Source organism: Barbatula barbatula (assembly GCF_947034865.1).
Source record: "Barbatula barbatula genome assembly, chromosome: 4".
NCBI classification, from domain to species: domain Eukaryota; kingdom Metazoa; phylum Chordata; class Actinopteri; order Cypriniformes; family Nemacheilidae; genus Barbatula; species Barbatula barbatula.
Genome location: NC_136768.1, coordinates 26557923 through 26630011, shown reverse-complemented (window position 1 = coordinate 26630011; position 72089 = coordinate 26557923). Strand labels below are relative to the sequence as shown.

At 41.6% G+C, this 72089-nt stretch overlaps 4 protein-coding genes and 1 pseudogene across 5 annotated transcripts; 1 reads left to right on the top strand and 4 right to left on the bottom strand.

Annotated features, from left to right (window-relative positions):
* Positions 1-39260: 39260 nt before the first annotated feature.
* Positions 39261-39652, bottom strand: LOC306893240 (histone H2B-like; the record flags this gene model as incomplete). The annotated part of the gene is made up of 1 exon (XM_079454988.1): positions 39261-39652. The coding sequence occupies one exon, from the start codon at positions 39650-39652 to the stop codon at positions 39278-39280; it is 375 nt and encodes a 124-aa protein (XP_079311114.1). The 3' UTR covers positions 39261-39277.
* Positions 39653-42925: 3273 nt separating this feature from the next.
* On the bottom strand, positions 42926-43237 carry LOC306892746 (histone H4; the record flags this gene model as incomplete). The annotated part of the gene is made up of 1 exon (XM_079453994.1): positions 42926-43237. The coding sequence occupies one exon, from the start codon at positions 43235-43237 to the stop codon at positions 42926-42928; it is 312 nt and encodes a 103-aa protein (XP_079310120.1).
* A 608-nt stretch (positions 43238-43845) lies between these two features.
* On the bottom strand, positions 43846-49835 carry LOC306893303 (histone H3.2-like; annotated as a pseudogene). Its single transcript has 2 exons — positions 49772-49835; positions 43846-44143 (listed from the first exon to the last, which is right to left on the bottom strand). The product of its transcript is annotated as a histone H3.2-like (transcript).
* Positions 49836-50032: 197 nt separating this feature from the next.
* LOC306893475 (histone H2A-like) lies at positions 50033-50419 on the bottom strand (the record flags this gene model as incomplete). The annotated part of the gene is made up of 1 exon (XM_079455311.1): positions 50033-50419. One exon carries the CDS (start codon positions 50417-50419, stop codon positions 50033-50035), a length of 387 nt encoding a protein of 128 aa, XP_079311437.1.
* An 18358-nt stretch (positions 50420-68777) lies between these two features.
* On the top strand, positions 68778-69134 carry LOC306893302 (C-type lectin domain family 10 member A-like; the record flags this gene model as incomplete). Its single annotated transcript, XM_079455071.1, has 1 exon — positions 68778-69134. One exon carries the CDS (start codon positions 68778-68780, stop codon positions 69132-69134), a length of 357 nt encoding a protein of 118 aa, XP_079311197.1.
* Between the last annotated feature and the right edge of the window lie 2955 nt (positions 69135-72089).

Genomic DNA, 72089 nt, shown 5'->3' with positions numbered 1-72089 from the left:
TTTATCGAATGGGCCAGGAGTAAATGGTTGGTGGACGTCGCACATTTTGGCCGTTTTAAAAGTGTAAATATGATTTTTTTGTTTTAAAAACCACACAGCTCGATTGCCACGCCCCCTCGGAGAAACATGTCAGTCCCGGGTGTCAGAACGCGGGTTCTGGTAAAAGTAGTTGGGAAGCGGACGAATAGCGGTTTGGTGGTAGGGGGCGTGGCCTCGGAAGGGTCTGCGGGGTCGAAGGTCAAATTGGCACCCATAGTTGATCAGGGGACGAATAGTTGTTTCGTGGACCCTGGCACCGGTGGGCGTAACCCAGCACCCGCCTCCCATGCAAACAAATGAGCCGTGGTACTCGTATGATGTTGGAGGACAAGCGGGGAAGCACAAGTACATGGGATAAACCTATGAGGTACGCGTATGATGTTCGTGGACAGGGGGCTGGGGGCTCTTCGAGGGGTGCCATGGCGCGAGGGTGCCCCTACAGGTGTCCCCACAGCCACTATCCGGGGACAGCAAAAAAGGAACTGGCATTACCACAGGGTAATCTGAAATCACCCACTTCCCCTTTAGATAACAGGCTTGTGTCAGGTTTTTTCACACTACGATCCATCCCCACACTGTGCGTCAAATGGCCCGCTAAATGAATGGACCTTTTTCCACGAACCCCCTTTTTGTACTTCCTCTCCTGTGTGTTCCTTCCACTGTCTCCTGTGTGTTCCTTCCTCTCTCTCCTGTGTGTTCCTTCCTCTCTCTCCCGTGTGTTCCTTCCTCTCTCTCCTGTGTGTTGCTTCCACTCTCTCTCCTGTGTGTTCCTTCCTCTCTCTCCTGTGTGTTCCTTCCACTCTCTCTCCTGTGTGTTCCTTCCACTGTCTCCTGTGTGTTCCTTCCCCTCTCTCCTGTGTGTTCCTTCCACTCTCTCTCCTGTGTGTTCCTTCCTCTCTCTCCTGTGTGTTCCTTCCACTCTCTCCTGAACAGACAGGAGAGAGTGGAAGGAACACACGGGAGACAGTGGAAGGAACACACGGGAGAGAGTGGAAGGAACACACGGGAGACAGTGGAAGGAACACACGGGAGACAGTGGAAGGAACACACGGGAGACAGTGGAAGGAACACACGGGAGACAGTGGAAGGAACACACGGGAGAGAGAGGAAGGAACACACGGGAGACAGTGGAAGGAACACACGGGAGACAGTGGAAGGAACACACGGGAGACAGTGGAAGGAACACACGGGAGACAGTGGAAGGAACACACGGGAGACAGTGGAAGGAACACACGGGAGACAGTGGAAGGAACACACGGGAGACAGTGGAAGGAACAGGGCAAGAACATATTTTCTGTAAACAAAAAACAGTTTAACCCTTGTGCATCAATTAAAAAAAACTCTAACTTAACACCGCATCCTAACCAAACACGATGTGATGAGATTTCCACGATAAGCAATTTGTTTGTCCATACCGAACGCGAAAAAGGGGCAGGACGCGACAATCGATAATAAAACCCAGCCAACCAGAACAGTTTTTGTCTCTCCACGCACTGTCTCTCGCGCTGCAGCTGAAGAGTGCACATGCAGAGATGCGTCCTGTACTCATGACTTCAGTGGTGCCTTACCAGACGCTATGCTATAATTTCAGAATCTTACGTATGTAATCAATTATATATAGCCTATCATCATCCATGTTTGGTGATTAATATTCATGAGGTGCAGAATTTATATCAAATAATATCCTTTTCTGGGCAGAGCTCTCTCTAAAACAGAAAAGGCCGTTGCTCGTCGCGGCTGGTTAGGACAAAACATGGTAGAGATACCTTTTATCACGTTTTGTTAAACTTTATGTTGGCTTGACAAAGCCTGTTCTATAAAGTTTAAAATAGTCTGAAAGGTTTAGGTTAGACATTTCTAACATGATGGAAACAAACATTATAACATTGCAAAAGTTGCTTTGACCAGTCTTTCAAAGGCAGTCACATAAAAAGGTAGATTGGTCTTATTAAAATCTAAAAAGTAAGACTTATTTGTCCTAATTAATGGTTAGTCAGTGGGACTAGTTGTTAAGACATAGTCTTAACTTAGCAGTTATGCTTATGCAACTGGCCCTATGTGAACCCAGTCTGTAAAAACCAGTCTAGAGTTCAAAGAAAAACGGTCCGTTTTGGTATGCATTAACATGTCACTAACATGATGCTTTCATGATTAGCACATTGTGAATATGATGTTAACGCTATCAACATTTGCTGACATGATTATAATGCAGTAGCATGTTTGCTAGCATGACGCTAACAGGAAAAGCAAGTTTGCATGTTTCTAGCATAATGCTAACATGATTTGCATGTTTGTTAAAACGAGAAGCATGTTGCTAGCACGATGCTAACACAATAAGCATTCTGCTAGCATGACGCTAACACAATAAGCATTTTGCTAACAGGAAAAGCAATTTTGCATGTTTCTAGCATAATGGTAACATGATTAGCATGTTTGCTAAAACGATAAGCATGTTGCTAGCACGGTGCTATCACGATAAGCATTCTGCTAGCAGTACGCTAACACGATTAGCATTTTGCTAGCATGATTAGCATGTTTGCTATCATGATGCTAACACAATTAGCATGTTATTAGCACGATGTTGACACGATAAGCATTTTAATAGCATGATTAACTAGTGAAAACTAGTAACATTGTATAAGCACCTATCGTACTATTTCTTTGTATAAGCACCTAGCGTACTATTGTATGACGTATCGCTTATTGCTCACTGAATTCTTTGTAAGTCGCTTTGGATGAAAGCATCTATTAAATGACTAAATGTAAATGTAATTAACATGTTGGTAGCATCTTTCCTAACATGATAAGCATGTTGTTAGCATGATGTTAACATGTTGTTAGCGTGACGCTAACATGATTAACATGTTGCTAGCTTTATATTAACACGATAAGCATGTTTGCTAACATGATGTTAACATGATTGGCATTTTGCTAGCATGATACGCCAAGCCATGAGTGAACTCCCGTGTCTCTACGATGTTCTGTTGCAGAGATGTAGGTTTTCCTGAATGGTTGCTATGGGCGTGGCTTGGCTTCTGCCAATCGATGATACCTTAAGCTATGAGTGAAATGAACTAACCCCCATGTCTTTACAATGTTCTGATGCAGAGACATGTCTTGTTAAACGATTGCCAAGTTATGATGTTTTGTTGCTATGGGCGTGGCTTCATAGCTTAATGAAGTTCCTTTGACACTGATTGGCTGCCTGAGTCAACTGAGCCCAACCACATGTCTATACGACACTGTGCTGCAAAGATATTCATCTGGACTTTTTATAATGGTTGCTGTAATTGGTTGCTATGGGTGTGGCTTAATAGCTTCATTAAATAAGCCCACCCCTTGTCTCTAAGTGGTTGTACTGCGAAGATATTCATTACGGGACGTTTTAGTCCTTATATGGGCATGTTTCCTGTCAATGGGGAATTTTGGGGGGTTCTTACGATATAGAGATATAGGTCTTGGTAAACCGTTGGTAGGCTGATGTGTTTGATTGCTATGGGCGTAGCTTGGCATCTACCAATTTATGCCATGAGTGAAACGAACCAACTCCCATCTAGGCGATAGTCAATATATCGACTTATCGGGCAATATATGGAAATGAGTGCGATCATTTTTGGTGCTGCGATATATTGCGATTGATTTTTAAATAGTTATTATATTATTCTTTACATTAAATGTCACCAACATTTTACTCGATTGCGCTGCATCGTCTGCTCTCTGTGGCAGAGGCGGGGCTTCAGGCAGTGCGTCTATCCACACACACACGTGAGAGGCGGAGTTGGCGGAAAGCGACAGGTTTCAGAGAAGGGAAGCCACTGCGTTGTAAAGTGTTTCATGGCAACTACAGACAGTTAGGAAGAACAAGTCCCAATTAATTTGGTTTTAAAGCCGCATCTTCAGACTTTTCCCGTCAGTGCAAATACAAACGTGAAACGTGAAATTTATTATTATTTATTTGGGTTTCTTTAATTCATACTTTTAGACAATGTCTAAATATTCTTAACAAAACGTTCTTTGTTCTTTGAAAGAGTACATTTGTATGCTATTATAATTTAATTCTGTCATTATATAACCAGTAGCATTAAACAGTCTTAAAATGGCAATAATATCGCATATCACAATTAATTTTGTTGCAATAGATCGCACAACAAAAAGTAGTTATCGCAACAGGCCTACTCCCATATCTCTACGATGTTCCTATGCATAGATATTGCTATTGCTAAAGGGTTGCTAGGCTAACCTATTTGGTTGCTATGGGCGTGGCTTAGCATCTGGCAATTGATGATGCTCTAAGCTATGAGTATTACGAACCAACCCCTGTGTGTCTACGTTGTTCCGATGCAGAGATATAGGTATTGCTAAATGGTTGCAAGGCTGACATGTTTTGTTGCTATGGGCGTGGCTTCGAAGCTTAATGAAGCTCCTGGGATACTTTATGGTTGCCAGACTAAAATGAGCTCTACAACACTGTGCTGCAAAGATATCCATATGGACCTTCTACAATGGAAGTCAATGGGATCAATTGCTAGGTTCCTGTAGATGGTTGCTATGGGCGTGGCATAATAGCTTCAATATGACCATGTGACAGTGATTGGTTTCCTGAGTAAAATGAGACCACCCCCTTGTCAACATGATAATCAACATGGGACGTTTTACGCCTTATATGGGCATGCTTCCTGTCAATGGGGAATTTGTATAAGCGATCGGGTGGGGGGAAAAAGACCACCCGAAAAATGGTGCTTTGTGGAAAACCGCGGAACTGGTTACTAGGTAGATAACACATTAAGCCACAAATGAATCTAACCAGTCCTCATATCGCTACGATGTTCTGATGCAGAGATATACATATTGCTAAACGGTTGCTAGGCTAATGTGTGTGTGGTTGATATGGACGTGGCATGGCATCTGCATTTGAGAATACTGTAACCTATGAGTGAAACAAACCAACCCCTTGGACCCTATGATGTTCTGAAACAGAGATATAAGTGTTGCAAAATGATTGCTAGACTAACCTGTTTGGTTGCTATGGGCAGTGGCGCAAAAAGTGGATATGCGCTATGCGCCGCACCATGGGGGGCGCCAACGCGATGGTTTAAAAAATGTGAAATAATAAAAGTTATATACACCTAAGAGGACTAACAGGCTAGGCGGCACCGGTGCCCTCATAAGATTCCATCATTTCATTTATTTAGACATAGAAGAGTAATATCGCGAGTGGGCGGGGCGCCGTGAGTTACGTTAAGTACACAGTAACGTTAGTGAGTTGTCATTGAAATTTGAATTTGAAAAAGATGGATAAACCAAAGAAGCCTTCGGGGGCTAAAAATAGTAAAAGAAAGATGGAAAAAGGAGACGGCCTGTCGAGAGATGCGACAGCAGCTAAATACGTGGATGGTGAAAGGCAACATGTAGGATTTAAAATGTGACGTCTATTCTTGCAAATACAATATTCATGTTAACAGACTAACGTTAGCTAGCGAGCTTACTGAGCACCCGACCGTCGGAATCATGAATAGATTTGCTACCAAACTTGGAGGCTTGAACATATAAATATTCACTGGCAAGTGTTTGCTAACTTAATGCAAAATAATGTTGCTGCTGATATCTACATTTATATTTGGGTTAAACCCTATTGTACAAATGCCATGCATGACATATCTCAATTTTATTAAAGTAAAATAAGAACTGGTAAATATAAGGTAGCACGCACAATAAATGACTAGAAGCTGGAAAACATTACTTATGCAATAAGGCTGGTTTATCATGGATTTTTTTTACCATTAGCTTCATGTTAGCTCAGCTGTGCTGTCAGACATACAGGCTACTTTACATCTGCTGGGTGACATGGAAGCTGCATGGGCCACATTTCTCTCTCTTTAAAGATCTGTTCTATATGTGTATGTATGTGTATATATCAGCACCGACCTTTAAACAGAGAGAGATGTGCAGAATGAGTTCCTATTATAACAACTCAACAATCATTCATTTTCAGAGTTTTAACCCTTTAAATCTTTGTTTCCTTGTTTACATGGTGCCTGTTGTTTTACCTGAATAAAAGAATAATTCTAAATATTTTATACAGTGTGTACCACAGATGTTTTCATTTTTATTGTTACAGTCTTGGATTTATAATTAACAACAATATTAATTTTATTGCACTATTATTTTTTCAGCGGTGTGAAATGTACAGAAATGTACAGAAATGTACATGTCCAAATACCTTCTTTCACTTACTTTCAATTCTTTACCAGATTCTTTTTCAGATGATAACTGATAATGAACGAATGTTTGGTAGAGTTTTAACCCTTGTAACCCTTAATCCTAGTTTGTTTACATAATGCCACATATGCAATCTATTGTCTGTCTTTGCCTTTTTGGTGAAAACTGTACTGAGGGGCTTCTAAACTTCTACATCAAAATCAAGCTCACCTTAAAAATATAAAGAATAAATAAAAATGCAAACAAGGCAAAAAACAACAATGAACGAGTCCGGCGATAATAAACGAAATGTAAACACTGCAAAATGTTTCGTCACAAATTCAACCGACAGGCGATTGATTGCACAAAAAGTATGCTTTGTTTTCTCTTAACTTTTAGGAAAGAGCTTGTTTTCTCTCTGCTTTTGAATGGTGCTCGTGTTTCAGAGGTTTACGTAATTATCTGATTTATCACTCAATGTCTTCTTTTTAAAATCAAAGAGAATCGTGCAGCACTAGTCACTGCAGATCCATGTGATGGTAAGGCGTTTTACACTATGAGCAAAATACAATTTCGGTCAACCTCTAATGATAACTAAGGTGGGCACAGTTCCTGCGGATAACGATTAATTCTGAATCAAAACATAACACTTAGTAAAATAGCAAGAAGTTTATTATTTTACAACAAACATTATCACCTGAACCATGAAATACTCTCTTTCAACACTCGTTTAAAATGTATTTAAAGCACAGCTTTAACGTCTAAATTATTACTTGTCTCTTTATCTTAACAATTCATATAAGCCGAACACAATTCCGTCCAGATAATGTTGTTTTGCATTTGACACTAAAATACTAAATAGCCAATAACAGACACCTACTGTATCTGAGACCATTTGTGCTGAGACTAATACAACTGTCATGTAAAGAGGAGCAAAGAGGTTATTGCAATTTATTACTTACTCTGATTATTGGAAATAATCGCATTATTGGTGCGCATGTAAACTTTATTATTGTCAAACTTTAAAATCTGTATGTATGCAGGCTTTTCCGCTCTGTGTATAGTGTATTCTCCTGTGTGTCTCCACAGGCTGTCAGTTTTATTTTTATTTCCGCCTCAAGAGGTCGCTGTTCTACTCTGAACTCTCTCATTTCATATCACAGTGATGCTTTCCCTGCTGTGTCTGGATTAAACGCAACCAGCAAAAACTATCGGTAGGGATTTTTGCAGATAATTATCAGGGCCGATTAATCGTTTTTGTCGATCGTCGACCTCTATTTTACACAGCTAGTTTTTTACCATAAATAAAATTCAGTAATTGACAATCAATATTTACGAATCAAGTCTTTTTACAGGTTTGCGATCCTAAATGTATTCACTCTGGTCAGTTGAGTCTTGGATATATGGGGTCAGATTTGTTTCATTATTCTGAATAAATAAACTACGATTCGCAAATAAATATAGACGGTTTCACAAACATTTTTTTAATCCACATATGCACAAAAAGCGATCCATAAATATATATTAGACGTTCCACAAAAATAAATGCAATTCACAAATAAATACAATGAGATTTGCAAATAAAAATTATTTACAAATGTATTTTAATTATATTTATTTGTAGATCGCTTTCTTCACATTTGTGGATCGCTTTCTGTGTATTTGTGGATTTTTAAACATTTCTAATGTCAAACCGTGCGCACAATCCACAAATAGGTGGACCCGGCCCACTATCTACGCAAGCCAATCGGTTAACTTCCGCTTTTGTTGTCCAATAGGCCACGTTCTAACTTCAGCCAATCACCTTTTGCTCTGCAGTAAGATTCAGGGAGCTAACATGGCGACTAGTGGTGATCTAAAATGTATGATATACTAAATGATAATGGCCTCTTCTTTATAGTATGTAATGATTGCTTGTGTTTATATATGTACATTGTCCGTATTGTTTCATATATGCTGTATTTAAATGTTTTTCGACTTGATAACAGCGTGCACGGACAGGAGTGGAAAATCCCGTTGACTGGGCAGTCGGGACTCGTAGTTTATTTATTCAGAATAATGAAACAAATCTGACCCCATATGGATATGTTTGAGTTAGTTATATGTTAAAAATATATCAGTGCTATATTACATGAAATTGCTTTACAGCCTTGATAAATAATACACATTTATGCATGAACTTAAAAGTCTGTAACATGTTCAAAAGCTGGCGGATTTTAGATTGATTCTCTCTTTGATTGTGATGAAAGCGTGTTTCTTCATCTGTGCTGTTTATTACTCTGAAGTGTGTGTTTGAAGGGGTGATGTCTCTGTCCACTCATTCTTTTACTCTTTATTTGTAAGTCTCAACTCTGTGTTTTGTGAGCGCTGTGTTTTCCAGGCGCTCGTGTTCTTTATGTCTCTACGCAGGTACCTGCGATCCGCTAATGTCGGAGCTGTAGGATCTGGCAGTCAGAGATCCTGAAGAGGGTTTTTAGGGAGTCTGATCGAGGCGGTACGCAACGCATCGCCCGCGGCAAGGATCATCGTATCAGGGCGCTTCCTACCTACCGACGAGGGAATGAAAAGTTCAGTAGACTATTTTCGCTAAATCAATGGTTGATGTCATGGTGTATTGAACAGAAGCTGCTCTTTGTTAATAATTTTGATCTGTTCTGGGAGCGACCTAGGCTCTTCCGCCCCGGCAGCTTTTACCCCAGCAACATCGGAGCGAATGTCCTGTCCGACAACATCTCGAAGGCGCTACGCACCGTTTGACTATGTCTCCCACCGGTAGGACATTCAAAAACTTTAACCATAGTCTGTGTTCCTCCCACTGAACTGTTATTAATGTTTCTGCTTCCAAATATATAGAGACCGTATCGTTCTCCGGATAATACTACAAAATAATAATTTTGGTAAAAGCAGGGAAAAAATCTGATCGTGATTAAACCTGAAGACAATGTAATAAATAGGGATGCACGATGCCAAGCTCATGTACTCGTAAAAATTCCCCGATACCAAAGACCGATACCTCACGTGACGTAATTGACAGAACGTTCCAGTGCACACAGAGACACCAGCCGCAGCAGACACAATGTCATAGTGTTCACACCAAACGCGGTAAATCGCGCTATTCGAGTGTAGTTGGACGCTTGAACATTTTGAGTTAACTCGCTTCATTCGCACGTGAAATTCGTGCCATTCGATAAATTTTTTCATAATACAAGTTGAAGTTTTTTAAAATAAAGATGCTGATATGTTCATTAGTCTCATTGTGTTGTTCTTAGAATATTGCCACATAAAAACAAAAAAACCTGCACAACAGGCGTCGGTATCTGCGAGTACCAGGGAAAAAGTATCGGTACTCATACTCAATCCTTAAAAAGTGGTATCGGTGCATCCCTAGTAATAAACAACCAAAACCAATTCATAACGTTTGGCCTACTTAATATTAGATCACTAAATTCAAAGGCAGTTATTGTAAATGAAATGATCAAGGATATACTTCAGATTATTTCGGTCTAAATGAGTGTACCCCACCAAGCTACTTTTATATGCATGAGCCACGTCCGGTTGGTCGGGGTGGTGGTGTCGCAACAATCTTTAGAAAATTTCTTACTGTAACTCAGAGAAAAGAGCATAAATTTTAATCATTTGAAGTGCTTGCTTTGAACATAATTATTCCTAACAAAAGTAAAAAAACATTGCTTTCTTATACATTGCCTACGGTGTATAGACCCCCTGGTCCCTACACTGATTTTCTGAAAGAGTTTGCGGACTTCCTATCAGACCTATTGGTTAACGTTGATAAAATACTAATTGTCAGAGATTTTAATATCCATGTAGATATATAGCGCTAACGATGCATTAGCACTGGCGTTTACAGAACTACAACAATCTTTTGGGGTAATACAACACATTAAAGGACCCACTCATCGATTTAATCATACACTAGACCTGATTATATCTCACGGAGCCGATCTAACCAATATAGATATTATGCCTCAAAGCGTTGATGTCACCGATCACTATCTTATAACGGGTACTTTGGGCACGTCAGGAATCAGCCCTTTAACTCGTTATCGACAGTGTAGAACAATCACCTCCGCTACTAAAGATAGCTTCGCAAAGAGCTTGCCAGATCTGACTCCTTTAATAACTACACCAATAAATAAAGAATCGCTTGATGACATGACCAGCAAATCGGGCACTATTTTCTATTTTCTAATACATTAGAAGCTGTCGCACCTATGAAGTCAAAAAAGATTAATGAGAAAAATATTGCACCATGGTACAATAGCACCACTCGCGCCCTTAAAAGGCAAACACGTAAGCTTTAGCACAAATGGAAACAAACCCAATTAGAAGTCTTTAAAATTGTGTGGAAAGAGAGTGAAAATTGTTATAAAAAGGCACTGATAGCAGCAAAGACTGAGCACCTCCGTAACCTCATAGAATCCAACAAAAACAATCCAAGGTTTCTATTTAGCACAGTTGCTAAATTAACAAATAAACAGACACCACCTGACCTGGCTATTCCGCCGCACCTTGGTAGCAATGGATTCATGAAATTCATTACAGAGAAAATCGAAAACATTCGTGACAAAATTGTAAAAACTCAACCTCCAAATCTGTCCTATTAATTTGTACCAACCTGTCATGATCACGGGAAGGTGAGACACGGACAGAGGACCCAGGTGCAGACAGCGGGTATGGGGTAAACAGATATTTAATAATAAGACAAAACTAAAACCCACAGGGGGGTAACATAACAAACACGGTGTAAACATCACATAGAAACAGGAACTATCAGAATAAACTAACTAAACTAGACAACACTTGATACATATAACTGGACTAGACTGAACTGAACTACACTGAACAGGAACTCACCACACGAATAAAAATGATCCAGCACAAGACAGAGGACACAAGGGCATTAAATAAGGGAATAATCAAGATGGGGACAGGTGCGGGGCATGAACTAATTAACAAGCATTAACAAGGAAACGAGAGGACGGTAACAGAGACGAGACCGGAGAGAGTCTATGGAAGGCCATAACTGCCTCTCTCCACACAAAACATGAGACTCTGCCATGATCCTGCCACTAAACCAAGAGAAACATGACATGATGTGGCAGAATCATGACACCAACCATCGCCCCAAAAGAAAGGCTCCAGTGTTTTTCACCTATAAAACTGGAGGATTTAATTAAACTTATTGTAACATCTAAACCTACAACTTACTTATTAGACCCCATACCAACTAAATTATTAAAAGAGCTACTACCTGTTGCAATTGAGCCCATTTATAACATTATCAACTCGTCAATTAATCTAGGCCATGTCCCAGGACCCTTTAAGATGGCCGTCATTAAGCCTCTAATCAAGAAACCAAACTTAGACCCCAACGAACTAGGAAATTATAGACCGATTTCAAATTTCCCATACCTGTCTAAAATACTAGAAAAAGTAGTGTGCACTCAGTTGTGCTCTTTCTTACAAAATAGTGACAAACACAAAACTTTTCAGTCAGGTTTTAGACCGACAGGCATTACAATGGTTCAGATCTTACTTGTCAGACAGACATCAATTTGTCCATTTAAATGGGGAATCATCCAATCTAACGCAAGTAAATTATGGATTACCTCAGGGGTCGGTTCTGGGACCCGTGCTGTTCTCCATATACATGCTTCCCCTCGGAAACATTATTAAAAAACATGGAATCAGCTTCCATTGCTATGCAGATGATACTCAGCTATATATCTCATCAAGACCAGATGATTCCTCCCAGCTGGCAGAGTGCATCGAAGATATAAATCATTAGATGACCTGTAATTTCCTTTTTATGAAACAGAAATATTACTTATCAGACCAAAGACACGTAAACCGAATATTTCTGATTATAAACTGCAAGTTGAAGGATGTACTGTTACTCCAACTAATTCTGTAAAAGATCTAGGCGTTATATTAGACTGCAACCTGTTTTTTGGAAACCACATCTCAAATGTCACAAAAACAGCCTTTTTCCACCTAAGAAATGTTGCCAAGTTACGAAATATTCTGTGTGTTGCTGACGCGGAGAAGCTTATTCATGCATTTATGACCTCAAGACTTGACTACTCTAATGCGCTACCTAGTGTTTGTCCTGCATCATCAATAAACAAACTACAGTTAGTTCAGAAAATACCATCACATAACCCCAATGTTATTAACCCTTCACTGGCTACACATTAAGTGTCGTATTGACTTTAAAGTTCTTTTAATCACTTATAAAGCCTTAAAGGGTTTAGCCCCTACCTACCTAACAGAGCTTCTATCACACTACAACCCATCACGCTCTCTAAGATCTCAAAACTCAGGACTTTTGATAATACCTAGAATAACTAAATCCACCAAAGGGGATCGAGCTTTCTCATACGTAGCACCTAAACTCTGGAATAACCTTCCTGATATTATTCCAGGATCAGACACACTCGCCCAATTTAAATCTAGATTAAAGACGCATCTTTTCAGCCAAGCATTCACTTCATGCAAAATATTCTAAATAAACCACCAGGAGATGCTGACATTAGATATTATTTACTAGAATAATTTAACTTGTTATATAAACACCATGATCTGTGTTTTTCTTACTTTCCCATGTAAAGCTGCTTTGGAACAATGCACATTGTGAAAAGCTCTTTATAAATAAAATTGAATTGAATTATTTGTAGCCTGTGTGCAGACATTTTGTGTGTGGCCAGCATAGTTTCATTGTAGTTTTATAAATTAGAATTGGCTTTATTTTTTAAATGATGTCACTTGTAACCACAAGAACCAATGAGATTTCGGTGCTGATGTTTTGAGTGAGGACAGTGATAATCATGTTTACCTCTAAACGTGACTTAATTCACTCAATATATTCATAGTTTTTGATCCCAAATGTATTGTTTTGTGTCATGACTCATGAGGCATTTATTAACTCTGGAGATGTGTGGATTACTTTTATGATGGACGATTGATCGTAGAATCCTTAATGCGTGTTTTTTTAATCTTTGAAAATGGAGCTCTATCCATCATGCTATTTAAAAGGAAGTCATACGGATTTCATGTGGGTGAGTATATTATGTGTTAAATGTCATTTTTGAGTGAACTATTCCCATTTCATGTTGTAATAAAAGAAAAATCCCATGTCTCTTGTCCTCATTGTGTAAGGATTATTATGATTTTTTTGTTTCATTCAACAAGTAATTGTCACATATTGTGATTATTCAATTTCATCCTTATCACTATAATATAAATAGACTTAACACCATTACCCAATAATGTATTCATTAATGAACAAATGTCTTTTAGAAATGTTTAAGTTCTGTAAATAAAACAAGTACCATAAACAGAAAAAAAAGAGAACGATGACTCCTGAAAACTCAAACTAAACTATTTCAACAACCACAAATCTGAACATGTTTACAAATTGACTAAACGACATAAATTATTTTAATATGTGATCTTTTTAATAAGGAATATTGTTATATTCATGAAGTGATATTAAGAATCCCAATGGTCATTTTTATTCGTTTAAACAAAGTATTAAGTAAGTTAAAAAAGTAGCTCAAATCTGAAAACTGATGACGTCACAGTAGATTGTGTGTATGGACGTAGCGCCATCTTCTGGTGTTTTAGAGAAATGTATTTGGCTTGTTTGGTTAGATTATCTATGAAGTAGTGTGTCTGTACACATAACTTGTACACAATGAATAAAGATTTTATTATGCATTTGAACAATAGCCTTGCAGGCCAATATTAAGAAAAGTTGTACAATTATAAGTCATTGCATACTTAGAATATGATACAACTGAGATACAAAAAATCTGGAGAAGCTTAAGAAACCCAAGAAAACTAAATGTGAAAAACAGAAGATAAATACACCGTAAGGGCTTAAACAAAACCATATCTTTTAAACAATTCCAATTATTTATTTGCTTTATCACATTTCATAAATGTAAGGCCTTCATATATGGAAAGCACTTTTTTATAAACACAAACCTGGTAATAACTAAATGTAAATGCAAATGTGATTTCACAAATACATTTCTATCTACTTTGAAACACGTAGGTTTATCATTTTTGACGCTTTATAATTATACGTGCCCTGTTTTATTGCAGTAAAAAGGATTCATTTTAAAGGTGAATTTCACATTGTTCATTCGTTTTTTCACCCCAAAAATCCACATGTTTATCTCTCTTGCTGTATTGTGTCAGTGTATCGTGTCATTCGACAGACAATCTGACGTTACAGATTTACTTGCATTCAATTCGAGACTTTACTAAAAGTTATGAAGTTAAAATGATGCATTGCCCTGCGATGGGGAAGCAGTGATGTAATAAAGAGAAATAAACCGAGGCAGACCATGGCCAGTGTTTAAACGGATGAGCATGTCATCAATCTGTTAATGTAAAAAGTGTGAGTGATACTAAAGACATTTACAGAAGATATTGAAAAGATATGTTTTTATTGAATGCCAGCATTAATAAATCCATTATTCATATGACAAAATATTCATATTTGAGACATTTGTATATAAAAGAAAAATAAATAGGCATAAATAAAAATACATTAATAATCAATAATTTAAATAAATAATTTAGCAAACAGGACAATAAACACAAGTAAACAATAAATATATGTATTTTTGATGAAAAACATAAACAGAAGAGCCTGACTGACAGAAATGTTTTTGAAGGTTTTTCTTTGTAGGCTTCAGTTAAACGTGAGTGTAGAAAGAGAAAAATTCCAGCTGTTTCATGAGGCTTATGACTCGAGGTCTGATGATCTCCCAGCCTGCATCCTCCTGACAGAGAAAAACAACATCATTTTGTTAGGACTCTGTCCTTCCTGTCTCGAGCTTTCAAGCTCCCTGGGCAGAGTCATGACATTGCTACGTCTTTCGGGTTTCTGTTGTGTTATGTGTGGAGACATGTGGCTTTATGTTGTTACGTGATGCCACGTGTCTTCCTGTTATGTCTCTCAGCCCCACCCTCCTATCTCTGGTAATTTCTTAAGGGTTTCATTCCCATCGTCTGTTTGGTGTTTCACTTTAATTAGGGTTTTATTCCCATCAGCTGTCACCACTCTCCCCATGTAATCACTCCTCGTTAGTGTCTCCCTTTATATAGTCTTAGTTTCCCTCTGTTCAGTGTCGGTGCATTGTCTTCTGTTTGTGATCACTGGATGTCTTTATCATATGTCTTATGTCTATTGTTCTGTGATCTCTGGCTGTTCGTTGGACTTTGTGTCATTGGATTACCTGTTTACAGTTTGTGGAATTATTATTTATCTTTGCTAAAGATTCTTGTTTTGTTTTTGTCCCCCTCGTGGAAGGTGTTTGTTTCTAGTTTTTGTTTGCTAGTGTTTTTTGTGCTTGTTTTTCCCCATTGCGGGTGTTTTATTTATTAAACATTTATATTTAAACCTTCGTCTGCCTGCATCTGGGTTCTGTCAAAACCATTTCGTGACACATTTACATGAGTTCACATACAGCTCTGGGATAACATTCGTCATTTATTACTGACAATCATGATTCTTACCGTCTTCAACTCTGTCATTTGCCTCAGTCTTCTAAAATATAGATGTAGCTTTTTATTCCTCTTCGTTTTGAAAGCGCCCTGCAGTAAGAAAGAGAAACCAACGAGTTCTTCATGTTATTATTGCTCATGTACATACATATGCAAATGTGTGTACTGCTTTCTAGATTTTCTGTTACGGACTGCTACGGTTCAAATAAAAAGAACACACTTTGACTGTGAAAAATGTCTCATGACTCGCTCATTTATTTCTCAGTCACACACTTTACTCACGCATAATTGGAGGCCGTTAATCTGCTCATGGATGATGTTCGAGAAATTCTCCATTGTGTTTTTATCCCACGGTGCAGAGTCTGCGTCCTCAAAGAGGGGCGTGATCTCCATCAAACTCTGAATAACAAACAGAATCTGTTTCTCACCCTGAGGAGACCAAAAATGATCAATATGGATCCACAATCCAAGGAATTGATCAGGATTCACTCATTCATCTTGTACTGACCTCTACTACCCTGTAGCTGTTGATCAGTCAAATCTGAGACTACATTAAGACCAGATCTCCTGAGAAACTGTTTCTGAGCAGTCACATTTTCATGTGGGAACTTCCAAACATTAACACAAATAATTGAGGTTTTCTTTATTGTAAACAAATGGAAGGCTCACCATCTTTTCAATCAGATCCAAAGATACTCTGTGGTGATGTTGGAATTTGTGTTTAATCCACCTGCAACCCGGCACAGGTCGGATGGTGCAGACTGACAGCACCAGGCACAGCAGTGATGGACGAACAAACATCCTCATGATGAATTATTATCCACAGACAGAAAGATCCACGACTTATTCCACTCAGTCTACAGATTCTGATATTCTCTTGAGATGTGTGATGCTGAATGAGCTTCTCCATGATGTCCGTTGTGTGTGTGTGTGTGTGTGTGTGTGTGTGTGTGTGCATGCGTGCGCGCATACCCCTAAAACCCTTCTATGAAATGTTCTTTTTAGAAATATAATAAATTACACTTTTTAAAGGTTGTTTAATAGCAAAAAAGAAGTAAAAGTATGTTGCTTATATACTTTTAGTATATTTAGAACTGTGGTATATTTTGTTGGTATATTAACAGTGTATTGTTAAATAATAAAATATATTTGAAACGCAAAAAAGTATATTTGTTTTGCTCCAGGGTTCTTTTTGCAGAAAATAAATAAAATATAACTGCAAGTAGTAATAACGGGTTTCTCGTCATCTGAGCCATCCAAGGCACTGTGACATCATTGAACAGGCTCAGGGGTCACGCCCCAACACACCCACGACGGATCAAAGTCCTGCACACACAGAAACATGACAGGATTAAGCAGCAATTCTTGGGTAGATGAGACGGGAATCACGCGAAGCTCAGAAGTGTGCGGTCTCAAACATTCCTTCAGGGTTCTTCATATGTATTATACTACTTAATTGCAAGTCAGTTGGATTATTTATTAAGTAGTAGCGACCTTTAACGTACATTCTTCACGTTAATATAATAAAGGACCCTGTAATGGTCAAACAACAAAAAAAACTCAACATGTTTTTGATCATTATTGACCTAGAGAGTCCAGAGAATTGTACTGTGGTGGACATTTTGAAATTGCTTGAAAATCTAAGAACTAGTTAGCAAAAGTACGTTTTTAACATCGTCACCGATAACTCGTGAACCGTTTGATTGACATCAATGGATCAAGTTGTTCAGAATGTAGAGGACTATCGTATGATATCATTAGTTTGTGTAAATGTCAAATGTCACGTGATGCACAATTGTTTAAGAAATGAAATACGCGTCAATTTTGCCTTTTTTACTGTTTTAGCGCCACCTAGTGTCCAAACACCACTTTCTTTTGTAGGTGACCTCAGAGTGATGGTCTACACATATGTTCCAAGCCCCATGATGATGTGTTAATCCGTTCTGGATTTATGGCCATTTTAATGTGATAGGCTCCGCCCAGTTCAGTTTTTGGCCCCCCCTACCGTGTATGAATATAAATTTCAACTTTTTTTCAATGATTATTTACATTCACACTCAACAGAAGTCATCTGCATTGGTTTGGTTCCGATTGGTTGAAAAACCAAGGACTAGTTCGCGAAAGTAGGTTTTTGACATTATCAGTGATAACTCACGAACCGTTTGATCGACAGAAGCATGTCAAGAGTCAAAGTTGTTCAGAATGAGAAGAGCTATCATATGATGTAAATGGTTTGAGTATATGTCAAATGTCACGTGATACACAATTGTTTATGCACTCTAAAACCGTTACTTAGTTTTCAGTGGTCACATATTTCTTCTCTCTTTAAAGAAATCGCAGAGGCATCCAAATTTTGCTCAGCGTCAGTTTAAATCACTTCACTACTGGGACATACTAAAACTCAAAATGTAGCGCTTCATTACTTTATTTCTTATGTAATGTTTACTGTGAAGCCTCCCTTATTCAATTGTATTAATGCTGTCAAGCGTTACTACCCAGGTAACACAGATAGGTTGCAAATCGCATTCTGTGAGAGTACGTACTGAATTGAATAAGTCGGCCATTTTAAATAGTACGTTCTATACAGTATGAGTGGTAGTATGAATACATACTTCATCTGCCATATTTTTGGTCATGTGACACGTATGCTCTTTGACGTATGACGTATTAACAACCACCTACAAGTGTGTTGATAAAAACATAATTTCGTCACCAGAAATTAATTAATTGGCACTTACATTAAAAAACACGTCCGCCTTAAAGTTTTCCGCTATTAGTTTGATTCACTTTTGAAATTTGACCGTTGGTCAGCTCCCGTGGCATCATGGGATAGATAAGTGTCCAGCCAATCCACACTTGCGAATCTCGGCGGAAGTTATGGACCATCCGGGTATTTCTCACCTACTGTTTTTTGCATAGTGACATACTACATTTTCGCCTACTTTATGGTATGGAAGTAGGAGATTTCGGACACAGCCCATATTTGTTTCCATGACATACCAAATAACGTTCCAGCGACGTAAATTTGTGATTCCCATTTTCGTCTTGACGACGTAACATTGGACGTTTCTGGGAGGTGATGATTACCTCCCGAAGACATACCTGGAACATACCGTATTCGTGCCGAGCAGGTCCTTACGATCACACAGTCACGTTATTAAAATCATATTTAATTGAAACAAGTATCTTTAAACTCTTTAATAGCTGTCAGAAGTCAGATTTATAGCATTCGTCTTAACATTATAACACATTTTACTCAGATCATTAATTTTCCATACAATAACATATTAAATAGAAATGACCTGATTCTGTATCTGCACTTTGAATTTTCTCCAGAAACAGTAGACCAGAAAGAGTACTTTAAGAATACTCATTTCAGCATACTATGATTTTGGAAGTACTAATTCTAATTGCAGTTGATCTGTTTATCTGAATTAGTTTGATGATCGTCGCCATTGCTGAGGTTTGTATGTGTCGATGTCTAAGTGTGTCAGTATATTTTCATGTTTCTTTTGTCTCCGGATCTTTGCATTTGTGAACCAAAACCATTCAAATCAGTAATGAAAAAGTAGCTTTAACATTGGTTAGCATTACGCTACAGTTCAGTTTGGCAGTCATTATAAGAAGTAGCCTACTTCAGCTTAACTCTAAAACATCTCTTTTCTTATCATGCATAAGTGTTCTTGTAGAAACATTTAATGCGGGTCAAGAGCCTAACTTAAGCGAACACCGATCACAATAATGGTGGTAAATGTGATATTGATTCAATGTAATTACCATTGTTGACAAATCATCAGATTTTAACATTGATTTAGTGGTTATCACCTGCTCTCTTGCTATCAGGGTTGGAACTAAACTATGCAGATCACCGGCCCTCCACGACTGAAGTTGACAAGCCCTTGATTTACATGATTTGAAACAAATGAAAATCTGAATGAAAATCTCTGTGACTTTTTCCCGAAGAGAGACATGTTTTGCATACAAGTCATTGTAGGAAGGTATTCTGTAGGAAACCAAACCTTGAATGTAGAGAAAAGAAAGATCATACTTACCTTCAGACTGTTCCTTCAGGTAAACGTTGATTCTTTGTAGAGTTAAATCACTAAACTGACGTGCTGATTTACTTCATTGAAATGTGTTTGAATCCTTCTGTTTCAGATTGATATTCTTCTTTAAATCCACCAGGGATGGAAATTCTGTTCCTTCTGCTGATTTTCTCAGGTAAGTGTGTGTGTGGATATTTTATTACTGCCAAAAAGTTCAAAAGTTACACACTTTAACACTTTTTTTACTTTTTTGATCCTTTTCATTATATCTTGTCTTGATGGCTTGCACACTGTTCTATTTCAAGGGTGGTTTTGTTTTAAAGGTGCAAATAATATTATGTGCTGAAAACTTTATTTTTATATATAGGCCTACATTATTTTAATTTGAACATCCCCTTGAATATGCAACCAAATAATTATTGTTGATATACCTGTACTTCCCTTAAAATGTGTTGATTTGTCAATATTAATTGCGTTGAATTAATATCACTTAATGATAAAATTAGTTTTTTACTTCAAACCACCATTATTGCGATTAGTGAATAAATTTACATGCAACCAAATAATCCACTTCCCTTCTACTAAACAATTTTTGTGGGTTTGCTTTGGGTCTACGCAACACCTTTCAATCCGATTGGAATTTCATTTGGATCGAACTCAGTCGCCATTGCAATGATCAGTGTTAGTTTTAGTTGGACATTTGACCCTAGACTATCTTTTGCATTATCAGACATCTCAAACATTCAAAAATGTGACTTGTAGATGTAAATGAAGACATCGCATAGACGTCTGGCAACTTGTATTATTAAAGTTGTTATAATGGAAAGATCCCTGTAAAAAAAGTTATTGAGACTATTAGACAATAGAAACATCATAAGTGGTGACAAACAACCATAGTTTTGTACTAAGCACCCGGCATGTATTGCAGCATTATTGTCAGTATTGTTGAGATTATGGAGTGGATTGTTGATGTCTTAATGTTTCAGACTGCTACTGTAGTTCAATCTATAGTCCATGACAATTTTCACACCGTGCGGTCACATTTGAGCTTCAGGTCTTTAAGGTCAGCTCTTTAGGAGATATCTTACAGATGTACCATACATTCAGGTAGAATTAATTCTATTAAACAAGAGTCAACAACCCAACTTAAAGAAACACTGATCACGCTAATGATGACTTACATTAAACCCCAATAAGAGCTTTTGAAAATGTGTGACCTACAGTAACTAGCTGGAAAGTTTTGCCGATATATTTGAAATGCATTATAAATGGCAGGTAAGGGCTAACAGTGTGGATAGATGAGCCACCATCACATGTTACAAAGAAGTGCAGGTCTGAAATTAAAATGTCATTACATTTAATAATGGGAAAAAATCCCATAAAAAATAATTGTGTCTGTAGTTTTGTCTCTAAACACCAGAAGTGGGAGCAAGTCAAATCTCAAGTAAAATCAAGTCTGTGATTTATATCAGGGGTTCTCAATCCTGATCCTCGGGAACCCCCTGTCAGAATGTTATATGTCTCCCTATATAGAACCCCTGATTCAACTCATCTGCTAGTTACTAGCAAAAAGTAGGTGAAACCACTTTATTGTTCAATGTTAATGGAGTTAAATCAATATCACTTTTGCACCTCAACTGAATGTTGATTGTATTTTTTAAATTTTAACAAACCATCATTGTTGTAATCAGTGTTCCCTATCAAAAGCTACACTTGATGCTGCGTTTCAAACGCTATGGGAGAACGTCTTTGTTCGACAGGTTGTGAAGCACGTGTGTCAAACACGCCAAAAATTATTTTGGCTTTAAATAACCTCGGCAGGTAATTTGGTTAATTACACCAACACCTGCAGGTTATAAATACGCGTGGCGCGAACGCGTCTTCAGGTTCTTTTGTCTTCAAGGACCGCATTGTATGCATGTGTGCGTGTGAGAGCAAAACGAAACTAAAGTGAAAGCAAAGCGAAACTTAAGTGAAAGAAAAGCGAAACTTAAGTAAAAGCAAAGCGAAAGCTAAAGCAAAGTTTTCTTTAAGTTAAGAATTAAAATAAAGGATCATGTCTAGTCCAGAACGGAAATGTGTGCCTCCGTGTCAGAGGCAGCTGGACGAACTGGATAGACATGAATTCTGTTTTGAGTGTTTGGGGGTTGATCATGCCACCATGGGACTGGAGGGACTGTGCGAACTCTGTGATGTGTTCGACATCCAGGTTCTCCGTGCTCGGCGCTCATTCTTTAAGAGCGATCGAGCCGTCTCTCCCCCGAGCTGGGGTTCGCGGTTCAATCTAGCCGAGGCACGGGAGACGGAAGCCGTTTCTCCCGTGCACTCGCCGAGCCGCGACATCCTCGCGTCCGCTTCCGAAGCGTGCCTCGGCACTTCTTCGGATCGGGCGGAGGACGAGGCATCTCTTGTTTCTGCGGGCTTGGAGAGCGCCGCCTCGGGGCGTTCCTCTCGCGACGCAAAAGCGTTAGATGAGCTGCTCGGGGCGGTGACAAATGCAGTCGACCGTCTAAAGCTCGACTGGCCGCAGGAACAAGAGATCCCCAAACACTCAAAGTTAGACGACAGATATCTGTCGGGTGGCCAAGGGGAGGAGCCCAAAAGTCGGGCTCTCCCATTTTTTGAGGATCTCCACGCCGAGATTCCTCCCGTGTTTTCGTGCCGTCAACGTCGATTTATTCGACTATTGTCGGCGCGAGACCACGAGGGTACACGATGGTGCCCCGTGTGGAAGAGACACTGGCAAGTTATCTCTCCCCTGGGACATCATCATCATTGAAAAAGCCTTCTCTCCCTACCAAGCCTTGCAGGGTTAAATCTGCGCTAGTGGGGAAGGCTTTTCAGGCAGCCGGTCAGGCTGGTGCTGCCCTGCACACCATGGCGGTTCTGCAGGCATATCAGGCTGACCTGCTGCATGACGTGAGCACTGACGGGGTGATAGATGAAACGGCGTTCTCAGAACTACGCCGGGCCACAGATTTGTCTCTCCATGCGACCAAGCAGACGGCCCGTGCCATCGGCCGTTCTATGGCTGCGTTGGTAACCACGGAGAGACACCTGTGGTTGAACCTCACGGGCATCAGGGACCGGGACCGTGCGTTCCTCCTTGATGCCCCGATCTCGCCTTCTGGACTGTTTGGTGATGCAGTTAATACCGTAGTCACCAGGTTCCGGGAGTCGAGACGCCACGAGGAGGCTTTCGTGAGGTATCTCCCCCGTCGTGCTCAAGCGTCTGGAGTGTCGGCCACCCACTCTGGACCAGTTCCCCAGTCCCGGCCAGGCACACAGTCTCGGGTGGGTCCGGTCTACCTGAGACGTGATATCGTCAGGCAGAGTGTGGCGAGTCGCGCCCCCCCTCAAAGAGGCAGGGGAGCGGCCCACCGTGCCCCTCAGGCCACCTCGGGGAGGCCGGACCTGAGGCAGTCCATCTCCTCTAAGAAGAAGAGGTCCTGAGATGAGTGTGCCCGGGACTGTGGGGGTGTGCCCCCCCAGGGAGGGGTGCTTACAATTCCAAGAGAAATTAGAGGCTCCTCTTCGGCATCCTCACAGGGCCGCTTTGCAATCTCCGCCGCCACCGACATTTCAGGGATTGGCGGTCTCAAAAATGCTAAATGTTCGGTCGTCTCCTGCCATGATTCAGGACGCCGAACGTCTGGCATCCCCCCAACTAGAGGAAGTGTCAACACTTATACCCCTTTCAGAGAAGCTGGCAGCGTGGAAACTACTGCCAGGTATCTCTCCATGGGTGGAAAGAACTATTGCCAAAGGCTACAGAATTCAATTTGCATATCGTCCTCCGCGTTTCAACGGAGTGGTCTCCACTTCCGTCCAACCGGAGCGAGCACATCTGTTGACACAAGAGTTACAAGCTCTGCTGTACAAAGGGGCCATAGAACGTGTTCCCCTATCAGACAGAATGTCAGGCTATTACAGCCGGTATTTTCTAGTTCCCAAGAAGGATGGGGGGTTGCGTCCAATTCTAGATCTTCGCGGAATGAACCGCTACCTAAAGACACACAAGTTCAAAATGTTGACAATCAAGATGATTGTGTCTCAAATTCAGTGTCACGACTGGTTCGTGACGATCGATCTCAAAGACGCATACTTTCACATAGAGATCTTGCCACAACACAGGAAATTCCTGAGGTTCGCTTTCGGGGGCGAAGCTTACCAGTATCGGGTTCTTCCATTCGGCCTAGCCTTGTCACCCCGCACATACACAAAGTGCATGGATGCAGCTCTGGCTCCTCTGCGACTCCAGGGCATCCGCATTTTGAATTACATAGACGACTGGCTGGTTTTAGCTCAGTCTCGGGAGCTAGCGCTTCGACATCGGGATGTCGTCCTAGTTCATCTCGAGACTCTCGGGTTAAGACTCAACGTCAAGAAGAGCGTTCTTTCCCCTACACAGAATACAACGTATCTGGGGGTTATATGGGACTCGATTGCAATGCAGGCACAACTGTCACCTGCACGTGTCGAATCCATTCAGAACACCCTGAGGAGCATCAGGTTAGGCCAGAGAGTGACAAATCATCACTTTCAAAGAGTTCTAGGTCTCATGGCGGCGGCTTCCACAGTAATACCTCTGGGCCTCCTGCATATGAGACCGTTTCAGTTGTGGCTCAGAGCCAGGGGGTTTCATCCAAGGGCCAACCCCCAGAGGCAAATAAGGGTGACGCGCCAGGGGCTTCGCACCCTTTCTATGTGGTTCAGACCTCGGTTTCTGACTCTAGGTCCCACTCTCGGTCCGTGTTGTCGTCGCAGGATGTTAACGACAGACGCTTCCCTCACGGGTTGGGGTGCGGTTTTAGATGGCCGTCCAGCCCAAGGGATCTGGAGAGGTCATCTTCTCGATTGGCACATAAATTGCCTAGAAATGATGGCTGTATTTCTGGCCCTGAAATACTTCCTCCGGCAGTTACGAGGCTACCATGTCCTAGTGCGGGTGGACAACACTTCAGTAGTCTCGTACATAAATCACCAGGGTGGGCTGCGGTCGCGCCACCTGAACAAATTGGCCCAGCAGATCCTGCCCTGGGCAGAGGGCAAATTCCTGTCCCTCAGAGCGATTCACATCCCGGGGCATATGAATGTGGGAGCAGACTTTCTGTCCAGACAAGCTGTGACGAACGGGGAATGGAAACTTCACCCCGAGATAGTGAGACAAATCTGGGAAAGATTTTACGAAGCAGAGGTGGACCTCTTTGCTACACAGGAGACAGCACAATGTCCCCTCTTCTTCTCTCTGAGTCATCCAGCTCCCCTGGGTCTGGACGCGATGGCCCACACGTGGCCCAGACTGCGTCTTTACGCATATCCTCCGATAGCTCTGCTCCCGGGAGTCCTAGCGAAGGTCCGTCAACAGGGGTGTCGCCTCTTATTGATAGCTCCCCGTTGGCCAACCAGAATTTGGTTTTCGGACCTAATATCCCTCCTCGACGACACGCCATGGGCGATCCCAGTCAGGAGAGATCTTTTGTCTCAGGCACAAGGGACGGTGTTTCATCCCCATCCCGAGCTGTGGAACCTCCATGTCTGGCCCCTGTAGGGCACCAGCTGAGAGGTTCAGGGCTTCCGCCTGATGTAATAGAGACTATTTTAAGTGCTAGGGCTCCCTCCACTAGAAGGAGCTACGCCCTTAGATGGAGCGTTTTTGAAAGATGGTGCATGGTACACCATACAGACCCAATTCACTGCCAGATTGTTTCAGTGCTGGAGTTTCTGCAAGAGAAACTGTCCGCAGGGACAAGCCCCGGTACTCTCAGGGTTTATGTGGCCGCTATTTCGGCTTGCCATGCCCCGATTGATGGGGTTTCTGTGGGAAAACACCCTTTAGTCGCCCGCTTTATTCGTGGAGCGAGGCGGCTAATGCCTCCTTCTAGACGGACTGTTCCATCATGGGACTTAGCAATAGTGCTCGAGGGTCTGGTTAGCGCCCCTTTTGAACCTATGGAGTCAGCACCTATTAGGCTTCTGACCTTTAAGATGGTTTTTCTAATGGCAATCACCTCTCTTAAGAGAATTGGAGATTTGCAGGCGCTCTCGACCTCACCGTCCTGCTTAATATTTGCCCCTGGGATGGTCAAAGCTATTCTGCATCCTCACCCGAGTTATCTGCCTAAAGTTCCGTTCTCCACCGTGCATCCGGTTGTTCTTGAGGCCTTCTGTCCTCCGCCGTTCACGACGTCGGAGCAGAAACGATTACACCTACTGTGTCCAGTACGTGCTCTTCAGAATTACATCCACCGCACTAGCCAGTGGCGTAAATCGGAGCAGCTTTTCATATGTTATGGGAGCCGCAACAAAGGGGCGGCTGCCACCAGGCAAACAATGTCACATTGGGTAAGGGATGCTATTGCTCTGGCCTATGAGGCGCGAGGCCAAACTTCACCTCTGGGTATCAGAGCCCATTCAACAAGGGGGGTTTCATCTTCTATGGCCTTAGCAAGAGGTGTCCCCTTGCAGCAAGTGTGTGATGCGGCGGGCTGGTCCTCTCCGCACACATTTGTCAGATTTTATAGTCTGGATGTCCATGCTACTCCAGGCTCACAAGTCCTGGAGTCTACATCCCAGAGTCACGTCTGATGCCTTCTCTTGGCTTGTGCACACATACCACACAACCTTGGGGGGTCCAGACACCTCCAGTGCGGCGGCGTTGGTATTCTCGTTCCCATAGCGTTTGAAACGCAGCATCTAGTGTAGCTTTTGATAGGGAACGTCTCGGGTTACTTGCTGTAACCATGTTCCCTGAAAAAGCGGGAACGAGATGCTGCGCCTCAATGCCGCACTGTAGGCGTGCCGGACGTCCTTTCAGACAAAATTGGAACCTGAAGACGCGTTCGCGCCATGCGTATTTATAACCTGCAGGTGTTGGTGAAATTAACCAAATTACCTGCCGAGGTTATTTAAAGCCAAAATAATTTTTGGCGTGTTTGACACACGTGCTTCACAACCGGTCGAACAAAGACGTTCTCCCATAGCGTTTGAAACGCAGCATCTCGTTCCCGCTTTTTCAGGGAACAGGGTTACAGCAAGTAACCCGAGACGTTCCTATCCATACATCTCTTGTACTGTGTAGCTGGACATTTTGGGGAAAACTCCTTTTTCGCAGATGACTAAAGGTTCCCTTTCTGTCGGTCTCTCGACGTTGTGTCGAACCGACAGATGGGCTTCGCCCCTGAGAACCTATCATCTTCTGACTATTTTGAAAAGGCCAATAAAATTGGCAAATTTAATTTGCATGCCGGGCTCCGCCCCCGATATCCGGGTATAAAAGGGGAGCCGGTGTGCTCATTCATTCACCTTTTGTTCTTCGGAGCCTTCGCATCTGATGACATTCTACGAATTGTCGAATTCTATGACGCGGTGCAGCGGAGATTCCCCTGGGCGTCCTGGCAGTTCCAGAGGTGTTTTTCTAAAAGAGCAATTCCCTCAGCGTGGCATTGCCCGCTGATCTCGTGGGTGCATTACACTCATCGAGGACGGGTCCGACCACTGTGGCAGCCTCGTGGATTCGTCCTGCCCGCACTGCGGGTGGATGGCTGTTCAGACGTTGCGTCACGGTGACTGTGTTCTGTCAAGATCCAGCCACCACCTCGTCTGCTTCCCGTTCTGTGACCGCAGCGGCTACAGCCCTGCCGTCAGTGACGGCGAGCAATGAGGGTGATGTGGGGATTATCGTGAGTGTTAATCCGTAAGCCGGCCGGTCTCGCTTGTTTAGCAGTCCCCCAAAGATGGTCCTAAGCTGTCTTATTCCTCAGCCACGCGCTCGAACACGAGCCGTGGAGATGAAGTGTCCCTTGCAACATCGGAGTGCGACCTGCTGGCATCAGACTCTGGCGATTCCCTGAAGCTCCCTTTCTCGGGAGGTCGAGCTCAGGTGAGAGCAGACATAAAGATGTCAGCCATGCTCGCTCGGACCGCCGTGAGTGTCGGGTTGCGGTGCACTGACTGCTCCCAGCAGCCTTTGACAGTGTAGAAACAGACCGGCCTGCTGTGACCCGGCCGTCTTTCGGCCGTCGAGGTCTCGCACGTGGTCTGCCCCCCAGCAGCCCCGGCCTTCTCCGGCGTCAATTCCGGTTCTGGTGCCCCCACAGGTGGCCCCCCGGATGAAGACGTTGAGAGAAGGACCACCTAGAGAGATTGAACCATCGGGCACGACCCAGCCTTTGTGGCTGGATGGTCGGACTGGGGCGGTCCCTGCCGCGTCCCAACACCTTCTGGGCCCCTCCGGGGGCCTAGTGCACGCCTTCTCACAAGGAGGTATCTCTCAGCACTGCTAGTCATTGAACCAACCCCCGCAGGGTTGATGAAGCAGATCGTAGCCCACCCTGTGAGGTCCCTGGGTACTTGGTTACCATTTCAAACCATCACAGTGGCTGGGAGTGCGGGCCGTCTCGGCATTCGATCCAGTTCGCCAGACATCCTCCGGGCTTCAGGCATCCTCTAACCTCAGCATGTTCCCATGCTCCAGGCCGGGGCTGCCACCCCTCTGGCGAAGGCGATCGAACCGTCCACTCGGCCGAGATGTCCAGCGGCTCCTACAGCCACACTTCATCATCCCCAAAACCAGGGGTCGCTGCATACCTTGAGCAGCACCTTGCAAGGGTGCCGTTCAGGAGGCGCAAAAGCGCATCCTGGTGTCTGTCAGACGTCGCTCCTGGAGGGGCAGTGTCGGGTCGCTGGACGGGCCCCCGCCTGCGTTTGCATAGTACTGCCTGAAGTTGCTAGCTCCGGCCTCTCGTGCAGAGTCAGCATACTGGCCCAGTCCGACCATCCCCGCGGGACAAGCGCTCTCTCGTCAGTTGACACCTCGTGGGAAGTGACGACTCCACCCCTGCGGGCTGGCTTGGGTGTGGTTTGGGCGGGCACAGGGGGACATGTTGCCTCCCTGAACACCCCCCAGTACCGCTGGGCACTCCCTGGACGAGGCCCCCCCTCGACACGGAGGCCCTAGCGCACAGCTGGCCGCGGGACAAGCAGAAGTACGCCTTCTCCCCAGTGAGCCTCATTGCGCAGGTCCTGTGCAAGGTCTGGGAAGGGAGTATAAAGTGCTGCTAGTTGCGTCTTACGGGCCCAACTACACTTGGTCCTCGGAGCTAATACTCCTGACGACAACTCCCCCTGGCCAAATCCCCTGGCGAAGGGCCCTACTCGCAGGGGACGGGCACGTTGTGGCATTCGAGCCGGACCTTTGGGTCTGGCTCCTGGATGGGACGAGGAGTTCCTGGATGATCTACCCCCCACAGTGGTGGAGACTATCACTCAGGCAAGGGCCATGTCCACAAGGCTGGATGCCTTTAAGTGGCGCCCCTTCTCGTCCTGGTGCTCTTCTCGAGGAGAAGACCCACGGAACTGCTCGCTCAGGAACGTGCTGTCCTATTGCAGGAGAGGCTGGGGAGTAATCTCCCCCTTCCACATTGGAGCGAGGGTACCCGCTGTCGCGGTTATCACGAACCAGTTGCTGGTGAGCCTCTGGGGCAGCATCACCTGATTATTAGGTTCCTCTAGGGCTTGAGGGGCTCGTACCCTCTTGGGGCCTTAAGGTGGACCTTCGGGTCCCCTTTTTTCGGGCCCTGCGGAGAGCCCCCTTCCTCGTTCTGCGAGGAGGGATGGCTCTCCTGCTGGGGCTCGAGTCCATCCAGAGGGTGAGGCACCTGCAAGCATTCCCACACCGGGAGAAAGACCCAACCTGTACTTGGGTCATTGAACCAACCCCCGCAGGGTTGATGAAGCAGATCGTAGCCCACCCTGTGAGGTCCCTGGGTACTTGGTTACCATTTCAAACCATCACAGTGGCTGGGAGTACGGGCCGTCTCGGCATTCGATCCAGTTCGCCAGACCTCCTCCGGGCTGCCAGTAAGCGCATTGCGCCTCTACTCGAACCAAACGGAGGGCTTCAAGGCCCTGAGCAGCTCTTTGTCTGCTATGGAGGTCAGCAACAGGAGTGCTGTCTCCGAGGAGAGTTCTCGCGCTGGATCGTAGATGGCGTCACTTCGGCGTGCCGATCCTAGGCCCGTGCCCATTGGAGTGACTATACACTCCGTTCGGGATGTGGCCTCCTCGTGGGCACCGGCTCAGTGCGCCTCTCTGGCAGACATCTGTAGAGTTGCGGGTTGGGCTACACTATACCTCGCAGAGGCTTGCAACCTCCGTGGGGAATAAGCAGTCCGTCCAGGGCAGCGGGCTCGGCAGAGCAGCCCTGCCGCCTATGGCGGGGTATCAAGCTGAGTTATTACATATAGCTCGAACCGGACCTAGTGCCCCACACGTAGTAACCCCCCACTAGGGTGGTTCCGTCTGAGATGTCGTCATGAGATGGTTCCCCTCGTGGCAACCCATGACCTCCCCCAGGTGGACATCCACCTTGCGGCATTCCGCACATACCTCCCATGAGTCCTCCCCTATTTGGTGAGACCATGTTGCTGTCTCCACTGTATTCCCCCCTATGGTGGGAAGTGGTCTCCGTAGCGTACATCCACATTGAGGGAACAGCGCTTACCCAGTAGCCCTATGGAACCGGACGGCTTCTCACTTTAGAGAAACAAGGCCTCCGTCTGTGTTGCCCTCGGCCACCACAGACGGAGGCCTTGTTTCTCTAAAGCGATAAGCCGTCCGGTTCCATAGGGCTACTGGGTAAGCGCTGTTCCCTCAATGCCTGCCCACTGGAAGGTTACAAATTTCGCGATAGCGCTCACGTCTGGCTCGCCCAGGCCGGTCAACGTCGCTTCGCTAGAGATCGACCTGATGGGGTTCCTATTGAAAATGCCACAGCCATCTGGCGCCATCTGGCGGCTTAGTGCTGTGGCATTTTCCACAGGAACCCCATCTGTCGGTTGGACACAACATCGAGAGACCGACAGAAAGGGAACGTCTCGGTTAAGTATGTAACCTCTGTTCCCTGATGGAGGGTGTGTGTCCTTCATGCCACAACACTAGCCGTCCGCTGCAGCAGTCGTGAGATGCTCTCAGGCTCCTCAGCACGAAAGGTGAATGAATGAGCATGCCAGCTCCCCTTTCATACCCGGGTATCCGGGGGCGGGGCCCGGCATGCAAATTTAATTCGCCAATTTCATTGGCCTTTTCAAAATAGTCAGAAGATGATAGGTTCTCAGGGGCGAACCCCATCTGTCGGTTCGACACAACGTCTCGTTCCCTCCATCAGGGAACAGAGGTTACATACGTAACCGAGACGTTTCCTAATAACGCACTGATTACTGCACGGCCACTGGTTTGTGAAAAGTGAAACATTAAACCAAAGGCAGAGAGCAAATTTGCTGCGGTGTTGTAAAATGCTGTGCCGTACTTATAACTCAAAGAGACGCAATGCTCTAATTGGGCTCATGCTGTCTCTGCGGGCCTTGCCTTCTCCACGGAGAGAGGACTTGCCGGTTTGTTTCTCTCAGCCTGACCAGTGTCCCTTGGCCTCAGTTAGTGGTATGGTCTCGTTTGGCGGAAGCGAATTTGGGTAAGACGACAGCATGTCATTAGCGGCTTCAGATCCGGAGGAGCTTTCTGCTCCTCTTGTGACCCCACCCACTTGCTTTCCCCAGCGAGACCAAGCCAGGTGTGTGGCACCGCCATGAGACTCAGTTGAGGAAGAGAAAGGACCCAGGTCTCACTGTGGCTGGACCTCCCTGCAAGCAAGCTCTTTCCAGCACCCAAGCACCCCGTTCTGTTCCAGGTGACAGCGAAACTGTGTATTTATGTCCTGTTGTAAATGTTGCGCCCGCTCTGCAAACCGCTGTTTTAGCTGTTTTTTAAATTATAAGAAATATATATAATTGTCAGAAAAAGCAATCTTCCTCTAACCGCGGGCATCAAAACCCCCCCAGGTGGTTTGCCCCCGCAAAACATTCAACCCCTTACCACACAGGCAGAAACCTGGCAGGCCATCCCCTGGGTATAGGATTGGGTTCTGGGAATCATAGCGAGAGGCTATACACTTCAGTTTGTGCGCAGTACCCCACGTTTTCTGCCGAATGCTTCAGACTTCCGAACCGTGCCCTCGTGAAATGCCGTTTCAGAATGATCACTCTGAAACAGATCCTCTCGCAAGTCAGCCCAAGGGACTGGTTCTTTTCCCTGGATCTGAAAGACACGTACTCCCATATCCAGATAGCCCGAGGATCAGGATTGAGAACCCCTGAGGTAAACCACTAACTTGATTTGACTTCCACCTCTGCTAAACATCTCTTCAAGTTACATTTCAGCCTACAAATGTATAGGTAATATGAATGCTAATATTTGATAATTTATTCTGCAATTCACAAATCTTATTTTTATGTCATATCAGCAGAGACTCTTGGCCTTGACCCCTGCGATACTTACACTGTGCTGGATAATGCTTGGAGGTCCACAAGCAATAGAGTATCTTCCTCAGTAGTCCCGTGTGATCGTAACGTCCAATGGGTTGGATGGTATCGTCTCTTCCTTAATGACCAAAGTGCTCAGATGCCAGACACATGTATTAAAGAGTTCAGTTGTGGCACTCATGCCCCTCTGTGGCTTAACGGTCAACATCCTAGAATTGAGGATGGCGTGGTCACCCGAGATGTCTGTGGTAGCTGGGACAATAACTGCTGCTATTTTAAATCCACTCCTATTAATGTAAAAGCATGTCCAGGACAATATTACATATATGAGGTCAAAATCCCAATTATCTGCCATTTGGCATATTGTGCAGGTAATTACATAATGTGTGTTATAAAATGTCTGTGCCTCTGTTAATTTTTTTTTCTTATTCATACGCCTATAGTAAAAAAGCATAATGTAAATCACTTTGGATAAAAGCGTCTGTTAAATGGCTAAATGTAACCACCTCCAGGTAACCATTTGCCTTTAAAGCAGAGGTCATTAACCCTGAGTATAAGTAATGATAGAGAAATCAATGGAGACCTTTATCCATTGGACAATGTACATATTGGCGGCTAATTGCATTTATAACCACAGTAAAATGCCCAGTGTTAATCAACACTGCTCAGAGTGTATATGGTTCCACTCTATAGAGTGTTAAAGTAACACTGGTGTAGTGTTGAAGACAATGAGATAATTAAGCAATAACGATGAACACCTGCTGTTAACAAGCAGAATCACTGAAGAAAACGAGAAACACCAGAACCACATCTGACATCAACAGTAGATGAAATCAACAGAAGATAAAAGAAGGCATCACATTTCTCAAGATCTGAGTAAACAACAAACATGATTAGGCCTAACAGCTTAACTTACTAACCAATGGTTTTCAGTCAAAGGTTTAGATGTTGATATTTTATTGGTCAAAATAGGATGTCACCATTATGGTGGTCAGTGTTTGTCTTTAATGCTTAATCATCTCTTAAATAATCACTTAGTTACCTCATTATATTTAACACTATACCAGTGTTACTTTAACACCCTGTAGAGTGGGACCATATAAACTCTAAACAGTGTTGATTTAACACAGGCCATTTTACTATGTACATATTAGTATTTTTTATGAGGTATGATTTACTGTTTTGGTTTCAGCTTGTGCTAAATCATTCAGAGAAGGCAGCGCTTAAGCTAACATTATTCGATTATTTAAAAGTAACATTTTAAGTGTGCAGATGCTTTATTTTTATCGATTTTATAATTTCAGTGACTGATGAATGTGGCACCAAGTGTGGGCCAAACACATACTGTCACAACGTCAACGGAAGCATCTCATGCTCTTGTTTGGGTGGATATATTGTCACAAATATGACTGAAATGATCAGTAGCAGAAACCCATGTGCTGGTAAATGTTTCATTATGTTTAAAAAAAGATGTTTTTTTAATACTTGATGTAAAGGGGTAAACTTGTTTGTGTATTATTTATGAGGAATTGCTTTTAAATAACATGATGGTTTTGTGTCTTGTCGTTCTCCTTCCAGATGTGGATGAATGTCAGGCAACTCCATCTGTGTGTGGTCCAAACTCCTACTGCACAAACGTAAAAGGAGGTTACAACTGCTCTTGCTTGGAAGGATTTCCTGCAACATTCCCAAATCTCCTCATCGGCATCAATAACATGTGCATGGGTGAGTTATAGGTTAACATTTGTGTTTTATTTAATAATCAATACAAACAATTTACATTTCATCAAACCACCTGCATTTATGCTTTTAAGGTATTTTGGTAAAGTGATCAAAGTTGTTATAATGGAAAGATCTCCATTGAAAAACTGTATCTTCTTTACTATTGGGGCAGTCGTGGCCTAATGGTTAGAGAGTCGGACTCGTGACCAGAATGTTGCCAGTTCGATCCTCAGGGCCGGCAGGTAACGACTGAGGTGCCCTTGAGCAAGGCACCTTACCCCTACTTGCTCCCCGGGCGCTGCAGTGATAGCTGCCCACTGCTCCGGGTGTATGTGTGTTCACCACTTGCTGTGCGTGTGTTCACTACTCTCTGGATGGGTTAAATGCAGAGGGCAAATTTCAGGTATGGTTCTCCATAACTGACAAATAGGTCACTTTCACTTTCACACTTTCACTTTCACTATTAAGACACACTCTATATATAAACCTAATCAGTGGTGACAAACAATCAATGAATGAGTTTTGTACTATTCACCCAGCATGCATTGCAGCACAAAGCGGTTCAGTTGATTGTCACCATTGTTGGATGTAAATGTTGAATGGCTATAATTAATGTTAAAAGATAAGATATAATAGAGCAGCAGGGGTGGGAATCTTATAGACACTTTACAATCAGATTCTGTTTCTGGGAGAAACGATTCTATTTCAAGACTATTTTTAACATACATTTTGGTAATTAATTATTCTGCTGTGCAAATACATGAACTCTACATTTAAACCAACATTTGACTTGCTTTGCTTATTCTTAGGGTTCATATTCAATTAGGCTTGTGATCAGAAGGTTGCTGGTTCTAATCTCAGTGTCAGCAGGTCATGACTGAAGGGCCCTTGAGCAAGACACCTTACCCCTGATTGCTCTGCAGTAATGTGACACTGTATAAAACTACTTGTAAGTCGTTTTGGATAAAAGCATCTGCCAAATGAATAAATGTAAATGTAATCTGCTGGTAAAATTAGACATCAATAATCTTCATACAAACCTCAAAACTGGTGACAATCATCAACCAAACTCAGACATCTGGGTTTTTTTGCAGGCTTTCAATACACACATTCTAGCCAATCAGAATTGAGTATAACAGCACATTTTCATCATTAATGATTCAGACATCACTTCATTATCTCATTCACTCAAACAATGTATACACTCTGTAGTGTGCCCCCTTATGCACACTGAGCAGTGTTAAATTACTCTGTTACTCATTTAAATAATGTGTAAAGAGTCATCTTGATGCTTTGACTGAGTCAAGTTGAATGAACAAGTCTTTTTTTACAGTTTGGTTTATCCTTTTAATTAACCCAGTGTGGGCCACATCTGGGCCGCAGTCCTTCATTCAATAATCTCTGGGCCACATTCATTATTCTACACACAATCAAACATCAGTGTGTGGATCAGATGTGAGCTGAAGACCCAGATGTGCTTTGGGCCAAACTATGTTGTGGCAAGTTGATCACCTTAATGTAGAAGAAATCACGTAGACCAAGGAGCCAGGTTTCCAGAAGTTCAATCTTTTATTTGTTCGAACAAATAGAAGTGAGACACTCAAGAGTTCATCTGAAAATGCCCAACAAACACACAACTCAAGTTGTTATCACAGTGTTAACCAATCATGTTTCACCTGACATCATCTTCTGCCAATCACGCTTCACATGACATCACCTTTTCTTTGTTCATCACCTTTCCTGTTCTCTACTATTATATTGCAATCAGGCCTGCGCTCGCTACAGTTATGTTTCTGTCAACAAACCAGGAACCAAAAAGATTTTGACTCATTGCTAGGGGGAAGAAATGCCGTCATTGAAGCACATGCCCGGACAAAAAAAAAGAGTATAAAAAGAGGGGCTGGAAGCACAGTAGAAAAAGAGAGGAAGAGAATGTTCTGGCAGTCGTGAAGCTCTGCACGAGTGCTCGAGTGGATTACAGCAGCGACAGTGAGTTGCGGTAGGTGCTGGAAAGCTGAGGTTTAAGGCCTGATCGGTGTTCCATGTTGGGTCCCCCGAGGCATGCTCATTAAGTGAGTCTTGAAGAAAACACGAACCGCAACGCAACAAAGTGAGAAAATTACGCAGAGAAAGGGGAGTGACTGGCCGAAAAGAGATTGGAAACCCGCTGTAGGATTTATGTGATTCACCGGGGAAAAGTTAAGTGCACCCTGTTATGAATCACCTTCTTGAGAAACCCATATGGGAAGATTTGCCATCGCCAGTGTACGACTAACCTTTGTTTGTGGGCAGTGTGTTATCCTGTTGACAGAGCGAAGAACAGTAACCGTACCGGCTGGGAAGATCACTGAATCCGTGTTCATCTTCTGAAACCACTATTCCTTTGATCATCCACCCTATGAAGAGGAGAGAAACGAGTGGATTAATCGCTGTGAAGAGAGTGAGTTTGCAGTGTCTGAAAGAGTGAAACCAACACGTGTGAGGATTTACAAGAGTGATTTATGCACAAGTGTGGTGAGATCAAACAACTGTTTTTTCTGAGTCTCTGATGGATGAAATTGATCCATAACTTTGAAGATTCTTTCAAACTGAACTGACCCCTCAGTTGTGTCCAGGTCCCTAAGATTGTGTGCATGGTGCGGAGGAGGATAAACTCCACGCATCTTTGTTGCCACAGTTCACGAGCACTGTACCCCACACCAAAGAAAGTCCAGGGTCACTATTTCTCCTAACGATGCCGTTCTACTACACGCAGCACGAGAGCGAAGGCTGGTAAAGTACCCTGTTTCTGTCTCACCTACTACTGTCCGTCTCACTGCTCCCTGCAAGGAACGGACAATTCAACAAGGAGGAAGCTACTGCTGAGAGTTAAGTGGTGGCTCTGCGAGCACGTCAACGAATCCGAACATGGAAGCCGTCTGTCCCATGAGTTTATTCAACGAGTCTGACGACGAGGGAAGTCCCTGTCTGTCCCATGCGCCCACCTAGAGAGGAATATACTTACCTGAAGAACGGAAAAGTACCTACCAGTACCCCCTCCTCATTTCATCAAAGCTACAGCCACGAGCATCCCCACCCCTGCTTTTATCCCTTTTTAAACTTAATAAAAACTCCCCTTTTAAATTCCTTGTTGTCCGCCTCTTGGTGTCTGCTCCTCCGGAGTGTGGTAAATAACCCTCGGCCCTAACATCGGTGACAGTTCCATCCCACCATATTAGGATTTAACCGTAGCGAGCGCCTCTCAATAACACCTATAACGTGCCTTTATTTGGACTCCTTTCTGGGTTTTTCGGACGATACATGATTTGTTGTTGGCTTTATTAAAAATTAGCTCATCATTAAGCGTAATAATGGGCAACCCAGCATCTGCGTGACAAAAGTATTAGGTGTACGTGCAGGTGTTCAAACTCATACATGAGCCCCATAGCACATATTAAATCCAATAACTAACTAAATGTATCATTTTATATTAGAAAACCTGATATTATAATGCAAAAAAGAATACTGTAATAGAAAAACCACAACTGCACGTATGCTAATGCTATAAATTACTGGTCATAAACAACTTTCAATTTCAGCACAGATCGATCGATTCATTAAATTGTGTTGCTGTTAATACTTATTGAACCCTTAAGGATTTGCATTTTAAAAAATCATCTTTACTGATCTGCTGAAAAAACAATGTCACCAACATCTAAAAATGTTTGAGTAAAGATACATTTCACCGAGAGATGAACATTTGCTTTCACTTTAATATGGTTTTCCTCATCATTTCAGCAGCCAAACCTCACAATTTATTATGTGTTTCAACAGCTCCAAAGAAACAGATTGTGAGATTGGGGCTGAGATCCGGTCTGAATGTAAATGATCCTGCAGTGATGAAGAACATCTTACAGTCGGTGAGTGTTCAACAATAGCAGAACATGTTGAATTGCTGCCTAAATAACAGTAGAATGTCAGATGTTTTTATTCCTTATGCCAAGCGACCAATGAATCAATGTTGAAAACTGTTGATTTGTCAATGTTTGTCAAAAAGTAGTCTAATAAACTCCAGATTTGAACCAGTCGATATCAGACGTTCAGAAGACGCGGAAACACCTTTCACATTTGACCCTTAATGAGACGTCTTTTCAATGTCATAAAAGCCGTATAAATGATGTATGTTGGACATTCCTTTGCTCGGGGATACATGCACATTTTTGGCTCATGTAACGATTATAAAACTTTTATTCTAATAAAGAAATAAAGTCATGAATATGATAAACACACAACATTTATTTCATCAGATAAAGCAGAAACTGAAGGATCATGGGATAGAGAAAGACACAAGCTTGACATGGAGACTGCAGCCTGGTGGAAAGGTTTTTACAGCGAAACGTGTTGTTAATTTTCAACCCAAATGTACTAAATGAGGCATCTGTCAATTACGTTAAAATGTAATCAAATAAGGTGTATGCCATTCTGAGTTATCCGTATCAGAAAAGCCACATTATACACATTATATATTTGATTCATATGTTATATCAATAAATGGTATTATTGGACACAAGTCAAAAAGTGGCTCCAAAACAATATATTGTTTATTCAGTTACATGAACTAATTTTAACTACATTTTTTTATTGTAATGTAACTTCAGATATCCAGTTTACATGAGCTCAACTCCATTAAATAGTTCAAGCAACATAGATTTCTTAGTTGTTTTAGTGACGCCTATTGACCCCTCAAAAAAACAGCCAGAGTAAAAAAAATAATTGACTTATTGCGGTGCCGTTCAGACCGATTGTAATAGAAACTCTGCATTTATTAATTTAAATAGTGAGATAGAAATTTTAATATAATTAATGTTATTTCAGGGGAAGTGTTTCGTGACTTATAAGGTAGTTTTCACGAAGGATAAGTGTAGTGACTGTTTAGGGTGTATCGATAATTGTTTTGATAACGATGGTTTTACTACACGTGGTAACAGTTTGTGGTTACTCAAAATATGTGGCGTTTTAGAGTCTTGTTTCTCATTGTTCATTTAACAAAGCATGTCTATGTATTTATTTTCTTGTTATTATTAACATTAAATCACCATTGATTTGCCTACGTTTTTTCTATTACTGTGGATTGACCTTCCAGGCGGTTCTATGTTTAACAAGGAATCTCCCACTTCATATGAAATCATCTTATGGCACATTTACTCTTCAGAGATTTATAGCAAAAGACAATAGCGCCACCTTCTACTAAGATCGTGTAACTAAGTGCTCGAGACAAACTTCACTTACCCGTCGCGTTCTGAACGAGAAATCAGTTGGTCGCGAACAAGAACGCAACTAAATACACACACGGCAGCCTTACAAGCTCTTTACGTCGAAACAGTGGGTGGCTCTTAAAAGAGCCTTTGGGTGGATAAACGCTTGATACGCGTCGCTTTACTTGGAGCTGGTGTACTTGGTGACGGCTTTGGTGCCCTCGGACACGGCGTGTTTGGCGAGCTCACCGGGCAGCAGCAGACGCACGGCGGTCTGGATCTCTCTGGACGTGATGGTGGAGCGCTTGTTGTAGTGCGCGAGACGAGAAGACTCGCCGGCGATGCGCTCGAAGATGTCGTTGACGAAAGAGTTCATGATGCCCATCGCCTTGGAAGAGATGCCGGTGTCGGGGTGGACCTGCTTGAGGACTTTGTACACGTAGATGGCGTAACTCTCCTTCCTGGACTTTCTGCGCTTCTTTCCTCCCTTCACGGCGGTCTTGGTGACGGCCTTCTTGGATCCCTTCTTGGGCGCGGGCTTGGCCGGTTCAGGCATGATGAAGAGTAGACGGAAAATACGCTAGAGCCACCGCGCGGGGGTATTTATACACTCCAGCATGCAAATGTCTGCATCAAGGGGCGCGCTCCCATTGCGTGTCTTCGTCGGCCAAACCTGTAATATCTTGCTATTGGTCAGCACTCAAATAGAAGGGCGGATGGAAAGGGCCAATTAAAGTGTTTCCCGCCCATAGCCTCGAGTTTGAACAAGCCCCTCCCCCCGCAATGATTTCCATTGTTTTCGCTTCCGGCTCATTTTATTTCGTTATTTTGATCATATTTAACAATTCGACGCGCGTTTCATTAACGCCTCTCAATTAAAGTTGTTTTATAGAGCGGGAAAGAGAGATTTTCAATAAACGTTCATAAAATTATATCCATTTATTCTGCTACTTCAATGTATAAATTGTAAATTATGTCTAAACTATACTCTTTTTCTGTTTATTATATTTTTGAAATATTTTATTATAAACTACTTTAAGTTCACCTATACATCACACTTTATATATATATATATATATATATATATATACAGGGCCGTGCACAGACATTTTGAGGGGCAGTGGCCTAAACCAAAAAAAGGGGCACTAAGGGGATGGTTGCTTGTTAACACAAATTATCCAGTTATTAGAAAATATACAATTAAAAAATAATTCAGCACACGCTCAAATACATTTTAGACTTTATTGTAGATGTTTTGATAGAACATACTCTAACTAGGGGTGTTCTTCATACCACTGTCCCTGAAAAGAACGTACTTGTTCTTTGTACCACATTGTACATTATATTGTCTTTTTTTTACATGCACAGGATCTGATGGATTTTGTGTGTACATGGCAGTGGCTGCCTCACTCTCCATTTCGTCCTGCCCGCGTCTGTCTCTTCCCTCTCTGTCTCATTGCATTGCCTTTCTTTCTCATTCTGAACTTTTTCTGTCTCTGACTCAGTTCCAAGACCTTCACTTTTACTCTGTTGAGTTTATTCTGAGGCAGTTTCATCTTAATAGAGAGAGTTTGAATAACAGTCATATCCCAAATACAATTGTTAGGCTTAGTGCTAATTCAATTTATGTTCTTGTAATATAACTACTCTTCCATTCAAATAATTGAATGTCTATCTTTCTTTTTATCAAACTCTAGCATATTCAGAGTCCTTTACTGTCAGCCAGTTTAACAACACTTACCTGTAAGTGGCTGATTTACAACATCTCACTCCTAGTCCTGCTTGACCTTAGTGCTGCGTTCGAAACTGTAGACCATAACATACTTCTAGATCGCTTACACAATTATACCTGTATTGAGGGACAGGCATTACAATGGTTCAGATCTTACTTGTCAGACAGACATCAATTTGTCTATTTAAATGGGGAATCATCAAATCTAACGCAAGTAAACTATGGACTACCTCAGGGATCGGTTCTGGGACCCCTGCTGTTCTCCATATACATGCTGCCCCTTTGGAAACATTATTAAAAACATGGAATTAGCTTCCATTGCTATCCAGATGATACTCAGCTATATATCTCATCAAGACCATATGATTCCTCCCAGCTATCCAAATTAGCAGAGTGCATTGAAGATATAAAACATTGGATGACTTGTAATTTCCTTCTTTTAAATTCTAATAAAACAGAAATATTACTTATCGGACCAAAGACACGCAAACCGAATATTTCTGATTATAAACTGCAAGTTGAAGGATGTACTGTTACTCCAACAAATACATTAAAAGATCTAGGCGTTATATTAGACAGCAACCTGTCATTTCAAAATCACATCTCAAATAAAAACAGCCTTTTTCCACCTAAGAAATGTTGCAAAAAAAATTCACCTAGAATAACTAAATCCACCAAAAGGGGTCAAGCTTTCTCATACGTAGCATCTAAACTCTGGAATAGCCTTCCTGATACTGTTCGAGGATCAGACACACTCGCCCAATTTAAATGTAGATTAAAGACACATCTTTACAGCAAAGCTTTCACTTAATGCAAATATGCAAAATAAACCAGCGGGAGACTGCTGACATTAGATATTATTTACTAGGTGTTATATATCAAGTTAAACTAATCATGTACTGTGTTTTACCTTTTCCCCTGTAAAGCTGCTTTGGAACAGTGCACATTGTGAAAAGAGCTATATAAATAAAAATTGAATTGAATTCAAATCCCTCACTCTCTGAGCCTGCCTCTGCCTCATCTTCAATGGAGTAATAAGTAATAGACATTTAATTTCAATATACAACTCATTTAGAGCCTATGATGTGTTAGTCAGAACTAAGACAAGTGATTACAATGGGAAATATATTTACAAGAATTAAACTGGAGCTTTGAATCCATGTTTGCAGTGTTGAACTGCCTTTAACAGCCTCCCTTCGCTCATTCTCTCTCGGTCTTCTTTTTTGTGAAGGCATTGTTGTACATTTGGGGGGATTGACAAAGTGTGCCAACAACAGGACATTATTTAAATCTGATCGTTGAGTACAATCATTTGATTAGACAAGCAGCTAACTTTAATTCTAAAAACGCGGATATGTTGTACAAGCTGTTAGCACTAGTAGAAGACCAAGAGCAAAACATTACCGACATACAAAAAATAAATACCAAATGACAAATTTTGCAGATTAAACCACAGTCTCTTGCATAACCGACCTGTTAATGCGACAGCTTTCGTTAACTGTCGTGTTCTCTCTCAGTTTCAAGAGACAGAGAGCGCGCTGCCCAGAGACACTGTGAGTGATGCTGCGGAGCGAGCGGGAAAACCTGGAGCGGAATGCTTTGAGTGGAGCGGTGGGGGATTGGAAGAGGGGCGATGGGAAGAGGGGCACCTCAGTCGATGAGGGCAGAGGGGCAGTGGCTCTAGCCACCGGGCCACCCCCCTGTGCACAGCCCTGTGTGTATATATATATATATATAGCACGGAGTAATATAAAATAACTAGATTTAGGCTACTTACTCTACGGTTACTTACGTAATTATGCATAAATACATGTAACGTGTAACACAGGGACTGTAAATGACGTCTTTCCCGACTCTTTATACTCCAGCCGGTCGGGTTCTACAAGACAACAAACGATTGACTGAATGCGTTACAAAGTACAAAATAATCCTAAGGAAACCGCAGCATGATGTCGTGCGTGACGCCTCTAACGATACTCAAGTGAAGCAGCGCTTCGTGCAACAGTAAACCAGAAGGTTCAGCTCTTTCTATGACGTCATGGGTGGCTCTTAAAAGAGCCGTTGGGTTTTCAATGAGAGTCCGGGTCACGTTTAGGCCTAACCTCCGAAGCCGTACAGGGTGCGTCCCTGCCGCTTCAGCGCGTACACGACGTCCATGGCGGTGACGGTCTTTCTCTTGGCGTGCTCGGTGTAGGTGACGGCGTCACGGATCACGTTCTCCAGAAACACCTTCAACACACCGCGAGTCTCCTCGTAGATGAGACCGGAAATACGCTTCACTCCACCGCGGCGAGCGAGACGACGGATGGCGGGCTTGGTGATGCCCTGGATGTTATCACGCAGAACCTTACGATGACGCTTAGCGCCTCCTTTCCCGAGTCCCTTTCCTCCTTTACCTCTTCCAGACATATTCTTGGCCGCTAGTGAGTTCGTACAATGATTAAGTAGATAAATCGCTTGCAGAGGAGGACCTATACATGCGCCTACAGGACCACGTTGAAACACACAAACGCGCGAGGGCGGAGCGAGCAGTACATCACGTATTTTTTCCCTCGTAGTCCGCCACTCCCAAAACATCAGTAAACGGTCTAAAATGAGTATTAGTGTTAGTAGGCCACAGTATACATTTCTCATGCGTTAGTGGTTTCTTATTTAACTTGTTGGTCAAGAGCACGGATGCCAACGGGCTTGTTTTGAAAGTCATTCCTGGAAAAACATGCCTAATGCAGATAAACATGAAAACCATCACCGGTGTCTTAACAGCCACCACCTGCGTTAAATTGTAGCGAAATGAAACCTGATGGCTCATAAAACAACACATGTATTTAGGGTTTTAATGATCAATGCATCACTACACATTATGTGCAAATCAACAGGGATTCGGGTGAATTTTCCCGCACACCTACGGACTAAACAACACGCTACAATGTGCATATGTGACAAAACGCTGGAATTGTCATTCAGAACCTGTGGTGGCTCTTAAAAGAGCCGTTGGGTTGATAGCGCAGACGCGGGACTTAAGCGCGCTCTCCGCGGATGCGACGCGCCAGCTGGATGTCTTTGGGCATGATGGTCACTCTCTTGGCGTGGATGGCGCACAGGTTCGTGTCCTCGAACAGACCGACCAGATAGCCTCGCTGGCCTCCTGCAGCGCCATGACGGCGGAGCTCTGGAAGCGCAGATCCGTCTTGAAGTCCTGAGCGATCTCTCTCACCAGACGCTGGAAAGGCAGTTTGCGGATCAGCAGCTCGGTGGACTTCTGGTAGCGGCGGATCTCCCTCAGAGCAACGGTGCCGGGTTCCCTTTGTTGAGCCGCTTGTCAGTACACGATCCGTTCGCGCAGGCGCACAACAACGTTGTAGAAACCGCTCATGCGCAAATAATGATTTTGTTTTGCGACGATTTACGACACTGCACGATTTGTTCGACGCTTGCGCAGCTTTACATTTAATTTAGTTTAGAGGACATTGTATACTGGTCTGAAATCTATAATGAATGTGTGTTGTATTGGAGGGATGTGGTCCTAGGTTGTGTAGATTATAATCGATCTAAAAAAGGTAATTTTTATGTAATTAATCTGATCTTGTATAGCCTATTCATAAATCTAAATATTTAATATTTAGTAATAAATTACTAAATTTAAAGTTAACTAGTATTATCAGATTTTAATACAAAAACGACACAGACCGTCTTTGACAATACTACTGACTTCAGATCGAAACACGGCAAGGTAAATAGACATGCCATACAGCAATGAATCGCAAAGTGGATTTGGAGGAAACAGATGATTTTGGTTACATGTGGAATAAAGTATTTTTATCGACTGCAAATCTTCAATGTTCATGTAACAACTATTATTTTGGATTGGCAACCACATAAACACATCGTAATGGTAACGTTTAAAAACATAAAAACAGACTCGCCGTGAACTGTTAAACTATGTAACGTTAGCCTACACACAGAAAAAAAAAGGTTCTTCGCCGGTTCTTCACCGGTTCTTCGGGATGATTGAGGTGCTATATAGCACCGCTACTGTATAAAGAACCAGTTAAGCACCTGTATGGTTCTTCAGCGGTTCTTCATTGGTTCTTTGGGGTTGTTAAGGTGCTATATAGCACCACTGCCGTACAAGTCCGTTAACCCCTCAGTATATAGTTTTTTAGGATCTCAACTCTCTCTTAGTCTCTTTAGTTGGGGAAAGGATTGAAAACAACATAAACAACAAGATAATTCTGGGATGTGAGAGCTGTTAGTTGTAGCTTAAATTATGTGGAAGGAGAAAGGAGGATGAGAGAAAGCTAAAACATGGTGAACGGCTGTAGTCTTTGAATGAATGTAAATGGATAAGAGACTTCACATGGGTGTGCGAAGTCACCGAAATTATATCACAAACTCAATTTTTGGGCTATTGCCTTTTTCTCATATATTAACTTTGCTTTGTGTTATTTAGTGAAATATTATATATTGATGTTTTGTGATTTAAGCTTATATAATGACATTTTCAATCATTTACTATGATCTCAATGCCCTGACCTTTCTGTTGGAAACAGCATTCAAGTAGACTACTAATTTCCAATGTCTTCAGTGTGTCACATACTGGGTGAAAAGCAAAATATAATAAATTATAAATAGGCAATATTCAGATAGATTATCAAAAGCATTCTCAATATTCTCAATAACTATAGTCTTGATATTAGACATAATACTACAATGGTTATGTGTCCTGCCCACAAAAATGAGTTGGAAGTGTTTTTTATCACACCATTGTTTTAAATTATATCTTACGTATATAGTTACATTTCCTTTATAAAAGGTTTAGACCGTACCATCTTTAATCTTATTTACATAGATTATAAAATCCCACCATGAACAAGAATTTAAATCGCTAAAAACCTGAGCTGGACCTGCTCAGAACTACCTTTGACCAGAGCACGTCACGTAACCTAGCAACCATTCGCCAATCAGGTGGACGCACCATGCAAGCGCGAGTTCAAAGCTTCCTGAGGAGAAAACTTCATCGTTGGACGCGGATTCAGACGGAAAAGAAGCAAATATATATCGAGGTGAGTAACAGTGCCACAGAAATAGGATCTTTACAAAATGTATTCTACAGGCGACATTTTTCATTTGTATTTGCAAACGTTACTTTAACTTATAGCGTTTTGTGACAGAGCCAAACCAACCGCGTAAGGTAACGCTAAATTGCAGATTTAGTTTTCTTTAATATGCGAATACCATCCCATTCACGCTCAAAAAACCCCAACAAAGTCGAACCAGCTGCAATTGCTAGTTTTAAACAAAAAAACGAACCAACCGACAAAGCTCGAGACACATAACGTTAACGTTAACCTCGAGACTAAAAAAACAGGGTTCATTTAACGTAACAGAGATAAGTTTACAAACAGTAAAGTGTAACGAAATATCCTTGGTTTCATAATTACGTGTATATTTTTTGTATCTGTATTTACAGTAAGCGATTCATTGCAAGTGTTAATGAATTGGATTTAAGACATTTAATGGCCTTGTGGTCATTTAACTGATTTACAGTAACTGTTCAGTTTAAATTGTGTTAAACTACTGTTCTAGCAGATATGAGTAATTCAGGTTTTCATGTAGGCATAATAGCAGATAATGTTATAGGCTAACATTCACCTTTATTTTATCTTTCTCTTTAGATTATGACAGACCTTATGAGATGGACTTCTGTTCAAGTTTGCCAGCGGCTAAAAGATATCGAATTGGGGGAATTCTGTGAAACTTTTTTGGGTAAGGTTCAAGTATTTTGCAATTGATGTACCAGTGCCCTAACTGCCATGTAAGAACATTCACTTACAACAAATACCTCAGACACCTGCGGTATTTCCATGAAAGTGAGCCACATTTCTTTGTTGTATGTGGACACAGTGGCTGCCTAAAAAGGTACAAAAGAGTAAGTTCTTTACGTATCCATGTTTTTCGGACTCATAAAATCCCAAAGTGTGCCAAGAAAATATCCCCCACATCATTACACCACCACCAGCCTGAACCGTTGATACTAGGCAGGATGGATCCATGCTTTCATGATGTTGACGCCAAATTCTGACCCTACCATCCGAATGTCACAGCAGAAATCGAGACTCATCAGACCAGGCAACGTTTTTCCAATCTTCTACTGTCCAATATTGGTGAGCCTGTGCGAATTGTAGCCTCCGTTTCCTGTTCTTAGCTGTCAGGAGTGGCACCCGGTGTGGTCTTCTGCTGCTGTAGCCCATCCGCCTCAAGGTTCGATGTGTTGTGCATTCAGAGATGCTCTTCTGCATACCTTTGTTGTAACGAGTGGTTATTTCAGTTACTGTTGCCTTTCTATCAGCTCGAACCAGTCTGGCCATTCTCCTCTGACCTCTGGAATCAACAAGGCATTTTCTCCCACAGAACTGACGCTCACTGGATATTTTCTCTTTTTCGGACCCTTCTCTGTAAACCCTAGAGATGGTTGTGTGTGAAAATCCCAGTAGATAAGCAGTTTCTGAAATACTCAGACCAGCCCGTCTGGCACCAACAACCATGCCACGTTCAAAGTCACTTAAATCACCTTTCTGCCTGATTCTGACGCTCGGTTTGAACTGCAGCAGATCGTCTTAACCATGTCTACATGCCTAAATGCATTAAGTTGCTGCCATGTGATTGGCTGATTAGAAATGTGCGTTTACGAGCAGTTGACAGGTGTACATAATAAAGTGGCCTTTATGCCTTATTTAAACATAACATGGCATAGTTGACTGGAACAGGTTATAATGTCATTGATCACTTTAGTATTGACACTTATTTGTTACATTTTATTGGCAACCCTCATTTATGACAATTTAACTTCCCTTAATAGGTAGATGCCGGAGAAGATGAACGAAGCATCAAGGAACATCTGTGAGCAATGAAGGTGGAAACTGAGAAGCTTCGACCAAATATAGAGCTCAGAAAAGAAAAGTTGGCACTGATTAAATGCTACCAAAGAAATTTTGTGTCCAACCACAGCACAGAGGAGGCTCTCTCTGAGTTCACGTGTTTTAGACTGGCCAAAATAGTAAGTACAGTAGTATATTAATTGGCTCCTTTAATTGAGTTATGGCTATATTTTAATACGTGTCTTTTTTACTTAATCGGAAGCTACTTTGGATTTTGAGAGACCACACATCTGTTGATGTGGACCAACAACTTCTTGCGCAGCTGTCTGTAATGGCACCTCGAGTCCTTGAAGAGTCCCCTGAAAGAGAGATTCAGGCGCAAAATTGAGGACTGTGTAAATGGCAGACTAAAAAAGGTAATTCAATCTGCACTGCTTAGATAGTCTCCCTGTATGTTTCTGTCTGCACAGTAATGAATGTTTAAAAAACTAAACAAGTATTTGGTGAAAGCATCCACCATGTTATGTCAACCTAATGAGGTTATTGTATTTACCTGCACTGTTCAAGGAGGACCCAGGGTTGCTGTTTGAGGTTGAGGTAAGCCATGAACATTTGATTACAGTTTGAAGAACTTATTGCACATTTTTTACATTGAAAACACTGAAATGGAACATTTACACAAGTAGTAAACTTAGTTAGTTATTTACATTCACACTCCACAGAAGTCATCTGCATTGGTTTGGTTCCGATCGGTCGAAAAACCAAGGACTAGTTCGCAAAAGTAGGTTTTTTACATCATCAGCGATAACTCGCAAACCGTTTGCTGGACAGAAGTGGTTCCAGAGGCAAGTTTCCTGTAGCTCAGTGGTAAGAAATAAATTGTATCCTGTATTTATTCTAACTGTATATCCTGCACCTGCTAATTGCACTTCTGGTTAGACCTAAACTACATTTTGTTACACTGTACTTGTATATGTGTAATGACAATAAAGTTGAATCTAATCTAATTTTGTATTGCCTCTGTTTATTCCCTTTATTTAAGCATAGATTTTATTTGCTGCTTAAATGCATAAATTTAAAGGTTTTTAAATCTATGGTGTTTTGATACGATTAAAAAATGTTTTTTAATAAGTGTCATTTATTAAAGCATTTCAACTTGTCTATGGTAGTATCTGGCATTAAAATGAGCCCTATTAGATAAATTAAAACAATATACGACACCTGTTATGGTTCTACCTAGCACCTTTTGATAAATGCTATAACGCTTCTTTATAAGTAGGTGCCATATAGAAGTTCTCCTATGATTATGATCCAGAGAACCATTGTTGGTTCTGTTGAGCACCATTAAGCATAAAGTGCTATATGGCACCTTTAATGGTTCTACATAGCACCATTTGATAAAGGTGCCATATAGCACCATTTAAAATAGGTGCTATATAGCACTAAAAATGGTTCCCCTATGATTACGAGCCAAAGAACCACTTTTAGTGCTATATAGCACCATTTGTTTTTTGTGTGTACAAAACAAAAAATATGCCTCCTGTTGTGCCATCAAATGTTTCATCGCCTGCGTGGAACCAATAGTGTAGGAAAACCATGACGTTTTCTAATACGTAATAACGCGCATGCTCAGAACGGATCGTGTACTGACACCGCTATGCAACTGTGTCGTTTTATGATGTTGTTTTTGTGTAATGATGGCTGAAATAAAGACAAACCAACTGCAGTTTGATTGCTAGTAATTTGAATGCACAACAAAAAAACATGACTTTTAAAAAAACAGAATAACCTAATTTAGTAAACAAACTCTTCATACGTTAATTATAATGTTGAAGACATGTAATAATGAAGGGATGTATGAGCGTCAATACAACACTGGAATCCTTTCGGAAATATGTCACGATAACGTGATTCCTCTTGTAGTTCATAAATTTATGTTTGTAGGTAATAAATACACGTTTTTGATATGGGTTGTAAAGGATATGACAACAGTTTAAAACTCTGAGAGTGCAGAAAAATCATGGAGAAAATCTCCTTTGAAGTGGTTTATCAGAGGCACTGTAACCTGCCTGTTGGGCTCGTTCAGACCGAGTGCTGTTGGTGGTCTTCAGAGCAAAAGACTCAATCATGTCTTAATTCATTATCAAAAACTACAAACCTGGTTTGTCTACCGAGTGTTTACGAATGTGAAGGATAACAAAATACATGTAGGTTCGTTATACAAAAACCCAAATGAAAACAAAAACAAGCGTTTCGCTCTCTTGTCGAGTAAGTGTGTGGCTCTTAAAAGAGCCTTTGGGTTTACGGGAGACGATTTTCCGCCAGTTTACTTGGACTTCGCGGGCTTCTCGGTCTTCTTGGGCAGCAGCACGGCCTGGATGTTGGGCAGCACGCCGCCCTGAGCGATGGTCACTTTACCCAGAAGCTTGTTCAGCTCCTCGTCGTTGCGCACCGCCAGCTGCAGGTGACGGGGGATGATGCGGGTCTTCTTGTTGTCGCGAGCGGCGTTTCCGGCCAACTCGAGGATCTCGGCGGTCAGGTACTCGAGCACGGCGGCCAGATACACTGGAGCACCGGCGCCGACCCGCACCGCGTAGTTGCCTTTACGGAGAAGCCTGTGAACACGACCCACGGGGAACTGAAGTCCGGCTCTGGATGAGCGAGTCTTGGCCTTAGCTCTCGCCTTACCGCCAGTTTTGCCTCTTCCGCTCATGGTTGACTTGCAACAAACTCCGTTAAAGACTCACGGTGAGTGAATGTGTAGTGAGACGTTCCAGTATTTAAATCTGTCAGTTTGTCGCCTATTGGTTGGAGTCTGGTAAAGTTTTTAACCAATCAGTCAAATTCCCTCAAAGATCCAAGCCGCCTCCCCGTTGTTCTGCCCCGCCCCTTGTACTACAGAGAAACACGAAAAGTCTTCAAGGGTCAAGATCCCAATTACAGCAAAAACCATCGTTATAACCATAATGACGACTCAACAAAACCATCGGCATGGAAACATGTGTTTACATGTAAATCAACTTTTGTAGACATACGCCGTAAATAAAGTGACAGTTGTGTCTGTGAGTGAAGGTGCTAATAGTGTTTGTGAAGTTGAAAATAAACTTGTAGAAACTATGGAATTTCACTGTTAATTTTATAGACAATTTACAGTGTTTATCCGTATTTTTACTTTAACAACTGATAAACATCTCTTTAAATGTTGTGTTCATCTGAGCTATACATTAAAAATAACAAATGCCATTTTTTTAAATTACCGTTTCGAGTGTAATGAACTAAAAATGATCAGTAGGAAACTATTGGAGAAATACCTATAAGCCATTGTGCTTGTTGTTAATATAAGGTCGCCGCTTGTGAGATTTGTTATTCATTAGCACCCAATGATATATATATATTTTTTTACAGCTTAGCTCCGGTCTTGGGTATACTTAATAAAAAATGATTCAGAAATTGATGTAGAGTTATGTTAAAATTAAACATTTCTTGATGTTATGTCATTAAATATACTGGAGTTGCAGTATTTGAGTTGAAGTTGAGCAGTTTGTTTTGAACATTATTTCAAGTTAGATTAACTTGTAATTTATTTTTATAAATACTCTACCAGGTCCGGGGTGGGTAATCGGGAGAATTCCCGGTGGGCCGCTTCACTTTTGGGCCGGTCGAGAATTTTTTTTTTCTTTTTTTTTTCCTCTCTTCAGGTACGATAGCTGGGTCGGGCCTATCGTAACGGTACGCGTCAGGGAGGATGGATGAGAGGAAGAGGCCAGGAGGGGCTGAAAAAGCTTAGGTTTGATGACAGAGCTACTAGCACATTACAGACTGAAGGTCATACTGTCAGGACATGTAGTGAGGTGACACATGAAGGTCAGGAGGATAGTGGCGGACTGTCATATATGGAAGAACCAGAGCTGGAACTTGAAAGCAGGACCTGTTCCTCCTGCAAAAACTGTGCCATTTGTGTCCATTTAAAACTCTCACAGTATAATCTCTTCACAGATGCTTATCATGTGATTGGGTTAGCATATAAGTTTCTGTTGACTTTGTCCATCACACAGGTTGCATGTGAGAGAAGCTTCTCAACTTTAAAATTTGTGAAGAATAGGCTACGAAGCTCATTGAGTCAGGACAACTTGGGAGTCTTTCATGTTAATGTGCACAGAGAAGGAAATCCACATGTCTCTAAGCAACGACACCGTTATCGATAATGTGGCTGAAACCAGTGCACTGCTTAGGCGGCTACTGATGCTGTAGATGCTGTTGGTGCTATTCGCAATGTAACCATAAACAGTTCTGTGACTTGAACTGTAAACATTAGTTCAATATGCCTCTTTGTGGAAGAGTGGGATTGGGATACATTTCAAATGCTTTATTTATTTATTTCTGCTTTTTGTTAATAGGAAGAGCTGAACTGTTGCTTCATTTATCCAAATAGGAAAAAAATGCTAATTTGGAATTCCACCATGGAAAAAGTGGGCCAGTTTTGGGCCTGAAACTCCCGGGCTGAAAAGTGGCCCCACTCCGGCCCTGTACTCTACTGTGGTGTTATGGTGAAATCACAGAGTGGTTCACTTTTCATTGTTTTTATAGTAATATTGCTGTGAAAGTTATGCAGTTATTAACCTGGAATATACTGTAACAGTGTAACATTACTTGATGGGGGTTAAGAATAAAGTATATATCCCAGTGTAATGCATCCAGAACGCATAGAGAATCGAAAGCATAAAGAACGAGCCAGAACATGGGTTTGTTTATGAGGAATATATCGTTTATGGATATTAATGCACATGTGAAGTCTCAGAGAATGTTTATACGTTTTTTATCCAAAGCGACTTACAAATGAGGTAAACAATGTAAGGAATTTGAATACAGTATACAGAGCTGAGGCTTTTTTTTAGGGGTCAGTATAGATATGCATTAATGTTGAACTAAAGACGCGTGGTTGAATTATTGTAATAAAGCATTACGAGAACGGCTCCGTTGTCAGCGACAGTTGTCAGTCTTGTTATTTCTTTTATATAGAAAACCAGGCGTGCTGCAAATGCATTTAAAGTCTTTCTGTTTTTTTCATTCATCTGTTCCTTTACAAAAACATTGTCATGTGTTTTTATAATAAATCCTAGCCTCATCATCTACCTGCACTTGTCTGTGAATAATGGAGGCTGCAGCAAACTAGATTGTAGTTTTGTGCAAAATAACAACAATACAATGTTATTATTTTCATCATTTTCTTGAAATTCGTTTCTTTGAAATTTATTCGATAAATATAGACTGGCTATTCTAATTACAGTGTCATTATTTGTAGTGAGGTTTAAGTATATTATTATTTATGATTTAAATAAAAATTAAAATGAATAACAGCCCAAATAACTAATTGGAAACAAGAGTGGTCCTAAAACAGATTCTAAAAATCTGATAAATGATTTAATAGATGTCTGACTGACTCGGATAGTCTAAAGACTTATAATTGGTTCCTTCGTAACATCTCAGTTATGTTTTGGTAAACAAAAATATTTCCATCTCGCTGAACTCTCCATGCAATTCTTGTGTCCTTCTCTATCCCATGATCCTTCAGTTTCTGCTTTATCTGAAAAACAGAATCAATCTTTAATTATTAATGAAATCAGAACGATTAAAGAAACTACACAACTAGCCACCTTGCATACATCCATACAAAATAATTGTGTTTTGACACGGACATGACTGGACAAACTGTTGTTTACAAAATGTAATACTTACCGCCTGTAAAACTGCAGCGTCATTTAGATTCTGACCAGTTTGTATTTCTACTTTCAGAATTTGTCTCTTTGAATCTGTTGGAAGATTACAAGTTGTATTACTCAAGGCTATTTGAATAGTTCTGAGGTCTCATTTATAAACCTTTGCATATATATTTCGTCTTTCAAGTGCAGGCAGGCACAAAAGGAAGATTTTGCATACGCACAAAGGTTTCAGATTTATAAAACAGCAACGTTTATAAATGAGACCCCTGGTGTGTTCACACGTTTGGTTTAATTGAAACAAACTGTGGTGCGATTCACTTTTTTCAAATTGAATCACTTTTGTAACCACATTTAATGGTGTAAAATATCAACCACCATTACTGTGATCAGTGTTTGCTTTTTAAATGGATTTAATAACGCAGAAATAATGGAAAGACTGTTGTACACTTTAAGATCGTACAAGGCTCTTTACAGTAACGCTGTTGCCAGCTCACTGTATGTATTTTACAGTAAACTACTACAATACTTGTTTGAACTAAAAACTGTGAATAACACAATAAAATTAACTGATATTCCAGAGTTTTCACAGAAAAAATGCTGTCAAAAAGAACTTCTGTAAAAATACAGATATTCCTTTGCTTTTTACATACCTTTTCTGGTAACCCATTTATAATTCCACAAACACCATTACCACCTACAGTATATAATTGCATCAAAAAATGCATTACACTGTAAGATATAGGGTCACAAATGAAACTTACAAGTCAAGCAGATGAAAGGAAGAGCCTTTGAGCAGAGCTTATCTCTTATTTTACCATCAGGGCCTATAACTCCACAAGGTTGGTTGTTTGCCCCAGTGATATCAGGTTGTCCAGTCATCCAGTTAACAGCAGAAATATTTGCTTTTGTTCCATATGACCATTTCCATGTGTCTCTGTACAGACCGATCCATGCACGTTCAATTTGTGTGTATTGCATCACCTGGTCATTGTCATTTTGGTTTTGAATGGTGGCCAGATCTGTGTAATGCTGTCTGCAGTAGCTCTGAGCATCATACCAGGTCATCCATGTAGAGACGTAAACAAACTTATTCACGCCATTCTCTGTAATAAGATGTGATATAAAGTTAATTACTTTTACACTGAACATTTACATATTTGGCAGACGCTTTTATCCAAAGCAACGTACATTGCATTTCTCTATACGTGTTACATAGGTATTAGCTATACCCTGAGATCGAACCCACAACTTTGCGTTGTTAACACAATGTTCTTACAACTGAGCTACAGGGAAACTCCTGAATGTTCCACATAGTTTATTCTTCAGTCTCTGCTAAGTTCTGACATGCCACTGACTTCAACAAACCTTAGCCATTTGCTGAACTAATACATGGTAAGACAAAAAAAGAGAAAACATTAGAAATACTCTTTGACCTTCTCAGGTAAACCTTGGTATATAATTTACTGGTGTATTTTGACCAAATTGAGCGACACTGACTGGCCTAGGCAAGTCACAAGAAAGCGTAACCACGAATCGTAGACCTCCAGTGGTGAAGTAAGGCATCACGACGAAGGGCTCTTACTAACGGCCGTACAGGTGGTGGTCACTTAGCCAAATGCCCACGAGGAGGCTACACCCTGGGTGTGGAGTGAGCTCTCACTGGGCATAGGCCTTGGAACTGGTACGCCAAAGTGATGACGTCCACGATCCAGTGCGCCAATCTCTGTTTGGAGACAGCTCTTACCATCTGCTGACTCCAAAACAGACAAATAATTGCTTCTAAAGCTCTGCGTGCGGTCTAAGTAGAGGTGCAGGGGGAAGGCGCCTTCAAGCTTATCACCTGGTCCCCCTAGGGACTCAATGGGGCCTTCCAATGCCCACGAGAACCTTTATAGAGGTCCCATGAAGGTACAGGGCGCGGGCAGGGGGGAATCATCCTCCTCGTGCCCCTCAGGAATCTGATGACCAGGGCGTGCTGTCCGAGAGACCTACCGGCCACAAGCGTGTAATGTGCAGTAATGGCGGCGACATACACTTTGAGCATAGAGGAGAGGTTGCTCTCTAACCTTTCCTGTAGGAAGGACAGCATGACATTGATAGCACAATTCTGTGGGTCTTCCCCGCTGGAAGAACACCAGGATGAGAAGAGGTGCCACTTGTAGGTGTACAGTTGCCTAGCTCTTGCCTAAGTCATCATGCTCATGACTGCGGGAGGCAGGTCACTCAGGATCTCATCACCGCATCCAGGAGCCAGACGTGGAGGTTCCAGAGGTATGATCTTGAGTGCCAGACCGTGCCCTTCCCCTGAGAAAGAGGAATCAGCCAGGGGGGAGTCGTCGTCAGAAGCCTCAGGGCCAATTGGTTGGGCCAATAGGATGCAAATAACAGAACTTGATGCTACTCTTCTCTGACCTTTCACAGGACCTGTGCAAGGAGGCTCACTGGGGGGTAGGCATACATCCGCTTGTCCCACAGTCAGCTGTGTGCAAAGTGCCAAGGGAGTACCAATGCGGGCAATGGAAGGTGTCCAGGGAGGCGAACAGCTCCTCTGTGCCTGCCCGAACTGCTCCCAAATGAGCTGGACAGCGTGGGGGTGGAGTCGCCACTCTCCGCTGAGCGTGAACTGGCGATAGAGCAGCTAACTCCACCTATCACGAGCGAATGCCACCCTGGCGGGTGATGTACAATGAGCGGAGTCTACAGAAGAGCAGCATGTGCTTGCCCTGAATGAGAGGAAGGAACCTCCACCAGACCAGCCGAGAAGGGAGACGTCTGTCATCACCACAATGCACCTCGAGACCTGCCCAATCGGGACGCCAGCCTGGAAAAGGACATGTCTATCCACGGGGCTAGGGTCCGACGGCATTCAGGCGTGATGGGAATACACCATGTGCCACGATCTCCTGGGAACTCTTCTTGCTCATATACATCAACCCTATCGGCATGACTGCCGCCAAGGACGGCATATGCCCCAGGAGCCTGAATAGTTTCAGCGGGACCGCTGACTGCTACCTGACGAGGGCAGGAGCCTGGCAACCTGGATTGCGTAGCCGAGAGGGATCGTCCAAACTAGCCACCGTGACGGGCTGTGGAGCATTACATATTTTCCATATACATGTATACATATCTGTCTGAGTGTGTTGATGCTTGAAAATATGAGGTGATCTTACCATTGTAACAAACAAAAGGAAATAGCCAAAGGCATGGGAAATCTCCCCATTGGTTCCAATACATTGAACCACATTCCTCCTTTGTATTGTAGTTGTTTGGCTCTCCATAGGTCCAACTGATGAATGTCATGTTCTCATTTTGATAAGACCACTGCCAGCTGTTGATGTCATTGTTCAGTCCAATCCAGGCTTCTAAAGTCAATAATTCAACAGCATTTTGTACATTTGTCCAGTCTTCAGCATTTTGAACAGTGGCCAAGTCAATGTAATTCTGTTTGCAGTAATCTTGAGCCTCATCCCAGGTTTTCAGCTCTTGAATCAGAACATACTGATATGACATGCTCTGGATGAACAGACAAAGTCCTGTTGAGAGAAAAGTGTTATACAAAATGTGTTTGTGCATTTGTAAATGTTCTCTGTGTTATTGTAGATGCTTTAAAACAACAGGCATAGACGCAAAACCTGTACTGTGTCGGGTTTAGACCCATACAGAAATATAAATATATGTATATGTAAAACACATGTTCATGTATGGTTTCCACAAAAATAAAAATATATATGTCAAATACTTGTGCATATATGCAATAGGGCTGTGCATAAATATTGATACATGTAACAATCCAATAATCCAAAATCCTATAGTGAATCGATAATGATACCTCTACTATTAATACATTTCTTAAAATCATGTCATATACATACAGCCAAAAGCAAGTAGAATTGAGCAAGGCAAAAAATATATAAGAGCGATTCGAGCTCGAGCTGATGTTTGCCCTTTTTAAACTATATGTAAATATATAAAGCATATATTCCCTTATATATATATGAATTAAATATATATTCAATTGCATAAATGGCATATTCTGTGCATTTATGACAAGATATTGAATAATACAAAAGAAATTGCTGCGTTTTATATATTATATATTATAAATATGTCACCATATATTTACTTACTGTATATGTCACAATATGTGTAATTGTATATTCAATAATATACTTTATAATATATTATGTGATTAGATATGGAACTGAATGTGTAAAAATATATTGAACGTATATTTACTCACGCAACATATACAAACACATATTCGGAAATACATTTATCATGTTTAACCACCATTTACAATGTACATGTTTCATAATACATTAAATCTAGTTTACAATAGCATAAACAAACCTGCTCACACTAAAGAACTTAGTGAACAGACATGTGCTAGCGTAGTGTAACAATGACCTTTTACATAAGAAATACACGATCTTAATGCTGATTGGTCAATCGTTATCCTAACCACATTACTCAATATAACAGATGTACTCTTTATAGTAAACGAACAGTTACAGCAGTCAGAGGAAGAGAAGTAAAATACTGCAGAGTCACGATCTCAACTAATGCAAACACTCATCAACATAATGGTGACATCAAATGACAAACCGTCTCATCTATGTAACATATAAAAGGCTTTTGTACAAACAGAAGTAAGCAAGGGTTTGACCCCGGCTTTCATATGGTATAAAAACCTGTAATATGTCAAATGTAACCATGTGATGAGTCTGCCCAGATCACATCACAAATGCACTACTCGGTCATTCTCTACTACCTGGCTTGCTGCAGTGAACCGTTTGGAAAATAGCAAAACCTTCAAAATTCTTTTTAAAAATTCACACTGACCTGAGAAAAAAATAAAAAGCAACATCCTTTCAATAGTTGAATGATGTACCTGTGGGAACAGAAAAAAGAATGTCCTCGTGGTGACATAATGAAATAAATGTACAAAAATTCAAAATCAAGAAAAACAATTTCGAATTACTGTAATAGATCACCACATTTTACCTACGTACTGACGCGTCTGTGTTCTTTGGAGTATTTGAATCATCCTATTCTCTCTACATTCAGTTTTTTTTTTCTAATGCAAACTCCTTTTCATTACCATTTATGCAAAACCTGGACAAACTATGGTTTGCTAAATAAAGCACTTTATTCAAATGGTAAGTGAGAGCATGGAAATATTTCGCCTAGGCACATCACGCAAGTTTGTGAGATGTTGTTAACCTCAAATCTCACATGAATCCACTCTAATGTGCACTCCATGACATCTAAAGAAATGTGTCCGTTTTTACTCTGAGATGAATACATTTGTCTGAATATGGGCTTTATGAAATAGAATAATATCAATAGGATAGTATATATTTACTATTTTATCAGCACTGCTTTCTTAAATCGTACCCACTAAAATCGTCTTTGTTCTTCTCAAAATAGAAGTCACATTCGTGGATTACTTCTTTTGATTCCTGTAATTGCACAGTGTTCCGTTTATGCCCTGTCCACACTAGCGCATTCATTTCGGCCTTCTATACACACTGAGATGGGGTTTAGGTCATGAAAATTGGTCTTATCTGAAACACAGTTTACGTGTCATAGTGTAGACCATTAAAATGCAGACTTTCAAAATCGCTGTCATATTTGTCGTCATGTGACAGTTGTTCTGGCTGCCCTCCAGTTATGTTATTGTAGTTTGTGAATACTTCAATGTGCATTGCAGACGGAGGGCGTTTTGAAACGAAAACACAGTTTTCAGATGTATCTGGGTCAGTGTGGACATAGTCTTTTGTATTAGTGTTATACTTGTTTTATTGAGATGATGATCAACACAACCAAACAGAAATTCACAGTGTAACAGTTGCCGTTTGACGACCAGTAAACGCAAACATGGATGCAGTTAACACGTGCACTGCCCGGACTGAGCATGTGCGCTGCCCCATACTGTAAACAAATACCTAATGGAAATCACCTTAAGTATTGTTAAGGCAAATCGATCTTCGAACGCAGGAAGAAATCTCTGAGGCAGGGTTCCAGGTTTCAAGAAATGTAATTGTAGGGAGGTAGTACGCGCACCGGTCATGATCGGGAGCATAAGAGTACGAGCCACCGGACCCTCAGTAAGAGAGGACCAGGCCTGGACTTTATGTTGTGTTTTACTGTTTGTTTATTTAATTAAAGTTTATTAAATGTCCACCGGTTCCCGCCTCCTTCCTTCCCTTTTATGGATCTTTGTTACAGTAATCTTTATTTGTTCGAACAAGTAAAGTGAGAAATTCAGAGTCATCTGAAGTGATCTAACAAATACATACCTGACATATATAACATGATTTGCATTAGTCCTTCCCCTTCTCATCTGTTACAATTATAGTTTAATCCTGCCTACCCTCTTTACATTTCGCCACGATTATATCTCATTGGTTGATTATTTAAATGTTATTGTGGCAAGCGAGTGTCGTGGAGGTGTTCACTGTCCACTGCTCACCATATGACCACTGGGGTCCTTAGGGAATCGGTGCTTGGACTGCTGCTTTTTTTCCATCTACATAACATCCTTGGGACCCATCATACGGCCAAACGGTGGCGAGGAACCCAAAACTCCATTGGAGGAGAAAAAAACCTCAGAGGGAAAGCAGGCCTAACCAGGGGATTCCAGATCCCCTCTGGCAAAAGCTGCAGCCTCCGCACAAGCTCGACAGTGCTTGCACAACAAGGCATAATATTTTTTTTTATTTAAGATTATCATTAATAATGTAATAGTGGCTGAAATTTTGTAGAGTCGCCACATCCTTAATCCAGCTCTATCATCACAGCTTTTGTCTGGTCTGGCATGCGTCCTGCCCGCTCTAGTAACCTTGGAGACAAGACTGGCTGAGAGTAGAGTACTGTTCTGCACTCTTTGATGCAACAAATGCATCAGTTGTTATTGAGTTCCTGGTTTCCGCTAGAACTAACAAGTGCAGCCTAAACCTTCTGAATATTTGTATTATTAAAAAGATTCGTCTTTAGTCTAGATTTAAACTGACAGAGTGTGTCTGCCTCCCGGACAGTGCGGAGAAGACTTTTCCTAAGTTTAGGCGCTAGATAGGAAAGGGATCTACTACCTGCACTTGATTTTGAAATTCTAGGTATTACCAACTGACCGGATGCCTGAGAGCGTAGTGCACGTGATGGACTATAATTCAAGAGAAGTTCGCTCAAGTAGTGAGGAGATAAACCATGCAGGGCTTTATAGGTAAAAAGCAAGATTTTAAAGTTGATGTGATGCTTTATAGGTAACCAGTGCAAGGTTGACAGAACCGGGCTAATATGCTCATACTTTTTTGTACGCGTAAGAACTCGAGCTGCCGCATTTTGGACCAGTTGGAGTTTTGGTAATAAGCCTGCAGGGCAACCACCTAATAGTGCATTACAGTAATCTAGTCTTGATGTCATAAAGGCATGAATTAACTTCTCTGCATCTGATGGTGACAGCTATTGTTATTGTCTTAAACAAAGACTGTGTTGTGTCACCATAAAAATTGTTTTTAAACGCATATTATATTAAGCAAATAAACTGCTATATTATTTTTCACGAAGCCATCATGAATCAACAAAGTTTTTAACACGTTTAAACTTCAAAGCTGTTTATAAATGTATTTTTACAGAAGTTTTGTGCTGTAAAAGCAATGAAATTTCACTCTACGGATTTTATTACTTCAGGCCAATATCATAGGCCTTATTACATTACACAATCATTTGCATTAGTGCCTTTAAGATTTGCTTTTAGCAAAATACCCTGTTCCTTCCCTTCTTGGAAAGTGCATTGTGATAACAATAGTCAATAGTTGCTTGCTGTCTGGGTAAGCGTGTCAATACATTTTGTTTTGTCAGAGTACTTTTACATGTATGAAACTGAACATTTCCATTGGTCATCAAAGGCTCAGTCTCAATACGAATAAATGCAGCTTCTTTATTTTATTCTGTTTGATAACTTCAGCATATGTGAATAGCAAACAATAGTAACTAAACACCTACACAACATGTGTTCTCATTATTGCAAGGCTCCGTTCAATGAAAATCAAAAGTGGCAAGCCCAACTAAAGCATCTCTGATCACAATAATGATGGTTTGATGAAGTTTTTCAACATGAATCGTGAGGGGGAAAATGAAACAGACTTTGCATATAATTTGCCCTGAAGGAAGTAAAACAAAACAGACAGAAAAAGTGCAGACAATATCATCTTCAGTCCTGACTTATCCTGCAGGTAAACATGGATGCTTTTGTTATCATTCAGTGTTTTTCTTGTATTGCATTTCTTGTTGCTTTTGCAAGCTGATTCACTTTAAATATGTTTGATTCACAATGTACTTTTCTTACTGCTTTTCGCTTAGGATTTGTTGTCTATAAGCCCATCAAGAATGGAAAGACTGTTTCATCTGCTGCTTTTCTCAGGTCAGTGTTTATATAAATAATTGTGAGACGTAATAAAACTTTTCCCTGAGAAAGTTTCACAACAAATTAAGGGGCCGTTTACACGAGACCATTTTCAACTAAAGACGGAAAACTTTTATGTGTTTTCGCTGTTCATTTACACCACAACAGTGTTTTGAGGGACTGAAAAAAGATATTTACAAATGGCCCGAAACTATATTTTGCTTCCGCAACTAGTGTTGAAAGATATCACCATTAACATATCACCATTTCTTTGTATATTTTAAAATATATATTTTTGGTGTATGTGCTTTTTGAAAACGGGTCTCAGAGTGCAAGTTTTTGAAAACAACAGCATTATCATTTCTGTGTAAACTCCGAATGTGGTGTTTTACAAAAACGATCATACGCAGGTACATACCAGTAGTGCATGTAAACACAAAAGATAAACCAGGGAATGTGCATGTGTCTTTACAGCGCATGAATGCAGTGTTTTTATTCATTTTCCCTGATCCGTCCATATGCAGATCGTTTTGACAATGTGTGTATGTGATGTAAACTTTTCAAAGACGCAAAAGAAAAAACGTTTCAGTTTTTTATGTGAAAACATACTCTGAAATCAAAACTAACTCGAAAAAAATTATACAAATTTTTGGACACATATTTAAATATCTCAGCAGTTTGAATACGGTGGCTCACCCAGTTCAATTTTGTGTATGCAAAGATCTTGTTGATCTTCTCCTCGACCAACCCCTGCGATGATGGACGCTAGACACACCCAAATCTCTGTATAATCTGTAACTGGTATTAACTACAGTCCTTTTTATGACCGAGGAACCGTTATCAGAACTGATCTTAGAAGGAATTCCAAAGCAGGGGAACACATCTCTTGTGAGATACTTAATTACAGCTCCAGATCCCTGGTCAGCTGAGGGCACGGCTTCTACCCACCTGCTGAACCTGTCAATAATTAATTAATTAATAATTGGTAGCATGTATCTATTCCCTCCGACTGGATTTATCATATATACATAGTCCATCACTATATGTTTGAAGGGACCTTCTGGCACAGGTATATGACCTATTGGTGCGGTGGTTCCTTTTCTAACATTGTATTGAGCACAGATGTCGCATCCGGTAAGGTAGTCATCAATGCATGTGACCAGTAAGGTGCATGTAAGGTGACCAGTATCCCTGTTTTCCACCATTTCCACTACTTTCCACTCTTCTCAGTCTCCCTACCTCTCTGAGCCATGCTGCATTTCATCAATGTCTTTCAGCCAGATGTTTCCAGACACCTGTGTATAATCCTTCCTTGGATTTCTTGGGAATATTCTTGCTTCTCAGTTGTCAGATGTCTCCCTCTACTGTCGTCCTCTGGTAATTCTCTGTCATCTAGTATTACTCTGCTGTCGAGTTGGTATTTTGTTTCACTCATATGCGAATATCTTCCTTTACTGGTAGCGTCTGGTATTCCTCTGTAGTTGTGCTGCCATGATGCTTCATGGGCCTGCCATGACGTATATTTATTCTTTAGAAGGGGCAGGTCGATTCATCCATCTCCTCTGAGCCTGCTTCTGACATGACGTCTGGTAATTCTCTATATCTCAGATTTTTCTCCCCAGAGCAGTTGACGTAATTTTCTGTTCTTGGGCTGCTCCTTCTTATCTCTGCCTCCTAGTGGCCTCTAATTCTGCAGATACCACAGCATCCATTGATTTATAGACGGGTGTAGGCCTACAAGAACCAACATCATTCAGGGTTTACCTTTTGCAGATAACACAGATTTTATACTATAAAGCAAATATGCTCACCTAGGGATGAACCGATACCACTTTTTTACAAACCGATACGAGTACGAGTATTTTCATTTTTGTACTTGCCGATATCGAGTACCGATACCGATACCTGATACTTCTTAGATTTGGTTTCAATGAAAGTGCAATTAATTTAAAGGAAGGTTTTATTTTTTGCCTATAACAAGGATGAATACAAAAATCTTTAACAGAAGGCTATTCTAAGCCCAAAATATACATAGCTTCTTGGTTTTAACACAATAAAGGCAATGTCATCACATTAGACAAAATATTAACATAACCAGATAAAGGAAATGAAAATTTCACACAGTTTCAAAACAGCCTCCTGCTTTTAAGTATACAAACTTTATCTTAAACTATGTGGCACTATTCTACTGTTAAACAAATCAACACACTATGTTGTTAAATGACTATTTACAAATAACGTTGCAGCCTCTGAACTAGGCTATGTATTTTTCGGGAAAGTGAGATGGAGATTTTTTTTGATGAACAGAATCATCTCTGCATGATCAGGTGTTAGCCTGTTTCTGCTTTCATTCACAATGTGTGACACTGAGCTAAATAGCCATTCACTGTCAACGCTATTGCACGGTGCTGAGAGGTATCTAATTGCCATTTTGGCCAGAGAAGGGAACCGCACTTTGTTAACCTCCCAGTATTGCAGTGGTTTGTCCTCACGGGCCATTGGGGCCTCTCTAAGGTATGTGTCGAGTTGTGCAGTAAAAACTAAAGCAGATGTGGTCAGTGCTGCTGATGCTGGTTCATTTGCAATTTCATCTAATATATTGTCTAAACTGCTGCTGGCCTGGTCCCTACGTGGTTTTCTGTTAGGTGGTTCATGCTGGTTGTGATCTCCCAGCTGTTTATCCTCTTCTGCAGTCAGCCTCTGAAGCTCAATCATTAGCATCTCCTTGGCATTTGCAGCAGTGTTGGTGTTTGAGAAAAAAACTGCTTTATACCTAAAACATACAAACATGTAGGGTCATTATGTGGCCATTCCATAAAAAAACACTTGCATGGAATTCTATTCAGCGTTCACCTCAGTGTGCACTAACGCGTGCACGCATGCACGCACACACAAACACAGATACACATTCTCACACACAGGCCTACCTCGGATCGAGTAAAGTTGCCAGTTTGTAGAGGGGATTTTCTTCAATATCGCCAAATCGTTTCTTGACGGCTGCAGCTAACATTCTCTTCATAGTTTTGATGCCGTGGTCGTCCTCTGTCTCTCTAGATAGAAATCTTAGCAACACAGTGATCGCGGGAATCACGTCTGCTGCCATGGCATCCGAAGAGCTTACCCTTCGCGTCAACTCCTCGAAAGGACCCAGAACAGTTGCAGTCTTCTCCAGCAGTATCCACTGACTGGCTGCGAGATTGTCAGGGAGCTCGTATTCAGACGCATATATACCAAGCGCCTGTTTCTGTTCGACCAGGGACTGGATCATGTAAAAGGTACTATTCCAGCGAGTTTGGACGTCTTGTTGGAGTCGTTTTGTGGGCTGATTGATCTGTAACTGGATGTCTTCGAGGTGGGAGTAGGCTAAAGCAGAATGTTTAAAATGCCCAACTATTCTGCGACCGACAACCACAGCATCAGCAACACTTTTCTGAGAGAGGAGCCCCTCGTGAACCACTAGCTGGAGAGTGTGAGCAGTACAAGGCAGGCTGGGGAGTCCAGCATCAGCCATGGCCTTAATCATATTTTTCGCGTTATCTCGGAGCACAACATGTACGGAACTTTTTGGGATGCCCCAATTCTGTAGCATGTCTTCGAATATATTAGCTATAGCTTGGCTGGTGTGAGAGCCCTGAAATGGCTTGGCTTGTAACTCGATGTGGTGAACAGTGAACGCTTCGTCTATCCACTGAGCTGTTAAACTGAGGAGAGACATTGGGCAGACACTACTTGTCCATATATCAGTTGTGAAGCTCATTGCCGTAGCATCACGCACCAGGGAACTAACGTGTTTTTTCACTCCATCGTACACCTTTGGCAACATTACATCTGTGATGTAGGGGCGACTGGGAATGTCATACCTTGGCTCTAGCACGCCGAGGAGACGGCGAAATCCAACATTATCGACAACCGAAAGTGGCTGGTCATCGAGCGCTATAAAGTGAGTAAGTGCCTCTGTTATTTTTGTGGCCCGTGGGCTGTCTTTGGACATTTTCTCTCGCTTTAGCAAGACTTCAGTTAAGATTTGTTGCTGCGGTCTTGGACTAGCATTAGTAAACTCTGTGTACTTAGCACTATGGTGCGTCTTCAGATGTTTAATCAAATTGCTGGTGTTAAACGATGTACTTTCCTTTCCGCCCCTTGACACCATAGCAGTACAGATCTTACAAACTGCCTTACTCCTGTCGTCATCTTTTTTCTTCAAATATTCCCAAATCGCGGACATTGCTTACTGTTCTCAGTGAAAATCTTACCGGTCTGGTCTTGATGCTTTCAAACATTGGCAGAATCGCCGAAGCCAAGTTTCCGGCTCGTTGTTTCCCCCTAGACATTGACGTCAGGTAGCACATCTGCGTAGTGAAATACTGTTGAGTGGTATCGGTGCGCGGTATCGGCAATTTATGTAAGAATACGAGTACGAGTATTTTAACAAAGTATCGGCCGATACCCGATACTGGTATCGGTATCGGTGCATCCCTATGCTCACCTGTCTCGGTGCTTTGGGCCCTTTATCTGTGTGATCCGCATCCAAGTCCACCCGTCACGATTGTCAGGCTTCTGCACTCTGGCCTGGATCACATCAGGTTCACCACATTTGTTGTGGCAAGTTGCTCGCCTCAATGTAGAAGAAATCATGTAGACCAACGAGCCAGGTTTCCAGAAGTTCAATCTTTTATAAACAAATAGAAGTGAGACACTCAAGAGTTCATCTGAAGATGCCCAACAAACACACATCTGACTCCCCACTTTATACAGAAAACTCAAGTTGTTATCACAGTGTTAACCAATCATGTTTCACCTGACATCATCTTCTGCCAATCACGCTTTACATGACATCACCTTTTCTTTGTTTGTCCCCATTCCTGTTTGCTACTATTATATTTCAATCAGGCCTTTGCTCACTACAGTTATGATTCCATCCCACCATATTATTATTTAACAGTAGCGAGCGCCTCTCAAAAACACATATATCATGTGCCATTAATCTGGATTCCTTTCCAGGTAATTTCGGACGATACATGAACTTGATAATGGGCAACCCAGCGTCTGCATGCAATAAATGTAACTTGTCTAGAAAAGTGTGTGTGGTGAACAACTTATACATGAGGCCCATGACTATCTAAATGTATCATTTTATATCAGAAAATGTCCCAACAAGGTCCCAACAAAAGCAAACAGTGATCACAATAATGGTTTTATGAAATGTAATTGCAGGTCTATTTTAGGAGATAGATTCAGAAGAGTATCTTGTTGGGTTTACTTGATTCATTCATGTTCACTTAACATGTTCATTTCATGTTGAGTTTACATGTTTCACTCATGTTCTCTCTATATGCTATATCTTCTTTTTTCTAGAAACCTATACAAGTGTGTTGAGTGAAAGTGATTTATTCAAGTAAAGTGAACAACATCAACAAATAATTTTCTTGTTATCTTAGATTTTTTTTCTTTTTTTGATGTCATTCAACATTGCTCTCAACAGGATTGTGGTCGCACACCCAGACCATGTCACATGGCTATGCTCTGATCAAGGAACCCAAGACCTGGGATAAGGCACAAGATTACTGCAAACAGAATCACATTGACCTAGTCACCCTTCAAAGTAATAAAGACTGGACACATGTACAAAGAGAAATTCAAACAACACTAGCGGCCTGGACTGGACTCCACAATAACCTCAATGGCTGGCGGTGGTCTTATCCAAATAAAACTTTTACGTTCTTGGGTTGGAATTCTGGAGAGCCGAACAACACTGATGGAAAACAGGAATGTGTTATAATCACACCTGAAGGCTGGTGTGATACGGCATGCATTGACCAAAATCCGTTTTTTTGCTACAATGGTAAGAAAGAGAGCTCTAACACAAATCAATATAGTGTTTAACAATCAGTTCTTAGTAGTGATTTTAAGACTGCAAAACATGCTTAAGTCTGGTTCTCTGGGAAGTTCAAGCAGGGAGAGTGAGAGAAGGAGGCACAGGTTTGCTTATCAACAATAATAGGAAATATTCCACACTATCTTCACTATGCAACAACTATTCATTTGAATAGTTAGTGGAGAGAGCAGCAGGTATGGCCGAGTCCTCAGGACAACATTTACTTATTTCATAAAAGGATGGAAATCAACCTTATTAAGTGTTATTTCTCATCTGTATTACAGTTTAACACCAATCCAAAAAAGTAATCTACTTCTATTTTAAAACATATCCTTTATGATTAAGTATACTTAGTTAACCACTCTTATAAGCTATGCGAGAGGAAGAGATTTACCTTTATCAAAATCAGGGATCATGGTCCCAACTAAAGCAAACACTGATCTGGTTTGTTGAACTTTCAAATATTTTTCAACATTCCTTTTTGGTGCAAACGTGATATTGATTCAATGCAATTAACATGGACAAATCAACTGTTTTCACCTGCTCTGTTGTGACTTGTGTAACTAGCAGATGAGTTGACTCGGGTGTTTTATATAGGGAGACATCTAAAACATTCTGTCAGGGAGTTTATCAAGGATTAGGATTTGAGAACCCCAAAGGAAAATCACTGACTTGAGAATTGACTTGCTCCCCACATACCTGTAGGACCAAAGTTTCCCATCCCTGACCCACAGAACTAGTTATAAAGAGCAGTAATTATTTAACATAGAAGTGCCTGGTAAGGTCTAACAACGTACAGCGCCTTGACCGAATGGTGCTATGCAAAACCATAAATGGTACAATATAGAATACATTCCTTCAACAAAATTTGTGCTTAATATATAACCTTATAGGGTTTTTTGAAGATTGCGAAAAGGTTATTAAACCTTTTCAGGGTTCTATCTTTGGGGTTCACATATATGGATTTTTGTTTCCTTTACTTAACTTAAACACTAAGACATTTCTATATTTTCTTATAAAACTTGCAGAGACTGGAGCAAACAGGTTTTATTTAATCTCAGATGTCTGGATGACCTGGAATAATGCTCAAACCTACTGTATTGAGCATCACACAGACCTGGCCTTCATTCAGACTCAAGAAGAGAATGAGCAACTACTGCAGATGATGCTGGGATTTGATACTGCATGGATTGGTCTGTTGAGAAGCTCATGGATGTGGTCGGATAGATCAACCGTCAGCATGTCCGGCATTAACTGGATGACTGGACAACCAAACATAACTGGGATGGAACGACCTTGCGGTGCTGTAGATCCTGATGGTCTGATGGATGATCAGCTCTGCTCAAATGCTCTACCCTTCATATGCTTGACTCGTACGTTTCGCAAAGATTTGTTAAGGAATGAGAAACACAAGAACTACAACTGACATAAATGGGGATGGGATCTAGCGGGCAGGTAGTCAGGTGGTTAGAAGAAATGACCTTGGAAACATCATCTTCAGATAGGAGAGAGAAAGAGGGACCAAACATGTGTCTGGGGTTTGGCCGTGGTCTAGAGGCGGCACGCAGAGAATTGACTGCTGATGGTGGTCGTTTTCTTCACAAAGAAAAACACAAAATGATCAGCTGTTAAGTCCTATGGAGTTTTAAAGAGAGTACTAGAGTCAGGCGAGTGGTTGATTTTAGCATAGTCGCAGATGAGACATCAGCAGAGAAAGAAGAGAGGAGAGACTGATAGAGAGAGAGGTCAGTAGATTCTTTAGATTTGCATCACTTTCTCTCAGCAGACCTGAGTGTGGTGTAATGCTCACAGAGAACATCAGATAACCAGGGGGCAGAAGGGGATGCACTAGATGGCCTAGATGTAAGAGGGCATAAGCTGTCTAAGCAGGAGGTTAGTTTGGAGTAAAGAGTGTGGGTGGCACTGTTATCATCTAAGAGAGCTGTTCAGAGTTAGGGGGCGTGGCAGAGGATAAGCAGGGGGGAGAGAGTGATCGTAGGTTGAGCCGGAATGTGAAAAGTGGGGAAGCATGTGTAGTGTCTGGAGAGGTTAGGTCGGGATCAAGAGTGATGAGGAAATGATCCGACGTGCGCAACGGGGTGACCTGGGAGTGATGAGTGCAGCAGTAGCATGTGTAGATAAGATCTAGTTGATTACCAGATTTATGGGTTGCTGAAGTGGGAACTCGCTTGAGGTCAAACAAGGTGGATGTTGAAGTCTCCAAGTAACACCAGAGGAGTACCATCCTCGGGAAAGGATGACAGAAGCGCATCCAACTCCACTAAGAAAAGTCCAAGCTAACCTGGGGGACAATAGATAACTACATCATGAGTTTTAACAGGGTGGATGACAGTAACAGCATGAAATGTTGTCACACGAGGGTGCCAGCTGTTTGAATTTCCAGTCGTCAGGAATAAGTAGACCGGTTCCTCCACCCCTCCCTGATATGCGTGGGCTGTGGAGGAAGTGTAATTATTGGAGAGGACAGCTGGTGTGGCAGTGTCCTCTGGCTTGATCCAGGTTTCAGTTAGTGCTAAAAGAGAGACCAGAATGTTTAGCAATAGCTGTGATGAAATCTGCTTTGTTTCCAGCAGATTGGCAGTTCCATAAACCAATGGGAAATATAATTTTGGTAGTTGCGGATGCTGAAAGAGTGCACAAATGATTAGCATTGCGTTGCCTTCTACGTGATACAGGAGATTTATGAGTTGTGGTGACAGTAGGTATTTGAAAACACATAGTGAAAAAATACAGGGAATATGGAACAACAAGAAGAGAATAAATAGAAGAGCAAAGAAAGTAAATACGAAAGTGCCTTTCTGGTGTGTGTCCTTGCTCGGTGGAGTCGCGCAGTGTAGAGTCTTTACACTCTAAGATCTTCAAGCGATGAGGGCAGTACACAACTGCTGCCGCGGTGGTTAATCACACTTAAATACCCATCTGAATCACAAAACTGAATTCAATAGGACACCCCTTCCAAAACTCCCGATAACACGCGAAACCAGCATGAGAACAAACACGACCTCAACATTAATCAATTTACACTTAAGGGATTCAGTTGAATCTTAGCTGCAACAAACTCTTTCTCACCAAGCTTCTGTCTGTAGCCTATTTAAGGTTTGTGCAGGTCTACAATCTTGTTCCTTACATCCTTTGAAACCTATTTGGTCTTGACCATGGTGGTGGAGAGGTTGAAATGGAAGATGGCAGGTATCTTTTATGTTTAGTCAATGAACAAATTCTGCAAGGGGCCCTAGGCTAGCCCAAGTGCAGGCTTGCATGCAAAGAGTTGACTTACCCTTCCAATGACGACAAAGAGGGTTAACGCTAGCAGACTCCATTACAAAATTCACGTCCATTTTTACTACTCTTGGCTTTAACTTAAAGAGTCTCCCGAGTTGGACTGTAGTTGTATATTTTTGAATCCAGTCAGGAAAGCAATCCATTTCTTCATTCATACACGTTAAAAGCACCCGGGGACATTATAGGGATCTGTTCTGTTTAATCTATTAAACTTTGCAAAGGTCTTTCTATTGAATTAAAGTGCGCAGTAAACTCTGATGCTTTGAATCTCATGCTGACGCGGTCAATTTATATTCGGCCCTGGCTGTTCTTGCCTGCCGGTGTAAACAGAAATGGTCACGTGATTGCCGGAGCTCTACTGTATAGTAAAATTGAAAAGATCAAGTTGCAATTTAAGTTTTTAATTATATTATTGACAAATTAATGATTTCACTTGTTAAAATTTAGCCTCATAATTAGTTTTTTGTTTATAATTATAAAAAAATTATGTTATAACAGGCACAAAGAAGAAGATTGTGAGATTGGAAGTGAAATCCAGTAAGAATCTAAATGATCCTGCAATCATGGAGAGCATCATACAGTCTGTAAGTATTCAACTTTGTCTTAGAAATGAAACACATGTAATCTACACAGTACATCTTTACAGTACAGGACAACATGCAGTTCAAATTACTAGTCCAGAAATTACATGAAGACATTACATTACAGAACCCAGTCTTGGGACAATAAATGCTTTATTTAACAAGACTAAAATAGATCACACAGCCCAAAAAGCAAAGGTATGTCTTAAAGAGGACTTTTCTACATCTGTTTTTAATTGATGTCCAGGGGACCTCTGTACAAAGTTAAAGGAGGTTAAAATTTGGTTGACCGTTAGATATAAATTGATAAATTTCACTTGTTATTGTCTCATATAATGTTATATGAGAGGCTGTTTGTTGAACTTTTACTTTGCAGGTTTCAGTAACAAAACTATTTAGATAAACAGATCAACTGCAATGTATGCTGGGAGTCATAGAGGGGCTTATGTACTATGATGTTTGTTCTGTTCTTCAGATGACGCAGAAAATGAAGTATC